Here is a 72089-nt window from a genome sequence, read left to right as displayed (position 1 = left end):
TTCCCAGAAGACATTCTGATGAGGAACAGTGAGTGGGACGGCACTGTTCAGGTGTCTAAGCAGGGAGAGAGGAGGAGCCAAAGGCCCTATAGAACACCCAATTCAGAGCGCGTTTACTGGATTTCCAGCTTAGGAGCCCACCCTGAGGGGCTCTGTTTGCAGTAAGACTGTGACTTCGGGTTTCTCCGTGGTGGCTCAGCCTGTCTTTCCTGGACATTCAGTTATTTGTCTGTCCCATGGAAACAAGCATAGTAATTCCCTAGCTGACAACATGTTTGAGAAATCTCAGTGAAGTCTAAGAAGTCAGATATGTCTAAATCCTAGGTTAAATTCAGCTATGAAGTCTTTAGCTCTCCACTACCCTTGACGGAGCCTAGCATCTCCTCAGTCAGCTGGATATAATGCAGAGCAATTGATTGTTAGAATATTTATTCAGTGGTTGAGATGATGCAATAGTGAAAATCACATTATTATACAAACTTTAGCTATGCTTTAGCTACATAAACACAAGACTTAAAAATGGAACTTTGGGGTGGTCACCTCCATTCAGGTTTTGTAGACTTTGTTTCTGAAGGTCCCACCAAATTGTCGGAAAGTCACGCATTTGGGGCGACAATCTCTGAGTGATTTGACTCTGAATCTTTGCGGTTGACTTTTGTTGCTGAAACACAAAAGCTGTCTGCTCTGGGCTTCACTCCGCGGAAGAGCAGGTTCTTTCAGGACCTGGGTGACAGGGTGTTCGATTGAAGCTACCTTGGGTAACAAATACATTGTTAGATGACTTTGATCTCAAAGCCTAAGGCACAAATGTTTTTTAGTTCTCCTCTTCCTTGGTGAGCTGTCCTTCTGAGGCAGGCTGCCCCTTCCTCAGTCAAAGGTTAGGACAGTCTTTAAGATGATTCTTTATCTTAGAATCTCAATCCTGGCATTTTTGAAGAATATCAATCTCAAAAATCTCCTTTGTCATTCCTTTCCAGAGGCAAAAGGGTCATCATTTCCATAAGAATCTGCGTCCCAGCCTATTGGCTCGGAGTTTTTGATAGGACTTCCCCAGATTAAGGTTTTACCATTGCAGTGGGTTCCCTTCAAATGAACTAATAAAAGCGTCCTTGACGGACAGTTGCTGACCATAACTACGCACTAGCTAGCCAGTCAGGTGGTCATCAACTTCTTACCCACGGACTTCACAAGCAAGCAGACCAGGACCCTGCCGCTCACTAAGGATGATGTTCGGTGAGTACCTAACCTCTCTAAGTCTGAATTTTCTCACCTGTACAATAAGGCTCCTGAGAGCTAGCTGGGTTGAAGGAGACAGGTCACGGAGATTCTGTGTGGCGTATTGTAAGTTTCTTACTCTGAGGATACAAGCGCTCTAAGAGCAGGGAGTTTTTGTCTGTTTTGTTCACTGCTTCCTTCAAAGAGCTTGTAATATAGATTGGTACATTGTAGTCACCTATTATTTGTGGAATGAATGAAAAGATGTGTCTTCTCTATTTCCTTGTAATTCTCACAGTTCGGTACATGTAAATGCAGACTAAATCATTTAATGCTGGAGTCGGAGAGATGATTCCATGGTTTTTGACGTAGTATGAAATATTTTTTGGTCGGATCGCTTGGGTAACTCCGACCGCAGCATTAAAATTTCTATGTGTGCGGTGTATGAACATGTTTGTGAGGGTGTCAGAGTGCATGTGCAGTGGCCAGAGGACAGTGCCTGGGTTTTCTAGTATCACTTTCCATGTTATTCCTTTGTAGGATCTTACTGAGTCTGGAGCTAGGCTGGCAGTCCGCAAGCCCTAGTAAACCCTCTTGTTTTCAACTACCTCAGTCCTGGGGACCCCATCCAGGTTTTATGTGGGAGCTAGGATCCAAACTCCAGTCCTTAATTCTGGGTTTAAACTCCCAGATGCCAAAATCGAACTACATGGACTGTTTTTTTCTTTAAGAATTTTAAATTCTTATCAAATTAATTAATTAGCATGCAGAGTGGAGTGTCCCTGCCACGGTACCTGTGTGGAGGTCAGAAAACAACAACCTGCCGAACTTGTTTCTCTGCTTCCGCCATGTGGGTCTTGGGGACAGAGCTCAAATCATGAGGCTTGTCAGCAAGCGTCTTCACCCAGTGAGCCATCTTCTCTGGCCCATCGCTTCATTTTCTAACTTCCCAGTTATTAGCTGTGTGATTATTTGTGCAAGTTGCTTCAGTTCTCTGTATTTCAATTTCTTTACATGGAAAGAGTATAATAATAGTTGCTTTGACCCATAAAATATTTATGAGCAATAGAGAAATTAATATACTTATCTGCATATAAATAAAGATGCACCAAATATCTTTCTCTGTTTCTTACAGAGTTAGACATCTTCGTCCCTTCAGTCTAATGTGTTAGTTTGCTGGGATAATTGGTTAGGTGAGTTAGGAGTTTTTCAGCTGAAATGAATGACAGCCTTCCAGTTTTCTAGAAAACACATAATTGCTTCCGTGAAAGACAGCAGATTAATCTGTCTCAGATAGCCGTGCTTGGTGGCTTTTCACAGTAACACTCAGATTTGAAGTTTGTCATTGTTTGCTCTGTCCTATGAATTTGTCCTTTCTCCTGTTGCTGAGCGTGTGTTCCAGACAAACACTATTCTGGACTTCTGTGATCTTATAATTTCCCAACCTCCGACACTTATTAGCTCAGTCCAGTATCAGCCCCTTGTCGGATGAGTGTTGTTTATACCTCTTTCCGAGGTAGCAGCAGTCAGCAAGTTGGTTCTTTGCTGTAAAGAGGCCAGTAAATATTTCAGATACGTGGGTGATATGTTCTCTGTTACAGCTACTTGGCTGTGCTCTGAAAGCAGTCACAGACAACACAAAAACGGACGTGTGTCTGTCTGTCTTTCCTTAAAACTTTACTTCCAGTGGCAAGTGGTTGCCATGGTTTTCTAATTGCTAGATTCCTGAATGATAAGAGATGAAACTGATAAAAAGCAGCACACTTAATTTGGGTCCTGGACTCAAATGTATTGTTTTTACTTTCCATTTAAAATGATCAGATGCTTAAGCTGTAGGCAAATTCATCTGGATTATGTGCTTTTCTATGCAGCGTTGTCTAGATTGGCTTCACCTACAGTTGGATATGAATTGAGACAGAAATCAAAATAAAATCAGTAAATTAATGAACCAAACAAATTGGTGTGAAGGTCATGGATGTGATGGCTCAGGTGCAGGACCAATGTCCTCTTTGGGGTTCTTTCTAAAACACTTATAAACAATATCCAGTATGTGCACATGTGGGGGTCAGAGGACAGCGCGTGGATGACAGAGAGCAGAGTCCGCTCTCTCCTTATACCGCATGGCTTCCAGGGATCAAACTCAAGTTATCAGGCTTGGCTGCAAGCGCCTGATCTACTGAGCCGTCTCTCAGGTCCCCCTTTGGGCTTTTTACACCTGACTCTTTTCATCTGTCCGGAGCCGTGGACCACATGACTCAAAGGGGACTTCGTAGACACTATGAAGCACTACGAGTCTTCCTGCCATTTCTACCCTGGAAGCTATGAAACCAAGTCACAAAAAAGTCCTGCTTTAAAAAAAAAGACATTTAAAAGAGATTTTTAAAATTTAATTTAGTTGTTTTTCTAGCTTTGGAGAATTTCATGCACGTGCTCTCTGCTTACATCTTCAGTCCTCCCACAGCCCCCTCTTCTGTAGACTGTTGTGATCCACATATGCGGACATGGAGGACGAGAAGGGGCCCGAGAGAGAGAGGGGGATAGCAGAGACTGGGAAAAAAAAAACAGAAAGAGGAAGAAGCAAGGTGGGGGACTATAGCTGAGGAGGGGGAGGGCAATATAACCACTCCTGCTTTTAAGTCTGTGACAGAAAACAGCGGTGGGGGGCACTTATTCATTAACTCATTCACCAACTGACTGAGCACTTTTTCTGTACCAATATTTGTGGAAGCACAGAGAAGAAAGGTTAAAGGCTAAAAGCCACAGCACCGTCCAACCTACATTTTTAGCGCCCACAAACTGATAAGGAAGGCAGCATGGCACACAGGCAACAATACCGTATGGTTCTGGGAAGCATTGTCCAGGCCTCCATTTAAATGATAGAGGCTTCCCCTGTACGTGAGATCAGACCTGATGTTTAGTGCAAGTAAAATTAGTTACTGCTGCAAGTGTTTATTGAATGTACATATGTACGCACTTTAATTTTCATCCTTAGAAAGAATATACTCTGAGAAGAAAGGACTTTTAAATGTTGATTAGCTTATAGAGAAGCCATTGGTGATTCAGATTTCCTTTAGTATTTTTGGAGAAAGAGATGAAAAATCTGCAGAGACCTTTTTCCTCTCGTGAGCAATCCTAGGCTGTACAGAAGAGGGTCCAGAGGAAGAAACTATCCCTCACTATAAATATGCATAGTGACTAACCTCTAGCTGAGGCACTTGGCATAGGAGAATAATTAGAAATTTGAATTATAGTCCTATTTACGCTTCTATTGCCAAAAATAATGACTCCACAGAAGTGAGAATTTTTGCCTATGTTCATTAACATCATTGCTTGTTACTAAATTAAAATGGGTTTGCATTTCTACAAATATCGGTTTTCATGTCGAAGTCCTAGACTCAATCAGATTTTATTCATGAAAAGTTTTAACCAGTCACTTACAGTCTCACCTGAATTAAAAAGTTCTTATGTTTTAGATTCGCCGACTACTGAAAGCATACAAGAAAGGTATAACAAACGCATACTGGATGATAATATGACAAAGTCTGTATTTACCAGTAAAACACAAGAAATAACTACATTTTAAAAAGTGGGTTAATTTTTTAGTTTTTCTGGTCTTAACAACTAATATTTATTTATTTTTATTTTTAAGATTAAAATTTAATTACAGAATTTCTCTCTTCCCTTTATTCCCTCCAAACCATCATCACACGACACAAATCAAAAATGCCTAAAAGGATAAACACAGACATTTTAGCCTTTCCTTCTGTTTCAAGAATGTAAATCACTTCCTTGTTACAATGCAAAATAACACAGTATTGGTATTGGATTTAACAGACCTCTATTGATTTATATTTCATTTTTTTCTAATATTTTACTGGCACAAAAAAATGCTACAATGGCCAGGCAGTGGTGGCACACACCTTTAATTCCAGCACTCGGGAGACAGAGGCAGGTAGATCTCTGTGAGTTCAAGGCCAGCCTGGTCTACAAGAGCTAGTTCCAGAACAGGCTCCAAAGTAACACAAAGAAACCTGTCTCGGGGGTGGGGGAAGGAATGCTACAATGAATCTAGGTTTGGAGGAGAATAAAAGAGGGCAATGGAAGATAAATATTAGCCAAATATCTTATACAGTGGTATAAAAATGCCATGATGAAAGCTTATTATTTTTGTACAATTAATAAATAGTAAAAAAAGTTTAAGTGCCTCCATGATCATTTTACATGTGAACATGGACCTCTGCAAAATGCATTTCTAGTAGTGTTAGATCAAAAGACAGGTGCGTTTTTAGGCACACAGAGAAAATTATAGTGCTCCTACCAGCAACGTGTGAGAGTGTTTGCTGCCTCAGACTTATGCCACAAAGCGTGCCATTCAACCTTGTCACCATCAGAGGTTACTGCGCTAGTTTTACATTTGCATTACTTATTATTACTGAAGCTGAGCCCCTCTTTAACATTTCAGCAGCCATTTGTATTTGTTCTTCTGTTAGCTGCCTGTTCATCTCCATGTGTTTTTTCCTCTGATGTGTTGGTCTTGTTCTTACTGATTTATAAACACAATTCATTTGGGGCAGTTCATTCTTTACGTGATATTAATCCTCTCTTGAACTCCCCCACCCATACAATCAGCTGTCGCTCTCTTTGTTTGGGAGTTCCTTGTTATGCAGAGATCCTTTATTATTACCTAGTCAAATTTATCGGCTTTTTCTTTTATGGTCTGTGGGTTTTGTGATTTCGTTTTGAAACATCTTTATTCCAAGAGTAAAAACAACAGACGCCTAAACAGAAATGTGATTTGTGGATCTATCTGCTCTTGAGTTTAAAGATCATTTTTACCTGTGGCATCTTCACATTTAACCCTCAGCCCTGAACAGAATGGACTGGATATAAAGAAAAGATTCTTCACAGTGAACCTTCAATCCCGAAGCACAGTTGCTATGGAAATTTGATGTATCTCTGTTGTTTTAAAAACACTCATTATTCGTCTATTTACTCTATTATGAGTAAACTCCTGTGTTAGGCACCCTGTGGGATAAAAATATGAAATAAAAATTAGACCTTGTTCTCCTTGCTGTGCACTGGGGGAGATCAATGTGATTTCAAAACCTAGAGAAAGCCAAGAGGAATGTGGGCTGAGTGGGGTGGATGGTTAGTAGCTAACTATAGGTTGAGTGCAGACCTGCCTGTTACTGATTACTGATGTTTTTATTGTGTGAAGCCGGGCTTGTCAAGTTTTATCTGTACATGGCCAAATAGCTAACATTTTAACCTCTGCCACCACTTGGTTCTTCACGAACAAGGACAGTAGCTGTGTTCCAATGAAAAGCTTGGCTGCTGAACACTGAAATCTGAATTTAATGTAATGTTTACCTGTCATGATTTTCTTAAGGAAAATTTTTTTTTGCAAGCATCAAAAATGTAAAAATCAACACAGCATATGGGCAATAGAGAACCAGATGGGCCCCAGGTCAAAGCTTGCCGATCCTGCTGTGGTAAAACAACTGGGAACAATTTATCTCTGGAGACAGAATGATTTCAGAAAGATCTATCAGTTATTGATAAGCCCAGAAGACTAACCCAGAATGCATGGCTTCATTAAAGTTTTGCAAAAGAGATTGGGAAGCCGTGGCCGTTAATGGGGCCATGGTAAGATTGTGACCTGCTGCCGTCTACTCAGCTAAACACTGATTTGAAGTGGAGAGGATGGAGTCCTGTGAATCAAATTCACGGATTCCTTCTGTTAAACTGCCTTTCACCTAATATTTCTGTCAGAGAAGCTAGAAACTATGGTGATTGATGCCATAGAAACACACAGCGAGCGAGCTGGGTGATGAGCTTGTGGATCGTGGCATGGCTGAGAGGCAAAAAGCTTTTTAGCTGCCAATCCAGAGGCAAAGGAATGGAATAAACTGCATGGTGGCTACCATGCAGGGAGCTGCCTGTTTACAGAGACCTTTGCACATACATCATCACCCTTAATTTTAGCCTACCTCCACAGTGACTCTTGGAGGTAGGAGCTTTAGAATTGGATAGATAAGGGTCTGAGACACTGTCATAAATTTAGAGACCAGATGTCTTTCAATGCTAAACCCAAGCCCACAGCTAACAAATCACCATCAAAAAGATGATACTACTAAAAGCATGCTATTTGTTGCATGCTGACTGTGTTCCAAGCACAGCTCTGCAACTGACATGCGATGCATTAGTTGGCCTTATAGCTACCCAGCTATGGGTCTCTGATGGGCTTTGGCATAGGGTCTCAAATTTTGCAGTCAGATGAACACCAAGATTCAAGGCTCTGGTCTGCCGCTTACAGCTTTTTAATTTAAGACAAGCTATCCAATGTCTATGCATTTCAAATTTCTGATCTGAAAATAGGAATGCCACAATGCTATCTACTTATGAATACAAGGCAATCATTGTAAAATGTTTATCCCAGTGGCCCAGTAACTCTTCATTATTACTTAATAAGGTTAATAATACCTCTGTCAACCCTGCTGAAGATGATGAAAATATGGCATTCGCACCTTTCACTTTTTAAATAACTTTTAAATTACAAGTAATTATACCAACAGTTGCAAAATGTAGAAAACGTCCTGTGGGCCCTCCTTTCCCCAATGACATATTTGTATACAGCTGTTGTACAATATCAAAACCCAGAACATTTGCATTAATATAATACTGCTGATAAAGACCTTAGTCAGTGTCTGTCACTTTACATATGTTTATATATGTAGGAATAGTTTTGTGCAATTTTACTTCATGTGTAGATTTGCGCAACCACCCCCACAACCAAAATGCACAGCAGCTGTGTTCACTATCACAAAACAACTCCTCCGTGTGAACTCTTTGGATTTATACTTGACCTTCCTCCTTGTTCCATTGACAACCCCAATTTGGTGGCTTTATCATTATTTAAAAAGTTCTGTATGTAGAATCATAGTATACTTCGTACTGAGATATCTTTTTCTGAAGTGCAGTGCCACTGAGCTAGCCAGTGAGATTTTTCAGGCCGTTGCATGTTGTCGGGAGCTCATTCTTTTCTGTTGCTGAGTCACTGTCTATTATGTGGCTATAATGGAGATTACATAACCGGTACCCATTGAAGGAGATTTAGACCATTTCCAGTATTTTGTATTATAAGTAAATCTGATATGAGTAACAGTGACCAGTTCGGATGTGAATATATGTTCCCATTTCTGTCTGTCAGTTGCTGGGTGGTTATGGTAAATGCGTGTTTGAATTTAGGAACCTGAGGCACTGTTTCCAGAGCCCGCACTATTCTAAAGTCCCCAGCACTTCAACCATGCTTGAGTGATTCAATTTTCCCACATACTTGTTAGTATGTGTGTTATTATACTTTTATTTAATCTGTTTTAATAGGTATGATGTGCTATCTCATTGTGGTTTGAATTTGTATTTCCCAACTAGCTGTTGTCTTCAAACATTTATTTTTTGTGCTTATTTGATATCCATATCTCCTTTTTGGTGAAGTATCTGTTGATATCATTTGCCTATTTTATAACCATTTTTTACTGTTGAGTTTTGATTATACTTTATATATCATTAGTATAAGGTTTTTGTTGAGAATATAGTTTATGTTATTACCATAATTTTTTATCCTCAAAGGAATCAAATCTCTGACATTTATTTAGAAATATAGTCTTTGGAGATATATTCAAAATAAACTAGGATCATAGGGTATTACAGTGGATTCTGATTCAAGACCTGGTACCCTTAGAAGGGGAGATTAGGGTATGTTTACACAAGGAGAACACTAAAGCTGGCAGTTTGCACTATTACAAATGCATCGCCATTTTGCCAGTAAACAGCAGAAGTCAGAAATGAGGAAGACCCCTCCATACTTTCTCAGGAGAATTCGGACCTGCTGGCAGCTTCATGACGGTCACCGAGTTTCCAGGACTCTCAGAGAACACACTTCTGATTTAGTCAATGAATATTTTCTTCCAATCTCTTTCTGGTATTTTCATTCTCTTAAAACATTTGCAGAAAAAAAAATTAATTCTAATGAAGTTGAGTTTTTTTCTTATGGGTTATACATTTACTAAGAACTCCTTTGTCTAGCCCTCGACCACAAGTTGCCCTTCCTGTATCTCTGTGCTGTTACATTTTGTCATCAGTCAGTTGAACATATTTATTCAGAGTCTTTCATTCTATTCTATTGATTTGTGTGTCTTCTTGTCAGCCAATACCACATCACCTTGGCTACTGCAGCTAAGTAGCAAGTCTTAAAATTAAGTAGAGAAATTTTCTATTTTATTCTTTCTTCAGAACTGTTTTAAGCTATCCTAGCTTTTGATTTTTCAAACATATTTTTGAATAATCCCTTTTCTGTCAATAAAACACCTTCCTAGAATTTCCTTTTTTTTAGATGTAATGATATTTTCTTTTCTTTTTTTTTGAAAGTAATTTTATTAAATTATAAAAGTTTCCATTTCCGCCCCTCTTCCCAACACCCTCCCACTCCCCCCACTCCCTCTCCTCCTCCCTCTTCGTCCCTAAGGGCAGTCAGGGTTTCCTGCAGTTCAAGTTCGTCCCCCCTCCCTCTAGGTCCAGGAAGGTGAGTATCCAAACAGACTGGATCCCCAAAATCCAGTATATGCAGAGGAAACTAGTCCCAGTGTCATTGTCAATGGCTTTTCAGAAAGACTCCGGGCCAGCCACAGTCAGAGAATCCGGCCACATTCAGAGAGTCTGGTTGGATCACTTTCAGTTGGTTCAGTCGCAGTCCAACTGGCCTTGGTAAACTCTCATTAGATCCGTCCCCTTGTATCAGTGGGTGATCGCATCCCTCGCAGTCCTTATTTTCTTTTTCATTTTCTTCGTCCTTCTGCTCCTCATTTGGACCTTGGGGGGCTCAGTCCGGTGCTCCAATGTGGGTCTCCGTCTGTATCGCCGTCCTTCGCCAGATGAAGGATCTATGGTGATAAGCAAAATATTCATCAGTATGGTTATGGGCCAAGGCCGGTTCAGGCACCCTCTCCTCTGTCCAGAGAACAATCTGGGGATCTCTCCTTGGACTTGGGATCCCATATATAATCAAGTCTCCTGTAAACCCTAAAATGACTCCCTTAGTTGAAACATATTCTTCCCTGATCCCATATTCATCCTTCCTCCATCCCCCCCATCCAGGTCAACCGAGCTTTCTCCATTCCTCCCCTACTCCCTTCTCTCTAACCCTCTCCCCTTCCAACAACCCTCCCACCCCCCCATGCACCCGAGGTTACCTGGGACTCTTGACTATTTCCTGCCTCCTGGCGGATAGCTAAATAATCTTCATCAGGTTCCTCTTCTTATTTAGCTTCTCTAGGATCACGAATACCTTCCTAGAATTTCAACAGAAATTTCATTACATCTGAGAGGCTTGTATGATGGGAGACGTTGCATCTTTATAGCATTTCCCAATCCATAGACAAGATATGTGATGTCTTCAAGTTCTATATTTTTTGTATCAGTATTCTATAATTTTCAATAGATAAATTCTTCATACATGTTAGATTTGTTTTGAGAATTGTATTTTCTTTAATGTAACTGAAAGTAATTTTGTGTCGTTAGCTTCCATTTCCACATATTTGATTTTAATGTGTAGGGACATAAAAGAATCTGTCATGCTATAATGAAGTCTGTTACTATGTATGTTAATTTTACTTTTTAAGATTCAAAAGCAAATAAAATGTAAGCAATGCATTACTATTTTCAAACTTTCAGTAAACAGATAAATCAGAAACTATGTTATTTAATAACTCCTTGCCCTTTACGTTAGGCCTTTCATTATTACCAGTTCAACCCCATTTTATAGTCTATTTGTGTGCTGTACCTGCATAGTTACAAACACATTTCTATATCATGTCTGTTATATAAATGTTATATATTTTACAGTCTATAAATGTTTAAAATGTAGCAACATATGTTAAGACTATTGCTGAAGACACCACATATTTTGGTTGTGGGATACAGAGAATCCAATCTCGAACTTACCAGAAAACTCTCTCCCTGACGACTAGTGCTAGAAGGTGCTACAGGCTGGGGGGGGGGGCGAGAAAACACACCAGTGGTCTTATTCAGGGCTGGACCTTGCATGCTACAATACTGACAAGCCAGGCAAGATGTGCCTTCTCGTTCAATACTGGCAAGAGAGTTTGTGGGAGTAGCCAATTTTTCTCTTGATTGGATTTGAGGTTTCCTCCAAAGAAGGCATTTCTTGGCTGGTATTATAAAACAGGTCAAAAGTCCATGCCTCAAGAAGTCACAGACCCTAGAGGAGGACCTATTCATGCTGCCAAGCTTCCTTTCAAATATTTATGTTTATATCCAAAGAGTCATGTTGCTCCCAACTTCAGTTACAGAAGTTTCTTATTACAGTAGATAGGAGTTTATAAATAAACTCTCTTCAGTGTTTCGAGAATTAGTGACTGCAAGTGTTCAGTAGAGGTGGCTCATCTGTATCAATCTCTTACTCCTAAAGCTCAGGAAATATTACAGAACGTGAAGCAGAAAGACCTGAGGATGAGAGAACGGGGGTGAGTACGGTGAAATGCTGTCCTCTGGACATGGCTTTACTGTTGCACATATGAATTCTCAACAGCTGTGTTACCTACACAAGAACACGCTAGCAAAATTACAGCATGTGTCTCGCCTCTAGCGGAGGAGCTATTGGCAGCTCGTAGCTTCCGAGGGAGAGTCCCTTGTCTTCAAGGATATGGCAACTGGTTGGTTGCTCATGCCCCAGTGGATGATGCTATACCCATGGGCATATGGGCAGCACAAACTGGAGTCAGTGAGTTAAAAGAATAAACAGACAAAAATAAATCAATAAAGAAGGAGAATATCAAGTTGGGTGGGAGTTGTGACAGTGTAGTCCAGTGGGGAAATGGAGAGAAGGCAGGGTAGACATGATCAAGAGACAGTCTATATGCACATGAAGATTTCAAAGAATAAATGTGCTATTTAATGAATAAATAAAAATGAAAAATAGCCAAAAATAATCAGAATGATGGCACACAAATAATCAGAGATAATCATCTATCATGAAACAATTTAGTGTGCTAGCCTTACATTATAAAGTTTTGTAAGCTCATTCATTGCTTCACAGACTTCAAAATACAATCATCTATTCTTTCATCCGTCCCGATTTTCTATCTTTTCCCCTTGATTTATTGAAGTGGTTAGAATTCCAGGACCGTGAGGAATAAGAGTGTTAAGAGTAATTCTTAATGCCTTATTGCTGACCTTTTAGGAGAAAGATTCAGTCTCTCAGTATTATGCAGGATGATGGGTTTTTGTAGATGGTCTGTACAAAGTTTAGAGAGGCACGCCTCTCCCTTAATTAAAAAAAAATGAGAATTCTTTCTTTTGAACCATGAATGCATGTTGTAGTATATCAAATGCATTTGTACATCAATTGAGAAAACCTTGTGGGCTTTCTTCTTCAGCCCATTAATATGGTGGAGCACATTGAGTAATTTTCATGAATTAGACTAGTCTTGTGCTCCAGAAATAATCTCCATTTGGCTTCTTTGTGCAGCATTGCCGAATTCTATTTGTTAGTATTTTACTGAACAGTTGTATACCAAAGACCACAAACCGTATCAACCTTATAGTTCGCTACTTAAAACACAACAGATTCAATTTTTAATTGAGAGAAGGTCTCACTACATAGCCTAATCTGGCCTGGAACTCACTGTACAGTCTAGGCTGGCCTTGAATAAATAACCCTACTGCCTCATCAGTCAAAATACTGGGATTGTAGACATGTGGCATCAAACCTGGTTCAAAACTATTTTCAAATGATACATAAAATTGTGTGACTTAAGGGTTAACATGTGATGCTTTGATACATATATATTATACATTATTTAAAGGTCTTCACAAACAATCATTCGAAGTATTTCTTTCTAGATACTAAGGATACATAGTATATTATTTTTATCTGTATCCAGCCTACTTTGCTATTGCAGAGCGGAACACCTTACTTAGTCTAAACGTATCTTAATCCAGGTTAGCCAACAACTCCCTCCTTTACCTCTTTCACTAAGCTCCCTCCTCTCACTCTGATAGCTGCTGTTATTTCCTCAACTTGCATGAGATCACCTTTTAGCAGTGTTAAGCTTAATATTGTCTATTGGGCAAGACCCCAAATCACCTAGGAGACAGATTTCCCCAACATCTGTGAAAAATTATTAATATTAGGTGAACTGAGGTGGGAAAACCTACCCTAAACGTGGGCAACACCATTCTCTGGGATTAGACTACATAGAGGGGAGGTAGCCAGATGAGCAAAAACATTCATGTCTCTGTTTCTTGACAGTAGATTCCACATGTGGATGACATCGCGTGGTACTTGTCCTTTTGCTCCTGGTTAAGTTTGTTAAACATAATTGTATCTATTTTATTTATGCTGTCACAAATCAAAGAGCTTTGCCCTTTTATGACAGAATAGCATTCCATTGTGTATATGCACTTCATTTTCTTTGCCCATTAATCAATGGCTTTATTTTAATCAAATCTGCCACCTCTGGGTTCAGTGAGAGACCCTGTCTCAAAAAATAATATTGACCACAGATAAGCACTGCTGAGCTCCGAAGAGTCTTGTGGAAGAAAGGGAGGAGGGACTGTATGAGCCCGTGGAGTCATGCTGGGGTACTCACAGAGACAAAGAACCTGAGCTCACGAGAGCTCATGGACTCTGGACCAACAGTTATGGAGCCTGCATGGGACCGTCCTAGGCCCTCTGCATGTGTGTGACAGTTGTGTAGCTTGATCTCCTATTAAGACTTCTAACAGTGAGAGCAGGACCTCTCCATGGTGTTTAGCTGACTTTTGATAACCTATTCCCCATGATGGGATCACCTGTCCCCTGCTTCGACATAAGAGGAGGAACTTGGTCCTGCCTCAACTTGATGTGCCATGCGTTGCGCAAGTCATGGGAGGCCTGCCCCTTTCTGAAAGGAGATGGAGGGGGAGCAGACGGGGAGAGGGTAGGTGGGAAAGGGGAGGGGATGGGAGAAGAGGAGGGAGGGGAAACTGGTTGGTATATAAAATAAATTTAAAAAGTTATTTAAATAAAAAATTCAAACTTAGATTGAGAATGATTGAAAAAGACAGATCATTGTAGACCTCTGGCCTCCGTATACGTGCGTCTGTGAGCAAGATTCCCTCCCATGAAGTCAGGAAAACAATCCCTATTATAATAGCTATGAAAAATATCTACTAATAATTTTTCCATAGAGGTAAACTAAATCTATAATGAAAATTATAAAACATTAACAAAAGTAATTTAAGAGAACTCAAAATGTAGAATGATATCTTATGGTCATGGGTTGTAAGAATTAAGATTGTTAAATTGCCTATACTACCCAATGGATCTACTCAGTGCAATCCCTGTCAAAATACCAGGAAAAAACCTTAAGATTTGTATGGAAGCACACACACACACACACACACACACACACACACACACACAAATAAACATCAAATAGCCAAAACAATCTCAAACAAAGATAACAAAGCAGAAAACATAGTGACTACTTGTCTTTGAATTTAAAATATTGTACAAAACCATAGCAATCAAATCAGCGTGAGATTTGAATAAAATTGACACCTGGGTGTATGGAAAAGAATATAAGCCACAGAAGTAAACACATGCATTCACAGACAAATGGGTTTTGACAACGGTGTTAAGAACAAACAATGGAGACAAAATTATCTTTTCAATAAGTTATGTTGGGAAACTAGGGCATCCACATGCAGAAGAATGACTCTAATCAGCAGGTGCAGAAGTCAACTCAATAGACTTAAATATAATTTCTTCTCTTCTTCCTTACTTCAATTTTTTTTCATAGTCTTCATGTTAGGACTTCTTCTTTTTTTTTTAGGACTCCTTATACTAAGTTGGGAACTGTTGCCTCTTGCTCTACTTTCTGGAAGAGATTGTATAGCATTTGTCTCACCTATTCAAATATTTGCTCGAATTTGATAATGTAATTATATAGGCATGAAGATTTCTTTATTGTACTTCAAATATATGAATTCAATTTTGGTTAATATTAATAGGGTGATTGAGATCATCTTTCTCATGTTGAGTGAGTTTTGATAATTTGTGCTTTTCATGGCATTGATCGATGTAATCTTACTGGCTACATCTATGTATGCGAACTTGTTTGTAACAATCCCTCATTAACCTCGTAATGACTAGAAGATCTACAGTAATATCCTAGCTGGTGATTGATCACCCCTTTTCCTTTATCAGTCTTATTAGAGGCTGACTAATCTTGGCATCATTGTAATAAATCATGTTCCCCAGAAACACTTTCTAACTTTCATGGTTTCAAATGATAGATACACTATAATTTGAATTGTTGTTTCTCTATACATAATATCTCATTTTCTCTATGTGCTTTTAATATTTTTTCTCTTGTCTTTAGTTTTCAGGACTTTCATTTTGATGTGTTTTGTCACATATTTCTTTAGGACTATACTATTTGGGGTTTGATTCACTTCTTGAATGTGTAAGACCACATCTTTCTGTAAATTTGCCATATTTTAGACATGACTTCTTCACATAGTTTTGAGACACAGTCTTGTCATGTAGCTCAGGCTGGTCTAGAACTCATACTACCCCTGCCTCTAGCTCCGAAGTGCTAGTAATTAGAGACATGTGCCATTGCACTCAGCTTCAAACAGTTTTAAAAATCTTACACTCTTCCTCTTCTTTATCTGGAAATACAATAATCCAAAATTTAGAGCTTTTATTGGCGTCTTATAATCCTTTTGGTCTTCATTTTCCCTGCTTCTTTCTGTGGTTCAGATTGGGTGATTTCTATAGATCTGAATTTGATCTCATTAATTCATTCCTCCAACTTAGGTTTGAGCTGTCTGGAGAGAATTTTTAATGTTTTAATTTGATTTTGGTTCTACAATTTCCAGTTTGTTCCTTTTTGAGAGGTTTTATTCCCTTAGTGAAACTTTCTCTTTGTTTCAGAATAATTCATAATTGCTGGTTGAAGTACTTTTTATGGTTTCTGTTGTGAAACAATTTAGATAACCCCAGTGTCAAAGTCATCTCCATGTTGGCATCTGTGTGTTATCTGTCCCCATTCAACGGCCCTGGTTCTTGGTATGATGAGTGGCTCTCTATTGTATCACGAACATTTAGGGTAATTTTTTTTATTCTTTACAGAAAACAAGATCAAATTTATGTATTCTTGAGATACAGAAAGACATCTTAAGTAATCCATAGAAAGATTCCCCCCCCAAAAAATAGTATACATAAATTGGGACACAGTATTAAATGTTTCTTCTGATTTTTAAAAGACACAGTTAAGAAAATGAAAAGGCAAATCGTCCTCTGGGGGAACAGATGCATGATTGAGTTGTTTTCATAATATATAAAAAGCATTTACAAATCAACAAGAAGGAAAACAATCCCATAACAATTTCCTGTTACTGACTGTAGTGGTTTGAATGAGAATGGCCCTCCTAGGCTCATTTATTTGAATGTTCAGAATTTAGTAAACTGCTCAGGAAGGATTATGAGGCATGGCCTTGTTGAAGGAGGTGTGTCACTAGGTGTGAGCTTTGCAATTTCAAAAGTCCAGTCTCATTCTATTTATGCCTCCAATTTTTGGATCAGATGTAAGGTCTCAGCTACTGCTCCAATGTCATGCCTACCATGATGATTATGGATTCACCCTCTCAAACTGTAAGCAAGCCCCCAAATAAGTGCTCTCTTTTTTAAGTTGTATTGGTCAACAGAACAGTGCCTAAGACACCAACAGTTCCAGTCTTCTCCAGAGTTCTCTGCTGCGTTTGCTTATAGAGGGATTGGGTATCAGTTTTCTCAAGTATGCTAAGTTACATTAGGCTTCTATTCTCTTTTTAATTTATTTTTTATTAGTTCTTCTCCCATCTTTTTTTGCTCTTATGATTTCAGGCATTCTTTTTTCCTTTTAAGAGAGTAGAAATAAATGCACACATGTTTAACTGACTTGTGAGTGTCTTCATTTCACTACCTGTCTGTCCAGATATGAGCTCCTCATGATTGGTAAAGTTATTTTATTATCCTCTTTCCCCTGCTCTACACACACTGGCAATGCAATGCTTGTTTGTTAACTGAAGGAATAAATGTCCATTTGAGGCATGTGTGTATAATGTCCTTACCACACCACAAGTTTGGCAAGAGCCAGCAACTTGTAGGCATTGCTTACCAAAGCATCCTTGTTCTTTTTTGGGAGGAGGAACCTTAGTGATAGAGATTTACCTTGCATATGCAAAATCCCATCTTCAGTGGCAGTACCACAAACTAAATAGATAATAAACAAAGCACCAGGAACATTTGGCTAAAATCAGGTATAGTTGTCTTATTATTTAGAATAACACCTATTTATAGTAGGTGTAAAAACCTGCATAAGGATATTGTTTTACGAGAGTCTGGATCTTATTTCACACTCGTTGTTAGAAGGCAGTCATCCTGTTCAGGTATGGTGTGTAAGTTCTTGTGACAGTAGATGTTTAGCAAATATCCAGGGGGCCCAGCAAATGCGAGGAACAATTCTCACTGTCTCACTGTTGATGAGTGGGCTGAAAGTTCAGTTCCCCGCATGATTCCATGGTAAAAGTGAATCACTGTGCCATGCTTTATCATTTCACTTTGTTGATACTAAATGGAGGTGAGAATTGATCTCTGCCATTAGGTCCCACTGATTTCTCAGTAGAAAGCTAATCAGAATGCACACTAGGTTAACAGCACCTCCCTTCTGGACTCTTCAGTGGGGGAAATCTAAAGGACTTACCACCATGAGATTTTCCAGTGCTGATCTCACAAGACAGTTGGTCTTCCATTACCCTGTTCAGAATCTCCCCATCCTTATTTGTTGTGCCATGTCCAATAATTTTTAAGAGTTTGTTTTTATTTTATCTGTATGAGTGGTTTGCCTGCATGTATGTAAGTGCACTGTGTGCATGCTTGGGACCTGCAGAGGCCAGAAGAGGATGCTGGATACCCTGGGACTGGAGTTACGGATGGTTATGAGCTGACATGAGGGTGTTGGGAGTGGAACTCCGGTCTTCTGCAGGAGCAGCAAGAGCTCTGAACTTCTGAGCCATCTCTCCAGCCTCTAGTAATTTCTTAAACTGTGAGAAAGAAGGTTTGGAAGAAATATGCTCTTCCACCTTGGTCAGAATCAGAAGTCAAGTCTTGCAGTCTTCCTAAATTTGCAAGATAACACTGTAACTGGGCAGAATGAGTGATGACTTTGTCCATAGCTCAGCTGCATTTCTTTTTAATGTGGCAGTATGGCTACACTGGAGCTTATGATAATGGCAGAAACAAACTAACAGTTATCTAATGCTTTCCAAGTGCCAGATACTATTCTAAGCATTTTCCATTAGAAAATGCCTATTAAAAAGGCCCACAATCTCATATCCACAAGTCCACATATTCAAAAAGATCTGCAAATTTTAAGATTTAAAAACTCATTTGGCGACAAAAATCTGTCCTGAAATGACATTTTGCTATTTATGGTTTTTTATCTATCATGTTTAATGTGACTATACACCCATCCCACAGCAGAAATATTAATGCATTTTTTCTATGGGGTATTGCCCCAGAACCCATTAGAGATGAGAAGAGATATAGAGCAGATGCACCATCTTATCTTTCTAAAATCTAAAATTTCTGAATTCTGAAATGCAGCTGGCCCCCAAGGGTTTTGGATAAGGGGCTGTAGATTGGTTCCAGCTTATGTGCCTGCCTCTAAGATTCCATTAAGGGAACATTTCCACTGATGCTTTAAAGCTCTTTCCAAATTATAACTAGACTGACATAAGTGAGCACAAAAGGAAGAAAGAGTTGGCTAAACCCAAGCAAAGAGGCTAGGCAAATGCATGTTCTATCAGCAACTCCACCTCCTTTCATGTCCTAGTACAAAGGCCTGTCCCACTGTATTTTCCTTTATAATTGTTAATAATCAAGCTGAAAACTTCCAGAGGTCTAATGATTCATATTCAAGTACGAATATCATACTGTCGATGGATGAGTACAGACTTCCAATTCTACCTCTTCCCTCACTCTAGTCTTCTGAGGGTTCTTAGTCACAACAATATATTTTAATTACCATCAAGGCATTAAAATATAGACAGGAAGCTTGCCTTCCTTACACACACCCCTAAACTACAATAGGTCCTAGACTCTAAGGTCACTTCCATCGATTTGTGTGGGGAACCATGTTCATTTCATTTCATTTATTCAATGAATAATTACTAAGAACTTAGTCTTCAGGAAACATTGGAATAGATTAGGTGTGCCCAGAAATAAACAAGATAGAAAAATTCTCATGTCTACTTGCCAGCGAACATATTGAGTTCAACATAGACATAAAGAAGGATATTTGTATTACCTCTAATTTCTTGAATATTGAATAATTCATTCCATTAACCAGTGAGTTCCCAAAGTGGATGACAATATTCCGTTTCTACTGGGAAAAACACAAAAAAGAACACTATGGTTAGACTTAGTGCTGTAATGCTGTATCCGCACTGCACAGGGAAAAGAGAAAGAAAACAACAGACACATGCGTATCATCCCTGAATCCTCCTTTGACAGCCTTAGCTGTCTGCAATCCTGCCTTCTTACCAGGCAGTGTTAATTCAAACCTTATGTTCCAGAGTTAGGCCTTTCTGAAGCCCTCAACTAACACTGGTTTTCAGTCTTTGCTGTACATTAAGAATCACTTTGAGAGATTAAAATATCAAAATGGAAGACCCAGACCAGAACAATTGATCCAGAAGCCTTGAAGCTAGGTACCTCCATAGACAGAGGCACCTCTTAAAAGACTCCAGGTGATTCTGAGATTGTGAGGACTAAAAGCCACTACAAATATCGACTAACCCAATAAACTGCAAAAGTCCAGATATGTTGACCAATGGTATGCCTGGATTTTAATGAGGTTCAATCTACTTTGTGCCAGGCACTGATAGTATAAGAAATTTATGAACATTGTTCTTGTTTTATTCTCTGTGAGTGGTTCGATCACGGGACAGCTTAAGGGATGAGAAGGTTTCCCTACCTCTCCATTTCCATAACATCCTTGAAAGCAATTCCGAATAAATAGATACACAATGGAAACTCAATGCTTGCTGGAATCTTAGGGAGTCGCACCACTGGCTGCTTCTTCCAACTAACTGCATTAATTTCTATGTGGCGATCCTAGGACAACTTGTGCCTCAAAATGATTCTGGGATGTAAGTATTATAATCCCTATTTTAGAGATGACAAAGAACAAGCCAAATAGTTATTGAATGACTTCCTCAAGGCCACACAGCCAGTAGTAGAGCTTCATGAATGCTGGAGAAAGGAACTAGATATGCTCCTCCAAAGCTCCTAGGTTTGAAACTATAACCCACAATGTTACTCCATTTGGAGAACGGGTTAGAAGGAAGCAATTAATAAATAAGTCCTAAAGGTGAGCCTTCCATTTGATCAGACTAATGTCCTTATACACAGAGACAGTAGAAATCAGTCAACCCCTGCCCTCGTGTGTTTCTTTCTCTCTCAAAACATCACCTATCTGCAGATCCCTTTGCCAGAGTTACACCATAGAGCCCACTGGTAAGAGTGAGATATAGGCAGGACTTTTGACTCATTGACTAATTCCAGAGGTGACCAAATTCAGGCTATTATCCCCTGCAGATGACTGCAGATTGAAAGACACACAGCAAGTTGCCTCTTCTAGGCAAAGCAAGTATAGCTGGGGCCTCTGATGGTTTCTGAGCCAGCAGATGTAAATGGTTTCATCAAATGTTTTCCTGGAAGCAACTTCAGGCAATCACTTCTGTTTTATCCACAAGTCAACTCTGACATTTGCTTCATTGTACCAAGACCCTGCTAAGGATGTTTGGATGTAGGTGGTACTGCTTCACTACCCCCAACTCAATATGAAAATTCATCTGCTGGCAGAAGGTACTCTGGAACAAGATGCATCACCAATTATCCCTAACTGCAGCAGACACAAAGTAGAAGAGGTTCCTGGGAGTTCAGGACAACTCACATAAGCATTTGAGTTTGATGGTTTGATGCTACATCTGAGAACTATTTATTTGGTCAGTGCTCAAATGTTCTATAGTTTGAGGACAATTTTTCTATAGATATAGTCATCTAAGGAAGCTTAAATTTTCAGTTTCTACAATAAGAAGTAATGCTGAGGATCTGGGCTTGATGATTTTGATCTCAGGTATCCTGATAGCATTTCTTTTTCTTTTTAATTGGCTTGCTATATGCTAGAATTTGGTAGACTGGTATTGAGATAACCTCATTGCTTCTCAGTAACTCTAATTCCTCCAAAGTCTCTTTATAGGGATTATTTGTCTAATTACGGAGGAACAGAGAAGCCTTGCAATTTGTAGAAATGGACATTCCTAATAAATAGGTGTCAGTCATCCGCATCTAGGTAGGTCTCTGGGGATGCTGAGAGGGGCACTTCTGTATGCTATCAAACCGGTAGACCTATTAGACCGCCCTAGTCCCCCTCAGCAGTGGTCTTGCTTCTCTTGAAGTGGTTTGGTGACTGAAATTACTGGCCCTGGGTACCGCTCTGGTGGAAGTGGACTATCTGTTGGGTCGCAAAATCCCAATGCTGGAAATAGACGACCTTTTCAAGGAATGTATGGTGAACAGATCCTTTTAAGGGTGTCAATAGGAGTGAGGTGTGGTGGTGCATTCCTTTAATCCCAGCACTGGGGAGACAGAGGCAGATGGATCTCCGCTGAGTTCAAGACCAGCCTGGCTTTAAAAAAAGAGGGCAATAGAGACTTTAATCAGAAACTAGTTATTATGTGAGATACTTACTACCTGGTGGCTCTTGAAAAGAAACAATTGTAGCTCAGATCTATTAATGGGGGCTGGAGGGACTTAGTGGTTAAGAGTGTACTGCTCTTTCAGAAGATCAGTTCAGTTCCCCATAGCCATATTTCATGGCTCACAGCTGCCTATAACGCCAATCCCACGGGAATTGGACACCTCTGGCATCTGTGGGCACCAGCACTCATGGGCATATACCCACACACAGTCACACACATATACCCAGAGTTTAAAATGGAAGTTAAAAGCTGGAATAGATAATCTTTAATTGCATGTAATTTCTGTGTATGAAAACTTGCTTGTAAACTAATCAAATTGAAATTTGCTTTGCCAACATGATAAAAATCTTTGACTTCATGCTGTACTTTTGCTTCTCAGCCTCAAATCGCCATTTTTGGCTTATTATTCCTCTTCCTTTTTTTCAAGACAGGGTTTCTCTGAGTAACAGTTCTGACTGTCCTAGAACTAGCTCTTATAGACCTGGCTGGTCTTGAACTCACAGAGATCCGCCTGCCTCTGCCTCCCGAGTGCTGGGATTAAAGGTGTGTGCCACCATTACCTGGCTATTCTGTAACATGAAGGGGCAGGCTTGTTGGGGTTGGGCGCCATATGTAACATGAGGGGGCTGGCTTGTTGGGGTTTCTGTCCTGCCCAGTACCCCAACAGCCGGCAAATCCCAAAGAGAAATTACACATAGGACTCCATAAGGTTATAAACTGATTGGTCCATTAGGTCAGGCTTCTTGTTAACTCTTATAACATATATTACCCCATTATCCTTATCTATGTTAGCCACATGGGCTCGGTACCTTTCTCGGTGTGACAGCTTACATGTTGCCTCTTCGGTGGTCTGTACAGGAATGGCTGAGAGAGTTTCTACTTCCAGAATACTCCCAGTCTCTTTGCTCCACCCCTACTTCCTGTCTGGCTTTCCCGCCTATACTGCCTGCCTGGCCAATCAGCATTTTATTAAAATATGATTGACAGAATACAGACAATTCTCCCACACCACTATTCCTCTTGTTTGTAGTGTCAGGCTTCTTCTTCTTCCATGGAATGCAAGTTCACACATCTCCCAATACATCACCACCATCCTTAGCGCTTTATTTTGCTGTGGAAGCTGAGGAGTTTGGTCTCAAGTTCATCCACGGTCTCAGAGTGATGAGTTTCTGGAGCCAAAATAACATATGACTCTTTGAAAGTTAGTTTCGTATTGAACACTAACTGATGTACACTTGTGTCCTGTGGCTTCCATAAGGGTGAGGACTTTATGCAGTCAACAGGATTATATCAAGGCGTCTGCTATAGGGCATCAAAGATGGGTCTCACTATACACAGGAGGATTTGAATTTTTATGAAAGGGGTAGGAACAGCATCTTAAGTAACTCATTTGACAAACTCCAATCTCTAAAACTATTTATATTATGTTTCATAATAGTAGCAAAATTACAGTTATGAAGTACCATTGAAAATAATTTTTTTGGTTGAGGGTCACCACAACATGAGGAGCTGTATTAAAGGGTCGCAGCATTAGGGAGGTTGAGAACCACTGCCTTAAGGCATTGTATCATCTTTTGTAGTGACTTTTATAATTAGATATGAATATACTATAAGCATACCTTAGGATAGTTTTGTCATAATACTCCCCTCCATGGGCCCTAACAGACATAGCAAATTGTAAGAGAGACAGCTCTGACATGGAACATTCTATTCCTTTACTGTTAGCAGTTCATCTGCCAGAGGAACCAAGCTTTCACATTCTAGGGTCCCACCCAGGTAAGATAAAACCCAAGGTGAGTAGCAGACTGAAATGCAAGAAAGGGTAAGTGTTCATCAGCGGCCAGGAGAGTTGTTCCAAACCTTTTAGGTCACTGCACTTAGCCAGCTGAGAAGTCAAGAGCAAGAACTGTATTATAGCCGACCTATTCCTTTTATTTTGTTATTTACTTTTTTGAAGCTCAAGGACAATTTTTATTGGAGTTTAAAAGAAAAGATGCAAGGGAAGCAAGCCAAAAATTTCAGCAGCTGCCTGGTGTAGGAAGATGGAGAAGAAAAAGAAAGCACGCCATTTGTAAGCAGCCACGTGGAGGAAGGGGTAGGGGAAATGAGGGCACAAGCTCAGAGTGTTAAGGAAAGTGTGCCCAGGCTCCTGTCTACAGGTTTTGTTGTTTTGTGTGACATTATACCAGCCTTGTACTAGTCGAATTCTGTTAGGGACCAAAATCTGCTTTGTAGATGGTGATGCCCGTCCTAAGGTTCAAACTAGGCATGGTGACTCACACCTATAATCCAAACACTCAGAAGCCAGAGGAAGAAAGTCAGCTTTACCTAGCAGTTTCCAGGCTAGCCAAGGCTAGCCTAGCCTGTCTTCACATAAACAAATTGTTGTAATTTTTAAAATAGTGGCACGTGAAAGAAAGATGTCCTGCAATCGAGTTCATGTAGTGGGTTTTTTATTAGGGGAAAATGGAACGTAAAAAGAGGAAAGGGGAGGGAGGAAACCAACCTCTGGGGACAGGAACAGTAGAAGAGGAGAGAGAGGTGGGGAGACAGAGAAGCAGAAAAGCAGAGAGAGCGGAACAGACAGTAAGCAAGAGAGGGAAATGGGAGGTAGGCAGGGCTCTTTGAAAAGGGAACGTAGTGAATGTGAACAGGAAGTGCTTTTAGTGGCTGCAGCTGAGGACATGTCCTGTCAGGACCCCAAGGGCAGGCCAGTACAGATGCCTGACTACTAATACAAGCAAGCAAGCAAGCAAGCAAAGGAATAAATAAATGAAACCTTCCCCCAACACCAACCAGCCAACCCCAAACCATTTCACAACCACTGCTCTGGATTTTCCTTGTATTTCGCTAGTGAATTCCTGGCCCCAGTGTGCCTCCTCCCTCCCTCAGAGCCTCCCCACGCCTTTCAGTATAGGTGTGTATTCCACTGCCCACATGCTAATTGCCTGGTATGGACACACTGTGCCTTTTCATGTGACCTTGAGGCAAGTTTGAAATAAAGGAAAGCAGAGGTATTTGTATTAAAAGCTTTCAAGTGTTGCCAGCTCCCACTTATGCTTGGTGCCACCTGCTCCCACTGTCTTTCTGAGTTACTTCAGACCACCTAAATCCGGGCCAAGACGTCAGTCTCCCAAAATGTCCTCTTCTTTTAGCACTAAGATGGGGTATGGAGAATGTCCTTGGAGAAATAATACAGAGAATGTCTCTTTAAAAGAAAAACAGAGGTCCCACCACCCTAGAGAATTTGGGGCTCTGGGTGGCGGCATCACAACATCAAACACAGCCAATATGAGCTAAAGTAGCCCACACAGGCCACCTGACCGGGCAAAGTCCTGGAGGCATTCCACTGGTCCTCTTGTAGGTAGGTAGTACCCTGACCTACAAGCCGGTACTCTAGAAGTCAAGTCAGCTTCACAGACTTATCGATAATAAGACAAAAGCAACGAGGAAATGATAGTAGCAAGAAGGGAAGAGGACAGAAGGAGAAAAAAGGAGGAGCAGAGAGGACAGACAAGAAAGGAAGGGAGGGAGGAAGGCAGGCAGGAAAATAGAGAAGGCTGCAGATCGACACCTCAGTCTTCCTAATAACTTCAGTGCTGAGAAGTGTCCTGCCTCTGAGTCTTCCTTCCGGGGTCAGGAGAATTTCAGGGAAGGGCAGGTTCCCATCAGCCTTTGCGGCACTGAAGCCTGGCTGGGACACACTACAATGCCAAGCCCGCAAACTCTATAGAATCTAATTCCATTTCCATCACAAATCCTCTTGCTGAGAGTTCTTCCCCAATGCCTGCTGGCCTCCTGAGGAGGAGAGCCTTTCAAAGGAGATCACAGGACTCTGCTTATAGAATTGGCACATTCATCTTGGTGACAGAAAAGTCGCCAACTGACCTGAAGGTGTTCACAGAAAACTGTAAAGAGGTGGAGCCAAGGCTTAAGCTGAGATCTCCCCAGAAAGTGACGTTTAGGTAGGATGCTTGGTGTGTGGTGAAGGCAGAAAGGGTGATGGAGAAGGGATCATGGCTGATCGTAGGTAGGCAAGGCCCATGGAGCTGCTAACTCAAAGTCCTACAAAGTGAATGGCAAACCCAAAGTGTGGACTAGTTTGGCTGGGGATGTGGTGGGCACAGTTTCCCACTTGACTTCACGCCCCAGCTACAGCATAGCCCTAGCTCCAGAATTTGAGGGGTCAGGAGAAATGAAAATATGAGACCTAGTGCTCACGAATGTCTAAGAAATTTAGAGGATGAAAGCAGGTACAGGGGTCTTCTAAGCACTCGGTTCTATGTGAACATACAGGTCACATGCCCATAAAGCTGTTTCTATAGTTAGGATAGTAGTTAGGATAGTCTGTTAACTCCCAGGAGCTACTGGTAAAGGGAGGGACAAAAGGGGGAGGCCTGAGAAGCAGAGAGACTGGAGGTGTGGAACCAATGTGAACTCTTCCATTCAGGACAGGCCACAGTGGGCGAGGGACCACACCATGAGAAAAGATGATCGATTTTAGTCATCAATAGCATTGTTTCCAAACATTAGAACTATGACACCAACCTGGGCTGAGAGGACCCCAAAAGTCCAGTCTTCAAAGTCGGCTTCCGTGGAATTTTGCTCCCTGATATCTTAATGTGGAAGGAAGTTAGGAGAGTGACGTTAGGAATGGAGGCCTTGACTGCAGGCTGCTCTCCCATTAGAGCAGAAGTAGCGAATAGTGGTGAGTACAAGAAAGAAAGGTGCAGGGATATTTAGGCCCCAAGAGCGGAGATGTTCTTTCTGAGCACTGGCTTCTTCAATTTGGAGTGGTTTTTGCTGTTGTCACTTTTTTTTTTTTATAAGATAGGACAGAGGTGATGCTGAAAGCAAAAGGAGAGGTGAACCTGCTCTTCACTGTGGCTCGCATCAGGGGTAGTCATAGTGCATGTTGTCTGATTTAAAGTACCCGTGAAAGAATTGTATGCCCTGCAAACCATCGAGTGTTTCCTTTACATGTCTATACTTCAGCCCCATGCCAGGCGGCTGTTCCGGTGCAATGCTTAGTTTTCTCTGGCTGCCTCCCTCTTGGAACCTGCTTGAGAGCCCTAGAAGCCATGTCCGAACAAACCCATTTCCCGTCTTAAGCAGCACACTTTCTCTACTAGACAAAGATAAATCAGAGAAAGAGAAAGGGCTTTGAGGCTCCTGCTTTTGCAAGCAAAAGTGGAGAAATGACAGTAAACGGTGGATCTATGGGCACAGTGTAAAAGGCCTGAGAAGGAGGTGCTTCTCAGCAGCAACTTTTCCATTACTGTTCTTATCAGTCCCCAGAATACTTAAAGAAGGCCCTAACAGGGCCAGCCTTTTTGGCAAATCAGCCTGTGAGTGGTCTTTCAGCCCATCACACAAGGCAAAAATCACTATTGATGCAGATTTCCTACCACAAATTACCACCCACACTCATCCCTTCTCCATAGATAGAGTTCAAGGATGTCCGAAAAGCTGGGAGTAATTCCAGACGCCTGCTGCTCTAGTCCAGAGAACGGATCTCCGGCACCTTATGTTCAGGGTCAGAATACATTCTCTGTTATTTGTGCCGTGAGTTGTTGGAGGGCGAATAAAGGAGCTTCCTGTCTGCTTCGTGAACTTAGAAGTCTCCAATTGGGTGAAGAGAAGGAGAGGAAGTTAAGTAGGGACAGGACAGGCATCATATCTTTGTTGTTACCACTGTTTCCTTGACAATGCCAAAAACCCTGCCTGGGTAATTCTACCTGTTCCCTCTCTGTGCTTTCTCCAAACCAGCCATCAAGGCTGGGAGGTCGCGATCTAAGCTCCTTTTGGTCGGCACACAGTTGCTTCTATGGGAAATAGGAAAGGCTCCAAAATTTGAGACTATAACAGCATTTCTGCTCTCTGGCATTTGTCACAAGGTCTGGGGCATCTACTCAATCCTAGCCCCTTAAAAAGAGAAAAGAGCATCCAGGTGCATAGGCACAAAGCAGTGGAGGCCTCTGGACCACGCTCGAGACCTCCCAGAGCACACTCCTCCTTCCATTCCCTGCTATCTCCGAATCCCGACTCCCAGTAAGTCTCCCTGTGGGTGTCCCTCCTCGTAATCATCAAGGAGGATGATTTTGGATCCATGCCCCTGGTAATTAGCATGCCCCTGCTTCCACGGGAGATAGAAGAGCGTCTGGGAACACTGCAAGGCAGCGTTTCCAGTTCTGAGCTCTACAGAGTTACAAATGCAGCTGCCCTTCCTCAGTTTACCTAAGGGAGAGGACAGTCTGGTAGTTAGAATGTCTAGGCTTGGAGCTGAAAGAAGAAATCAAAATAAAGGATTTGTGTGTGGGGGGAGCGCACTGATCCTTGTGTAAAGAGGAAGATGGCTTTGGGGAGAGCTGGAACCCTTGTTCTCCGTGTTCGGATTTCATACGTCCCCAAGTCAGGATCATATATCCTCAAGTCTTCATCACTGAGCGCCATTTAGTCACTGCCAAAGGTTCAAGTGTCTGTCCCAGATTCATTATCTTGAAACCCAGAGAAATAGTAAAGAATAACAATCACCTAAATCCAATACCCTACTTTCATAAAAGCCAAATATAACTACTTCCACATAAAAAGGAAGCTAAAGAACAGAGCTAACCAGACAGGGTCTGGAACAAAGAAGTGGAAATTTGATTCTAGAAGCTTCTAGAGTAGTAACATTGGAAAACTGATTTTCTGGATTTACCAACTTACCCACTTTGGTTGGTACTCATGGTTCTCTCTCTCTCTCTCTCTCTCTCTCTCTCTGTGTGTGTGTGTGTGTGTGTGTGTGTGATGGTATAACTTTTTCAAGCTCTTCCAGGGGGTCATAATGTAGCCTACTGATGAGTACTCAAACATGTGTTGTGTTCGATAGATCTTGAAAACAGTTTGTTTCATTGTCCTTTTATAAACAGTGTCATATACTCTAAGAGACAAAGAAAAGTAGACTGCGGTTGGAAGAATCTTGGCAGCTTTTTTTTTCTCTTCCCTCCTGTTAAGCAACCTCAAGTTACTGTGCAGATATCCATTTCACAACCTTCTGCCCATATGGGCCCCTACCTGACCCAAAGATGCCCGAACAGCCTCCACCCCATTCAGAAGGCTCTGAAACTGAGTACAGTACATTCTCCCCAGTCTTGTACCATTGCTCGTATCATAGCATAACTGTCCAGTTTCTAGGATCTCATAGGAGTGAGAGCAGGCATCTTAGAGTCTGGGTGGGATGGAGGATGGACCTTAGTGTTTCTGGCAGTGCTGCTTCGGGAAGTCACTCCCACATGAGGATGGCTCTGCCTAAGAAGGGCAGGTTGTGCAGCAAACACCCAATTTAGTCTTCACTCCTAACTGGTGCCAAGGCAACGTGCTACCTGCTGAGGACAGACAGGGACTGTCCCTTTTGCTTTCATATGAGCTAGGTGGCACACAGAGCTATTTACTCTGCTGGAAGGAAAATGAATTATGTGAAACCAAGGCATCTCAGAAGTAACAAAAGAAAGAAACCTGAATGGAAGAATAATTACAGATGCAGAGTGCCATGGTCATTTCTTGTGCTTGTTGGGAGTTCACAGCCCTCTTCCTGCTAGGACTTCTCTGCATCTTCAGACCCTTAGCTGTCCTTATTAGTCACAGCTCATATTTGTTTTCCTACAAGTGATATTTAGTTTGTATGTCATTGTGTTTATCATCTTATTTTTTACATCCTCTGAGTTTCTACCACGGATTTGGCTTGACACTAAAGTAACATGCAATAATAAAGATACACAGACACAGTCCCACTGTCTGGAAGCCTATCCTCTAAGAGAGAGAGGTTCTGAGTGTGAGTGTGGTCTGAGGAAGCAATTCTCACTGCCAAGGGTTTGCACAGCCTGGGAAAGTCCCAGTGCAGATCTTTCTATTCAGTCCCCCCCCCCCTTAGTCCACATGGTTTTTGTTTTTTGTTTTTTGTTTTTGTTTTGTTTTTTGATACAAGGTTTCTCTGTAGTTTTGGAACCTGTCCTGGAACTAGCTCTTGTAGACCAGGCTGGCCACGAACTCATAGAGATCCGCCTGCCTCTGCCTCCGAGTGCTGGGATTAAACGCAGGCACCATCACAGCCCCTGACCTCAGTCATGGTTTTAAGGAAAAAGAGTGCTGAAGGAGTTCAAGTCACTCTCTGTTTTTTTTTTCTCAAGCTGTTTGTCTTACTTTTGTGGTTCTTCTCAGCACTGGGTTTAACATTCCACCCTTGCCTTTTTCCTATCATTTTCTAAACATGGAACAAAGTCCGTCTCTTGGCAACTTGCAAAATTGGTTTCATCTCTATCTCTAGCTACATTGACCTAAGGTTTCTTTCCATGCAGGAAGAGTTAGAGTTGAGGGAGTTCAGGAAGGTTCTAGTTGAGAATACACCGTCATCCTAAACACCTAGTAGAGGTTCCTCAAAGGCATAAGCTTCAACTAAGCCACTAAAGAGACAGAATTCTTGAGGACCTGGCGAACTTTTGTTTAAAACATCCTCGACCAAGGCCGACAAAAATGCTGATGACATCTTGAGAAATCATCTTGTTGGGAGTGGATCAAGGCAAGTATGCTTTGCCAGAACTAGGCAAAGCTTGTGGTTTGGTTGAAGCTACCTCTCTGTGATAGGCGAGTGGTTAGGAACATAGAGTCGGAAACCTCCAACCATGGTTCAGGTTGGTGCCTTGATTTCCCCAGCCCGTCAGCTTTCCCAAATACACACGGAAATAGCAAAATCAATCTGGTGAAAGCAGTAGTGCGATCCCCCTGGTTCTGGCAGTTGTGAAGTCCATCTCAAGAGATGAAACTATGCTACCTGTCATCCAGTGGACGGCAGCCAACAAAGGCGGCTAATGGGTGGGGAGGTGAAAACACGAAAGGAACCCTACAGAGTCTTGACTCTGTTTAAATAAGGGCATCTTTAGCATGCTTCTTCTGGGGAAAAATGGGTAAGAGGGGTTTCCATGCCTTCACAGGCTGAATGGAAAAGACCACGATCTAGCATACCAGTGATGACCACTGGAGACGACTGCACTGCTTGGGGAAATGGTGAGAAAGACAATAGGCTTGGAGGCCTGACATGGAGAGTATATGACTTGGGGGGCCTCCAAGCAGCAACAATACCAGGTTGAATATCCATTTATGAGCACAGTAAAAACCATTTGAAAGACCCAGAAGGATTACAAAGTTGCCCGTAACTCTAGCTGGGAACTGTTTACTATCTTTATAGGTATTCAAAAGTGCTTGAGGTAGAAGACTTGATGAGACACTAAATATCCCATGCGAGCAAGCATGTGTTACTAAGAAATTCAGATTGCATGATGGCTGGTGTGTTTCCTTAACTTTTGCATTAAGTTCTCAGGTTAGGTTCTAAGTCTTTCTTACCCCTGTGTCTCATATAAGCACAAGCTCTAGTCCTGGTGGAATGCTGTGGAGACTGCTAAAAATGCCTTCCTCATCCATATCTTCTTGGGGTATCTAGCCCCAGTTTTACTTTTCTGCCACATTTTCAAATGTCATTGAAATATACTCTTTGTATCATGAACTCAGCCAGTCGAGAGTATCCAATATGCATTTTAATTAATTTCTACAAACCAGCAACTATTATTATACCACATCACATAGATTTAGAACACCCCAGCACGCCCAATTGCTTCCTGTGCTCCTCAATACTCACCCCCATTCCTTTCTTCAGACCCAGGCAACTGCTGATGTCCTATACATGTCATTTCCAGTCTTCAACTTTTCCAGAATTTTATATTAAGGAATCATATTCATATATCTGATGTATTTCATTGCACGCATGTTTAACATTCCTCCATTTTGTAACAGGTAGCGAATGTTTGTTGTTTTCATTGCTGTGTAGTATTCCACTATTAAATAATTATTTCTGTTTTGTTGTTTTATCGCTGAAGAGCCCATCGCTGAAGGGTTATTTATAATTCATTTTTATGAAAAATTCTTCCACAACCATTTGCATGTTGGTCTCCGTGTGGACATATGTTTTTCATTTATTTTGGGTAGATACCTAAGACTAGAATTGTGGGGCCATCTGGTAAGCGGCTGGTCTTCCTTAATTAAAGGACCTTAAATGGGGATTAATAAGTAAAAGACTGAAAGTAAGTTGTGTGGAGCTGGGACATGTGACTGGGGCTATGGGAGAAAATTCCTGATAAAGAAAGATTACTGCGAAGAGAGATAAAACCACATAGAGATAAATTCACCTGCCTCATAATTTGGACCTCATTGTTCAGAAAGCCTAAACGTTTTAGCCAGCGCAGGTTTTTCTCAATTGTAATTGTTGTTCACACCGAACACAGCATATGAGGTTGGCATGTGTGAGTGGGGTCCAGGGGGCTCCATCTGGGAATAGTCTCCAGAAATGCCCACTTTTAGGGAGGCATTAGATTTAGTCAGGATGAGAATTTGCCTTTAACAAAACACTCCACTTAGAAAGTTCAATCGAAGAATTTAACTCTTAGAATCTACACTACAATTTGTATTTTTTTCACTTGGTCTCTGCAAAGACCATTCTGAGTATCTGTGTCTTCTTGAAGTAGGAAATTGTGCGGATAAAATTTAGGAGCATGCGATTATGAATAAGACAGTGAGGCTGGTAATCATGGGAATTACTATTGCAGAATACATTCACAAGCCAAGTTGCATCCTCTTGATCAAATCCCATTAAGCAATAGTAAAGAAACTTACACTTTTTCTTTGCGCAGAGGTATAAAAGTCAGCACTCCTCTCCCCAACCCTGTCCCACCCTGGACCCTTTCAGTACTTTGTGCTATAGCCCTAGCAGCCTCTTTCCACTTTCCTGTAACATGTATTCTAATTTCTACTTCCCCTTACACCCCCACCCCCACCCATACACATGCACACACATACACACATATGCAGTACACACACCATACACACATATGCAATACACACACCATACACACATATGCAATACACATACCACATGCACAACACTCATACACATAAACATATACACATGCACACACATACACACATATGCAGTACACACACCATACACACATATGCAATACACACACCATACACACATATGCAATACACATACCACATGCACAACACTCATACACATAAACATATACACATGCACACACATACACACATATGTAGTACACACACCATACACACATATGCAATACACACACCATACACACATATGCAATACACATACCACATGCACAACACTCATACACATAAACATATACACATGCACACACATACACACATATGCAGTACACACACCATACACACATATGCAATACACACACCATACACACATATGCAATACACATACCACATGCACAACACTCATACACATAAACATATACACATGCACACACATACACACATATGCAATACACACACCACACACATACACATAAACATATACACATGCACAGACATACACACACCACACATACATGCACACACATATACACACATGCACATACATGCACAGGCACATACACACAGATATACAATACACACACAAACACACCCACATTGTTCTAGCACAACTCCAATGCTGTCACTCTTTCCTGCCTTCTCTGGATCAGAAAGAAGAGAGAGGGAGAAAGGGGAAGGAGAGGATGCTGATGGCCGCAGGCTGCTGAAAGCATGAGTGGGACCGTAGGAATTTAGGTAGTTTTGGAAATTACATGCCTACATTTTATTCTGACAAAGTGGTGATGTGGAGAAGGTAGTTGGGGTGTGAGTTGGGAGGTCCCATTCACTCACTGCTAAAAGATAAGCAGGAATCTCAGAGATATTTTTTCATTGAAATGTGAACTGTGGAAAGATACTTTGACTTTCCATTGGAATTATTTTAAAGCCCCAGTCCAGAGGACAGAATCCTTCCCCCTGCATATATACACACAAAAGTTTAGGGACTCAAGTGTTTATGAACACTCTCCCTTATGATTTCTACCAAAAGCATATATTTAGCTCAGTAACTCAAACTGTGCCGATGATTTCATAAAGGACAGAGGTGAGGATGGTATAGAGGGTTCAAATTAACCAGGTTATTGATGTAACTTATTCACTGGACTTTCTCATAGAATTTCTAGCACCTGTTCTGTCATGATTAATAGTAACCATTGTTTACTATTTGGTTCATCAGTTTGCTGAGTGCTTGGTTGTTTCAGTTCCCAGGTCGATTTCTAACACGGCTATATTTCTTTTTTTTTAATTGCTTTGTAAATAATACCATTCAAAATTTCCACCTCCACCCCCCTCTTCTCATTTCCCTCCCACTCCCCCACATACCCTCCCACTCCTCCACTTCCCCTTCCCCCTCCCCCTCCAGTCCTAAGAGAGAACAGGGTACCCTGCCCTGTGGGAAGTCTAAGGCCCTCTCCCCTCCATCCAGGCCTAGGAAGGTGTGCATCCACATAGACTAGGATCCCAAAAAGTCAGTGCATGCAGTAGAGACAAATTCCAGTACCTTTATCAGTGGCTTCTCAGTCGGCTCCAATTGTCAGCCACATTCAGAGGGTCCAGTTTGATCACGTGCTCGTTTAGTCCCAGTCCTGCTGGCTTTGGTGAGCTCCCATTAGATCAGCCCCACCATCTCACTGGGTGGACCAACCCCTTGTGGTAACCCCTCACGGTCCTGACTTCCTTGCTCACATTCTCTCTCCTTCTGCTCCTCATTTGGACCTTGGGAGATCAGTCCAGTGCTCCAATGTGGGTCTCTGTCTCTATCTCCATCTGTCCCCGGAGGAAGGTTCTATGGTGATATTTGAGATAGTCATCAGTGTGATTACAGGACAAGGCCAGTTCAGGCACCCCCTCCTCCACTGCCCAGGGTCCTAGCTGGGGACAACCCCGTGGACACCTGGGAACCCCTCTAGAGTCAAGCCTCTTGCCAATCCTAAAATGGCTCCCTTAATTAAGATATCTTCTTCTCTGCTCCCATATCTGACCTTCCTCCATCTCAACAATCCCACTCTCCCAAGCTCTCCCAACCCTCCCCTTCTCCCTTCTCTCTCTCCCCTCTCCCCTTCATTAGAATCCTACTCAGTGGTAAAAAAACAATGACATCTTGAATTTTGCATGCAAATGGATGGAAATAGAAAACACTATTCTGAGTGAGATAACACAGACCCAAAAACATGAATGTGGTATGTACTCACTCATTAGTGGATTCTGGCCATAAACAAAGGACATTGAGCCTATAGTTTGTGATCCTAGAAAAGCTAAGTAATAAGGTGAACCCAAAGGAAAACATATATAGATCCTCCTGGAAATTGGAAGCAGACAAGATCTCCAGGCAAAAGTTGGGAGCATGGGGGTGGGGGCACGGCTATATTTCCAAACACCTTGCTAAGTTCCTCCTAGCTGAGCACGGCCGTTGAATTAGATAATTTTAGAAAATGTTTCTTAGCTGCCTTCAAACTACTTCCATGCCCAAACACCACCTCAGTCACCACATCACCACACACACACACACACACACACACACACACACACACACACACACACACCTATATACATTTCCTGTAAAATCTGGCCTTTCTTTTTGGTGCCATAGTGGTTGTCTTAATTTTTTTTAAACTTTTTTAGTTGATGCTAACTTCTCTACATGCTCCTTATCTCTGGAATAATCTGCAGGGGTTTTTTTCCACTGGAAAAAAAAAGAATAATTTTCATTCTTCCAACACTATTTGGGTCAAGATCTTGAGAGGCATTATTCTGGGTTATTTGGTTAGAAGGCAGGTTCATTTGAGTAATTTTTTAGAGAGACAACTCCTTTAAATGCTCTTTTTGGAAAAGATTTCTATTTAGACAGACAGTCAAATGGAAACGCTGCTTTTATTGAGACACTAAGGAACAGAGTGACCGGTGGTCTACTGGGGGTTTCATCACTTACAAGTTGCTTTGATATGATATAGCATAGCCCCAGGGATATGACGGCTGGGAATTATCATGTGTCAGAGTGAGATGCTAAGCCCAGGTCACTGGATTATTGCTTTGGAGAGGTGACATGAGCTCTGTCAAGGTGTGAGTGATTTGTTGCTTCATCGTCTCTCTGATATTAAATTTTGAGGATTGGGTTCAAGTTTGTACTTTGGGGGGCATCTATCCTTATTTGTCATATGAAAGGGAGTACATTAGACCACCATGCAATGGGAGATGCTAAGGTGCTTTGTTTGTTTGTTTTGTCTTTTTTCTTAAAAAAAAATCACCAAGATATATCTAAACCAGGCTGGGTAAAAATGAAGACACAGGTGATTCTAATAAACAATCAGATGGTTTAAAAAGCCTTAATAATATTATTCAAGGGACTACACACCCCCAAATGGCAAAGCATGGGCAGGGCATTTCTTTATCACCCTTCCTCATCTTATGTCATAGGAATGCCAATGAGACTCCTCCATCCTCCACCTCCCCTCTCCTAGTGCCAGATCTGTAAGCGCTTAGCCAACCATGCTGGGAGGTGCAGAAGAACTGAAGGGAAGGAGTAGCCGGATGTCTTGGGCTTTCTTTCCACTCCGTTCTCTTCTCTTCTCCTGACACCACCTCATTACTAGACGTAGGCACTAGACGTGACAGTCAACTACATCTGAACTGAGCAGAGCAGAGGTAGTGAAGGCAGAGAGTGCAGGAGACATGTCTCAAAGGCAGCCTCAGTCATCTAATCAGACTTTAATTTCCATCACAAATGACACAGAAACATCCATCTCTGTCGTCTCCAACGATACCACACATAAAGGATGGACCGGGGACAACTCTCCAGGAATAGAAGCACTGTGTGCCATCTATATCACCTATGCTGTGATCATTTCAGTGGGCATCCTCGGAAATGCCATCCTCATCAAAGTCTTTTTCAAGACTAAATCCATGCAAACAGTTCCAAATATTTTCATCACCAGTCTGGCGTTTGGAGATATATTACTTCTGCTGACTTGTGTGCCCGTGGATGCAACTCACTACCTGGCAGAAGGATGGCTGTTTGGCAAGCTCGGTTGTAAAGTGCTCTCCTTCATCCGGCTCACTTCGGTCGGTGTGTCAGTGTTCACGCTAACAATTCTCAGCGCTGACAGGTGAGTTGCTTTTCTCTGTTCTATTGCTGGGATGGGAAATTAGGCAAAAAGAAAAGAGAAAAGCTTGTGCTGAGCGTTTGCTGGCTACCGGTAAGCTTCTCTTCCACGGTGGAGTCTAAATGTAAGGCTGGAAAATCCAATAGCGTTTTAAAATAAAAGTTAGAGTAAAAATGTCAAAATGTCTTTGTTAGCATCTGAAGAGTGCTTGAAAATATATGCTCTGGGCAGGGGGTTTTTCTTTTCTTTGAAATGTAATTGTTTGCTTGAAAGAATAGCAAACGGTGTTTTTATTTTCCTCCGGCTTATTAAGTCAGGCAAATTGTTGCAGGTGCAAAGAAAAATACTCATGCTTTATACATTAGTGCAGCCTAGTGGTGTAACAGAGTCAACATGAAAACACGGGCATAGGTGTGAAATGGACTGTGTATGCATTAACATGTACCAGAAGGATGGAAAAGAGAGAAAATGCATCAAATTTATTTAAAAGTACCCAGATTAGCTAATAGAGGGAAAACAGTGAGGTTTTCCGTGCCCTGGTAATTCGGTGTCGTGGCATTACTTAGTTCTACTTGTTTTCTCTATAAGCATGGGGTGGCATTTTTATTCTCAGAGAAATAAATTAATTCTGATGGACTTTTAGAGTCCTGTGGCCAGAGCATGCAAAACAGTCTCACTGTCGTGGAGTTAGGGCTCCATGTTAGGGTGTTTTCAATTTGAATATTGTGTGTTTAATAAACTATTGCAGAATAAGCATGAAAAGGTGAAAAATGCGGCTCTAAATATCAAAAGCAATACTTTAAAATTTTTGCAAGACTCCTGTAGGTCATCAGTGCCCAGCAGCTCTGAAAGGAAGGCTCTGGATTCTGGAATCTGACAGGAGCAAAAGCTCGATGTGTCATTGTTGTTATTATTATTATTATTATTACAATCATCATGATGAGGTTGTTGCTTTACTGGTCTATATTCTTGAGGGCAAACTCCTGTAAAGGCTACAGGTTTTAAGGTGTTTTTGTCTGAATGAGGAGGCAACATTGTATGGACTCTAGCTTCTGATTTTACCCTAATCTCCCCCATTGATCCATTAGCTTAGGGAAGGAAGTAGCCCTTATCAATGGGGAAAACATGAGCTCTCTGCTTCTTACTGGTGGAAATTTTATCAAGACTGCTTACTCATTCAGGCAAGTTAATTCGATTAACATGAGTCACTTACATATACAGAACTTCTTTAGGATACTTACGGAATCATATAGGTGATGAATTATTCTTAAGTCATGCAGAGAAACCTGCTGAAAACATTTGTTCTAAATAGAGGGTCTGTCACAAAATTACAAAGTCACAGATCTAGAGTGTCTAATAGGAGTGAATAAAGGACAAGCTGATCAGAATAAATACATCACTGGCTATCTCCTGTGTCTTTAAAAATACAGCCAGTTCTAGTTGGTTCTATATGACTGGAAAAGAGGAAGAACTGCATGATTGCTAAAGTCACACGTGTTGCTGATTCCAACTCTGCTTGTGATTATGTCTTTCTAGATACAAAGCTGTCGTGAGGCCTCTAGAGAGGCAGCCCTCCAATGCTGTTCTGAAGACCTATGCGAAAGCTGGTGGCATCTGGATCATGTCTATGATATTTGCTCTGCCAGAGGCGATATTCTCAAATGTATACCCTTTCCGTGATCCTAACAGAAATGTGACCTTTGAATCGTGTAACTCCTACCCTGCGTCAGAGAGGCTCTTGCAAGAAATACATTCTCTGTTGTGTTTCTTAGTGTTCTATATCATCCCGCTCTCAATTATCTCTGTCTATTACTCTCTGATTGCCAAGACCCTTTACAAAAGCACCTTGAATATCCCAACTGAGGAACAAAGACATGCCCGAAAGCAGGTACGTTATGAATTGTTACTCCTGCAAATACAGCCTGAATTTAGAAGTTAGCCCCCCTCACCACCTTTCAGTGAGCTACATTGCATTTATCTGGGTAGAGATCCAGTCCCAGAAGTATCTATCACACACTGAGAAATGCTGAGCAAGTTATTTGACCTCTCCGAGCCCCAGTTTATTTATCTGTAAAATGAAGAAGACTGATTGACACCAAGAGCTAAAACTCCTAGCATAGTTCCTGATGGTGCTCATGGTGAGGCGATTGGTATGATAGACAGGGGAGTGGAAGTGTGGGAGCAGTAAAAAGCTTCTTATCCTATAGGACAGTAGGGGACTCTACATACTGTGAGGTTATAAAGCCAAGCATCATTTGCTTTAGCAAGTATCACAGAGTAGTAGAAATGCACAGGATGCTGAAACTGGCAAGACTCATCTGACATCACTGGCTGAAAACGACTTCTATACAGATGAGCAACCTGAGGTCTGGAGTGGGTGAAATGAAGTGCCCATGGCAAGAGAACAGTGACTCACACACACTAGATTACAGCCATTGAAGGACTGAGGTGTGCTCTCCTTTCATAAATCTGTACAGAATGAAAGGATGGTACCAAATACTGTCCTGTTAGATTGGTGGACAGGGAGGCTTCTAGCCTGGAGAAGAGGGAAATAGTGCCATTTACAGAGAGAGGAGAGGGAGAGAGGGAGGAGGGAGAGCAAGAACTATGCCTTTTGTGTAATCTATCACTTAGTTGAATAGCTGTGCTCATAAGGCTGAAGATATATAAGCGTTGTGCTTGGTGTCCATGTGATCCAGTTATCTTTGCTCTGTCTAAGCCTTTATTTTCTGGGGGTGCGTCCTGTATATTAACAGATGTGAATAGGAGTATTCTCATATATGATGGATGCCCCATTTTGTTTTTATTCCTAACTACATGATTTAAATCCCTATAGATTAAAAGCAACTTTAGTACCAACCTGACAACTTTCCTAAGCTGCAGAAGACTGCTCTCGCCTGTCTGTCAGCCTCTGCGGAAGCGGTGAAAGCTGCTCTGAATAGTATCACTCTCTCCTTTTAGTGAAATTAAATCACTGGGGATTCCACAGCACTGCTTGAGTTAACTAGAGTATCTCAACATCTGAGGATGGTAGGAGGCCTCAGAATGAGAGTTAATGAGACCAAGATCACAGGTTACCATGCCAATTAACTTGTCATATTCTATCTCCACAGGCAGACTTCCCATGTATCCCAGCCAGTTAGCTCATAAGCATGTGTTCGAAGGGAGGCCGGCTTGTTAACTGTAAATTCCTATGTCAATCTAGAGGCTGTTTTTTTTTTTTTTATCTCTGCCAGCTAAATGGATATTTTTGTGTGTGTGCAATTTTCTCCTCATATAGATTGAATCCCGGAAGAGAATTGCCAAAACGGTTTTGGTGCTGGTTGCTCTGTTCGCTCTCTGCTGGCTGCCGAATCACCTCCTGTATCTCTACCACTCGTTCACTTACAAAAGCTATGAAGAGCCCTCGAACATCCCTTTCATCGTCACCATTTTCTCTCGGGTGCTGGCTTTCAGTAATTCCTGTGTGAACCCCTTCGCTCTCTACTGGCTCAGCAAGACCTTCCAGAAGCACTTTAAAGATCAGCTCTGCTGCTTCAAGGCAGAGCAGCCTGAGCCTTCTCTTGGTGACACCCCTCTTAATGATCTCACTGTGATGGGGCCGGTCCCGGGGACTGGGAGCACTCATGTGTCTGACATTAGTGTGACCCTGGTCAGTGGCTGTAGCGTGAAGAAGGCAGAGGACAAGGTCTAGCTTTTCCACTAAGGAAAGAAAAGGTGATTGTTTAGTCTCATAGCGTGTATCCAGCTTTACGCTGTGCATAGTATGGTGCCTGGGTTTTTGTTGTTCAGGAGTTGAAGTTTTCAGAATGAATTGTCCCTGAGAGTAAACGACAAACCATCATTTTCTTCAAGGTGCAGACAGTAATGCCATTTGGGGCTTTCTAAACACAGTGAAGCCCACCAAGTAGAGAAAAGCAGGTTTAGAAATGGCAGCCAACGGTGAAGAACGCTGTATATAGGAGGGACGGTAAATGAACAAGATAAATGTTTAAAAATCTAATTGGATCCCTCCTCTCTGATCTTCCTCACTCTCATGTACTCCTGTGGTTGTCATAAAATAGTGGTTGTGCTTACTGTGTGCTGTAAATCTAGAGATTCTACTCTGTAAATGAGGAGATCAAAAGAGAGATAAAGCATCTCTCGTGGTGTTTTGTGAAACACACATAAATGTATATATTACAGAGTTCCCGCTCTCTTCCTCCAGTCACCATTCCAGCATAAGAAATCTTGCAATTGAAATGAAAATGTCTGAGAGTCGAGGGTGTTAAGCACTGAGTCTGGGGCAGGGTGCTTCCCTTACTGGGTAAACACTTCCTGGCTTTGTGTATTGTACTGCCATTGCTTAATAACCAGGCAGGGCCATTTCTCACAAACATTGTGAAGAATTTGTCTTATTAATAGGCAGAACAGGGGCCACCATGTCAGTGTGGTGTGACCATGGGTCCAAGAGGAAGATTCCTGTTCAGGTTTCTAAGCTGTCATTGACTGAAATTCTTTCCTCAAAGGAAACTCATTTCATCTGGGTGAGCAGCGCCCTCTTTCTACAAATGTGCAGAACTGCCACTCTGGGTCTCCATCACCTGGCTGAGCATCATCACATCATCTATTTGCTTGATATTACTCAACTTGATGGGTGCCGATGTCCTAGAGCTCAGCTCTGCTTTCGGAAGTCAGAGAAAAAGATCTGACTTTCTAGCCTCTGCTCTAACTTGCTAGCACAAATAAGCTTGTCACTCACTGTAATTGGGAAAAAAAACCTTGTAGTCAGTAGATTTGTCAGATTTAAATTTGTGCTTTCAGAAAATGTATTCTTGACGTAAACAAAAGTTTATCTTTGGCACTATATTGACACTATAGTTACATTGTATTTTTAAAAACTTGATTTTTTTTTAGAGTGCTTTTGGTATTTTTGAGCTTTAAATGGCTTGTGCCGTGGTGAACTTCTGCTAATTATGTGGCTCAAAAGGGGGTGGGTGGGGGCATATAGTAACAGTGGGCTTTAAATGTCCTTAAAATTGGCTTACTTACATTGGGGGTGCTAATATAGTATTAACATCGCTTTAAAGTGAACAAAATTGTTGTAAAAACATCTGAGGTGAGCAAATAAATACGAAATAAAGTTTGAATGGTTTTGTGTAACTTTATATTTTAAAAATAATGACAGAATATAAGCGCACATTTCAATGCCAGGACTTACTATTTTTAAATCATAGAAGTATACAATATTGCCTTACTTTCCTTAATTATAAAAGCATTATATATTTACTCTCTTGAGCCTAACACTTGAGAAATTGTAAATGTAATGTACCAGACTGGAGAGAGAGAGAGAGAGAGAGAGAGAGAGAGAGCAGCACTGAAAGGTGTTTCCTGCACAAGCATGGGGACCAGATTTTGGATTTCAGTATGCACAGGACCAGATGTGGTCCTCTGCATACATGTGCAATTACAACACCAGAACAGATCGGGGCTGATACAACGGGATCCCTGGTGCTTGCTGGCTGCCTGCCTAGCTGAAAACAAACAATAAACAAAACAGAACCCCACATGAACCATAAGATCTGGGTTCAGCAAGAGACCTTCCCTCTAGTGGAATAAGGCAGAAAGTGATAAAGGAAAATACACGACACCCTCCTTGAGAGTCCATGCATGTGCACCTGCACACATACTTCACATAATGTACACTCATACACAAACTCAATAAATAATCAGTACCCTAATTTTAAAAAGTACCAGGCTACTCAAGCCAAGAGAGTGTTCTCATGTTTCATAAAACCACAGCTCTGCATGAGTTAGTGATGAAGTATGGATAAAACAGCTTCTTAGCTTCTTTGCCATTTCCTTTCCCTTTCATAGCTAGAAAATTAGGGTTAAAATGCCCAGTCTGTCTTGGGGAGAATAACTGATTTTACCTCTTGCGGCTAACCTTACAAGTGACCACAATATCCACAATTACATTCATATTGCTTATTGTTGTGCAAGCAATTTAACTTCTTTAGTGATGGTTCTAGATTGGGGCAGATATGGACACATGCAAAACAAATTATGACTAAGTCCTAAATTGTTCAGTCTTCCCTTGCTTAAGATTGAGGATACAGTACTCTGTGAAGTATGGAAATAGTCACAAAGGTATGTACAACCAAAACACATCCTGAGGGTACATCTTATTCAGTGAAATGATGTGTCCCAATCTAACAATGTACACCTCCTGGAAGTAGCAAATTTAGTTTTATAGAATTTCTGCAGTTCATATTATCTTATGTTGAAGATCCATCAACCCTTTTGTCAGAAGGACACACACACACACACACAAAACTAAGTTTAGAGATTCCAAGATGTGGGGACAAGAACACTCTCAAACAAGAGGCCATTCATATACATATATATGAATATGCCTGGACATATTATATATGTATGTATGTGTTCACAATTAATAAAGACATAGAGACAGATACTGTGTTTAACTTGAAGATCAAGCAAAACAGCCAAGCCACTAGAGAGCTCTTACCTTTTGAAATCTTCAGACTGAGTGAGAGCGAGTTCCTGTCTCATCTCGCTTTATATTCCTCTCTAGTGCTGGGATTAAAGGTGTGCACCACCACCCGACCTCTATGGCTAACTAGTGTGGCTGCTGGAATTAAAGGTGTGTGCCATCACTGCCTGGCCTGTATGGTTGACTAGTGTGGCTGCTTCGCCCTGACCTTCAGGCAAGCTTTATTTATTAAAGTACAAAAGAAATATCACTAAAGTATATCTATATACATATACACATACATACACACATACAACACATATCTTAGTATAGTTCTTTAGTTTTTTCAGAAAGTTTGTAAGCAAGGTAGGGGAGCTTGTGCCCAGAAGGCCATTGCCATGCCTTTTACCTTGTATAGGTGTCTGTTTTCATTCTACTGGGATGCTGCGTCTGTTTGTACTCAAACTTTATGGAATAAGCTTATAGTGGCTCAGGCAAATCTAGTACAAAATGCAATGCTTCCTTGGGCTAGGTCGTCCACAGGCTTTCAGGAAGCTTTTGGGCAAAGGTGACCTGGAACCTAGACATAAGGATTTTTTCCCCCAATTTCCTGTATGGGAGTGTGTGGCATGTGCCACACCTTCAGGCATTAGGAGTGTGTGGCATGTGCAGTAATGATCTCTCCTGTGTTGTGAACATACTCCAGAATGAAATGGAAGCCCAATAGCACATTAGTGAAAAGAGCTGTTTTACAATTCCCAGATCGAAACAAGAACTTAATAATGTTTACATGAACATAGCAAAATACATACCATGCACATGAATTCAGTTCTCCAACAGCTCTATAAAAACAAGAACCTCACAAAAATAAATATATTTGGAAACAAAAAAGTACTGTTTGAAAACCACCATTAAGGCTGAAATCAGATTCACAGAGGTCTGTAAGGAGCTAGGGTGTTCAAGAACCCACCTCATCCAGTGTATTTACAAACAAAGGTGATTGGAATCGAAGTAACTTCTGGAAAGCATTTTCCTACTGTCAAGTCTGGGTTATAATACAGATGTTGCCGGGTGGTAGTGGCGGCGGCGCATGCCTTTAATCCCAGCACTGAGAGGCAGAGTCAGGTGTATCTCTGTGAGTTCGAGGCCAGCCTGGTCTACATAGACCTTGTTCCAGGACAGGTTCCAAAGCTACAGAGAAAATCCTGTCTCAAAAAATAAAATAAAAATAATAAAAATAATATAGATGTTTACAAATATATGTTATGCCCAAATCTGTAGGGTCCCCACAAAGGCCAATAATAATATGGACCGGGTACCATATGTAAAAACAAAGAGCCTTTATTTTAACCAAGTTTGCAAACTCAGTCTCTCTGCATGCCCAACATATTGGAATATCCAGAGAGCCCCGAGCTCAATTAGAATAGGGTTTTTGTAGTAGTAGAGGTGGGGGTGAGGGACTCTGAGGTTTAGGGCCCCTGATTGGCTGACATTTGTCTAGGGGTTTCCTGTTGAGGTGCTCTGGCAGGTGTATCTATCGGAATGCCAGGCATTTCCTTTGAATAGTCTGCTTTTGGGTGGGGGGTCGGGCAATCTTCGGCCTGGTCTGTGGTTCCTCCTGTAGATAGGTGTTGTCTCTGGATAAACTATTGAGACTCCAGACTCAGACTCCAGACTCCATTTCAATTCATTGGTGGCCAGAGTCCCAGGTGGTAATGGTTGGAAGTAAAGAACTTCCTTTGGGTGACCTGACCAGACTTAGCTTATCATGGCTGACCCCCACAATATTGAGTTCATTGCTACCTCTAATGAATTAAAATTGTACACGCATAGTTAACAGCAACAAGTGTTGTTGATATAAGCAATGCACATACAAAAAAGAGTTCTTTAGGGTTTTCTAGTTTTTGAGTATAACAGGATACTTTAAAACAAAATAATCGCTGCTCAGTATCTGGTACTTCTATTATTGTTCACCAAACCATACTTGAGTCTCTCCCTTGATCTGCGCCTGTCTTCTCGACTGCCTGTCCCAGAACCTCCCTCAGTACCTGGCAATTAATAGTTCAGTAAATACCTGCCTTTTTTTAAAAAAAATTGAGGAACCCCTCACTTTTGAAGATGCATGAAATGTTTGGAGGAAAAGTTCTGCTTAGAGCAGTTAGTGGGCAGTCTTTCTAACAGACGAAGAAACGGAGCCACATGGTCCAGGTGGTATTTATCTGTACACGGGGATGTTAACAGTCAAGTTTCAAGTGCCAGGCGTGAGCACTTCTGATTCCTTGCAGTATGTTGTAGGCAAATGCTACCCTCACCAACTGCAGCCTGAAGGTGGTACCAGATGCATAAAAAGGGGGTGAGATTAGGAAGTGCTGGAACCTTCTGCCCCTCGTTCGTTCACTCATTCTTCACCATACCCCCAAAAAGCAAGTTACGTGGTTGGGTTACTATGATAAAGCAAAAGCCGTGTGGACCCTAGGACAAGAATTTAAAAATAAATACTTGGTTCATTCGTAGGGGCGGGGATTTGCGGGAGCAAGGCGCATGGCTTTCGCGAAGCGGGAGAAAACTGTCCCACGGTCCCACCCACCTCCCCAAGATGGCGGCTGCCGCAAAGCCCAATCAGCGCCAGCTCTGCTGGAAGAGTCCCGCGTCTCTTTTCAGGCTATCGCGTCGTCCGAACAGCAGAGGACCCCACCGAGTCCAGGGTTCCTAAGATGTCACGGATTTCTGAGGGATGCGTCGTCGCCGCTCCCTGCGGCGTTCCGGAAGGACAAGGGGCGATCGCGCACTTTCGGAGCCCCGCCCCTGGCCCTCGCAGGCGTCGCGGTCGTTTGACGCCAGAGGGGGGGGGCGTGCCGGCGCGACCCGCTACGTCGCCACGCGCGGCTAATGGCGACTGCCTCAGCCTGAGCGGGGGGACTTCGTGCTCCAATAATTTCCTGTTGTGGCGGGAGGAAGCTGGGTTGCCTCCGGAGCCGGCGGCTCCGTGACGGCGCGCCTGCGCGCTTCCGCCTCACCCTGGCCCGAGCGCTGGCGTCAAGGCCCCGCCAAGCCCGCCAGGTGGGTGGCCGCGCCTGCGTTCGCAGCCTCAGGGCGCATGCGCGCGCGTGTGGGGCGGGCAGGAGGGCGGAGCCTGGGCGGTGCGACTCTGGCTTCCCGGGGATTGCTGGGGCGCTGAGGGGAGGCGGGCCAGGGGGCTGCACCGCACGTTCCGAGCACTGCCGACCTCCCATTCTCTGCTCCTCTCCAGAGTCGTCTTGGCCTCTTCACTTCTCTGAGCAGTGTCCCTGGGACCAGGTCAGAAACATGAGTGGCAACAACTTAAGCGGGAACGACGAGTTTGATGAGCAGTTGAGACTGCAAGAATTGTACGGAGACCCCAAGGACGGTGACACCCAGAATGACCCCTCTGGAGAAACTGATTCTTTGGGACAGCCGCCCGATGACACTCCCTACGAGTGGGACCTTGATAAGAAGGCTTGGTTTCCTAAGGTACGAAAGAGTGGCTTAAGTCCCACTCTGGAGCGGGGCTGTGGGGTTCCCTGGACACGCTTGCGGGACACCCCTCTTAGTTTGCGCTGCTGAACTACTAGGTCCTCGAACCGGTCGTTGATGGCTCTTCTATTTGTCCAGTCTATTGCAGTACCGAAGTATAAAGGAAAGTAAATCTTAGGGTGGTGCCTTAAATAGTTTTTTTTATGCCTTATTAATTTTTTTGTGAAGGTCACAGTTGGTTGTTCTATTGATGACTGCTTTTTATTGCAAAGAGGAAAAACACCAAGGAAAACACCTTAATAACAGTTTTTTCCTGTATCGCCAAACTTCTGTGAGGTGTTTAGTGAACGCTCTGTGGACAGAATGGAGCTTGTTGATGGGGTGGGGGGGGGAGAGCAGCCTTTTACCTCATTCCATTGAATAAACTTTTCTTGCATCTTGCTTTATTTTTCTACGGAATTTTGTTCCAGCGCATCTAGTAACCACAGGAATATAACCAGGAAAGCACGGAAAATGGTTGGAAGAGGTCTCTACGTTTCTTTTGAGTTCTTGGGAATTGCTGATGAAAGAACTGGTGCTACGCCTGGTGTGGAAATTGTGTGCTGAAAGTTCCCTGCTAGTCTTAGCCCATCAGTATTAAAGTGACATGACAGCCAATTACACAGAACTTGTCTCCATTGCGTAGACAGATTGTTAGTTTAAAAGTTATTTCCGCTCTTCGTTCTGATTTTCTCCGTGTGCATTATCTCAAGCTCCCCAAACTGTTCAAATTTACTATCCCGCTTCTGAACTCACAGTGCCAACTTGAATGTAGATGTGGTTTCTTCTACTTTCTGAGTGCTTTTAGTAGTCCAACAAGCAATTACTTGGTAACTCTCTTTTGTAGTTGAAAACCATAGTTCTTCAAACTTTGGGTTTGAAATTTTCACTTTTCTGTGTGTCGAAAAGTGATAGACATAACTCATAATTCATTCAGTCTTTCTGCAATAGTGCTTTCCCCAGCAAAGCCAGGACGATGGGTGTGTATTGGGCTGGCTTTCATTTTGTTCCACCACTAAACACTAATATGAATTAGTGCTCGAACTAAAATGGGCATTTTGTCTTGTAGTACAGTTGCCAGCTTCATTCATAAACTTAAAATCTTAATGTTCGTATGTATTTTTGTGCATCTGTGCACCCAAAAGTGGATTCTACGATTAGATTTCTAGTTGACTTTTGGTTTTCCTCTGTCTCACTATTTGATACTTTTGTTTAATGTATTGGCCACTTCAGTCAACTATACTGTAGAGAAGTAGTAATTTATAAAACAAGTAGAAAAGGTACTGGCGTCACTTAAAATTCTCTATCATACTTTTTGTGTTGGCAATCTGAGTACTTTTGTCTGTCTTTTATCATATTTCACAGTTTGGATATAAGGGACTTCTCACATTATATTTTATTACAGCTACCCTGGCATAAACAGTTGTTTAAGTTTTAGATTATATTCTTGGATGTACAGCCATATAACACAAGTGAAGTAACCATGTTTTCATGTGTGCCGACTTAACCCATTTAGATCACCGAAGATTTCATTGCTACGTATCAGGCTAATTACGGCTTTTCTAGTGATGGTGCATCTAGTTCTACTGCAAATGTCCAGGACACCAACATGAAGACTGTAGAAGAACCTCAACAAAGAGAAATCCCGGAAGCTACTGACTCCAAAAAGAAGGGAGAAAAGAGAAAGGCCGATTCAGGCAAGTGGTTCGGTTTTACAAAACCCGCGTTGGAAAATGTGTGAATACATTTTACATTTTGGAGAATTACATTAGCATTGAAGGAATGGTAATGGGAGTTTTTACTTTAAAATAGGCTTAAAGTCATTAAGATTTGAGATAGGCTTTTTTTCAGAGAGCCTAAGAACTAATTCTCAGTCAAAAATTTATATATTTTGAAAGTTGGGAAGTGATTTGAATTAATTAATCTTAGTCTTCTTAAATATAAGAGACCCTTCTAAAAGTTTTAAGAAACTGCCAAGATTTCATGATGTGATTCTTGTTATTTCTTACAAATATTTTATTTATTTCATTTTGATTTTTAGGATGGTTCCATGTCGAAGAAGACAGAAATACAAATGTATATGTGTCAGGTATTTATTCCTTTTTAATGCAGCTTTAAGGCTGGAAACACTTAGTGTTAAGACTTTGCTAAGTGATTTCTAATTTTTAGAGTGTTTTGTTCAGCTGTTCATGCTAACTAGGAATTTACTTAGTACAGAAGAGAAATTATGTAATTTTCCATGCTCTTTATATGCCTGCCTTAGATGATTTACATCAATTTATCTGTTCAGACTTAGTGAAGCATAGCATAACATAACTGTGATGTATTTTTAATATATAAAATATGAATGATATTCAGATTTATAGATAGGAACTTTCTGTATTCATTTACTCAAATCAGCTTTACTCTTACCTACGTTGTAGGTTTCTTGTTGGTAAAATGCTAAATAACTTTTATCTTCATTACATGCTTGAAAATTGTTCTCTGAAATTACAGGTCTGCCTCCAGACATCACAGTGGATGAATTCATACAGCTTATGTCCAAATTTGGCATTATTATGAGAGATCCTCAGACAGAAGAATTTAAGGTCAAGCTTTACAAAGATAATCAAGGAAATCTTAAAGGAGATGGGCTTTGCTGCTATCTAAAGGTTGGTATGTGGTCAAATACATCTCTTGTCTCCCCAGTTTTAACTCAGGACTCAGGGCTGGAATCTTTTATAGATGCTAACCTAAACCAAGAACCATCTAAAACAGAATAGAAAGAAAACTGAAATTTCACATTGTGACTGTATATAGGTGATGCTCGTACTGTATCAAATTTTTAATATATATATATATAAATTACTGCTTCTATATAGTATATTTGACTAAGGATGCAAATACATAACACAAAGAAGTATTAAGTAAGACAGAGTAAAATCCAAAAGTCAGTAACACTAGAGTTATTTGCTTGTTTTAAGAAACTATTTGCTGCAGGGTCAAAATGTTATGTCAATATGCGATCAAGGAACTTTTCTTAACTCCAAAAAAAATTCACTGTAAAGATCTCATTATCGATGTATGTAATCAGCTGTTTAAAAATCTGAGAAGAAGAAATGCCAGGGACATTATTTGCACATTAGAATGAATTGGAATGGGGGTTAGCAAAGTCTAGCCTGCCACCTATTTTTGCAAATAAAATTTTGTCGGAACACAAGCAGGCTTACCAACGCCTTTATGTGTGACTGCTTTTGTGTTTCTCAGTAGCATTAAGTAGTTGCATCATCAACCTCTGACCCTCCAAACCTAAACTATTTACTTACCGGCTCTTTACAGAGAGAATTTCCTAACTTCAAGTTAGACTGGAAAGAAGATAGTGCATTTTACTTACTGATTTCCACACCACAGAAGAGAACTCAAATGGACATTTTCAGAATTTCTGTGCTCTTGTTACTGTAGATTGTACAGGGGTTGCTTATTGTGAAAGAAAATTATCATTACTGGAATACTGGTCACCTTGGGAGCATGTATTGTTCATTGTTGCTTGGCATAAAACAAATGGCCCCAGTTATGACATAGGAATTTTTCATAGAACCTGAAAATAACTACAAATTAAAGTAAAAAAGATAATGTAATAATACAAATATCCTGGGTGTGTAGTTAGTGGACAGTATACAAAGGGTCAGAAGACAGTAGACTTGAGCTGGGAAGGTTTGGGGTTATCAGTTTTTAATCTGTTTTTTTAAGCAAGATGGGTTAGTGGACACTAACACAACCATGACAGTTTTGTGTGTTTATATGTAATATTTGAGAATTTGACCATCTCAAAGATGACTTAAAATCCGTGAAGTAAAGTTTTCAAAGAGGCGGGTGTTGATCGAATGTTTTATAAAAAGAAAATTATTTTCTTTCACTTAAGTGTGCGTGTGTGTGTGCGTGTGTTCATGAATTTATCTACCCATGAGTGCTGTTGCCTGCAGAGGCCAGAAGAAGATGTTGTATCCCATGGAACTGAAATTATAGATCGTTGTGAGCTCTTGGAAACTGAACTTGACTTCTCTGCAAAAAAGCAGCAAGGGCTCTTAACTGTTGAGTCATCTCTTCAGCTCCATGATAGGATTTTTAAAGATATATATTGCTTAGTGAAACACTTTTATATAAAACTTATGGCTAACAAAAGTAACATATTGTTAAGCCAGTAAATTGCACTTTAGAAAATAAAGTCAATTACTCCAGAATCCATATTTGATTTGAGCAGCTGAGGTCAGTGGTCCTTTTGTGCTTCCCTCGTACCTTTAAATCTTTGACTCTGTTTGAGTAGGATCTAGAATCCATAAATGCATTTAATATATTAGCCATTAAATAATTGTCTTCTACTCAGTATGTTATTACAGACCTACATTTTAGTTTGATGAAACTGAACATTAAGGTTTGGCTGTATTATTTCCAGTTCCTTGAATCATCTACTGTTAAGTAAATGTTGCAGAGTTTCAAAACTGGAATATTTCGCAGAAATTATTCAGCTTCTTCCATTCTGCAGATGGGAAATTTGGTCTCCTGGAGACAAAAATTATCCAATAATATAACTTACTGAACATCTACTGTATGCCGTACCCTAATATACTCTTTTATCTAATTTTGTCGAAAACTCTGTGATGAAGGTATTATTTTAGCTTTTTACAGATGGAGAAGTTGGTGTTCAGAGAACTAGTCACATGCCTAAGTTAACACAGGTGTTTGAAGTATAGCTGTGTTTTGAACACAACTTTCCTGATTTATAGGTTGGGATTCTTTATCCCACAACAAATAGCGGCATTGTTTATCTCAAGATCTCAAGTTTTGTTTTAGTGCTCAACTTTACTGACTATTTTATTTGCCATTATAAAGAAAGAATCTGTGGAACTTGCATTAAAACTTTTGGATGAAGATGAAATTAGAGGCTACAAATTGCATGTCGAGGTGGCAAAGTTCCAGCTGAAGGGCGAGTATGATGCCTCAAAAAAGAAGAAGAAATGTAAAGATTATAAGAAGAAACTGTCTCTGCAACAGAAGTTTGTATTATTTTCTTCTTTTTTGAAAAGTTTCATATACATATTTTAAAGCATATTTTTGGTAATAGCTACTTAGTTTTGTTACATCAAGCATATCTACAGATTATTTTAAAAGAATTTCATTAGCTAATCAGGGATCGCCAGGCATCTCTCCCATGGACTGATTTGACAGTGGTGAGGAGGGTTTACTTTTTCTAGGATGATTTCTTTTAACTGGGTTCTAGGCTTCTTTATTTAAAAACAAAGTGATGAGTGATGGACTCATGATCAATGTCATCATTGAACTTCATCTTCCCTCCATCACCTCTTTCCACACTTCCTGTCCCTCATCCTTTCAGCTCCCAGTCCTTCCTCAGTAAATGAAGAGCTTAATTTTGGAGATGATAATTTATGATGTAAAAGGGAACTTAATTGAGCTTAGTATTGAACATGGAATGAAGAGTTGAAGCTTATATTTCAGAACCATGACTTTTCTTTCAGAGTGAATTGAAATCAATTGCCAGGAGCTCTATTTGTTTATACAAATTTGTTAGTAAAGGTTAGGAGTGATAAAGGTCTTTATCACTGCGTTTACTGTATAGTTGTGTGTACATTCCATTCCTAGTAATTTGATTTTAAGCATATTTTGACATATGCTAGTTTTAGGAAATTAGTCAAAATTATAAATTCTTTCACCAGTGGATTATACTGAAATTCTAGCATTATGCTTAAACTCATGATAAAATGATCATCAAATTTTCTATGTGTGGTTCCATGTGTTTTACAGGTTTAGTTAAAATAAACACATCAGACTTTATAAACAGTATCAGGAAAATATAAGATTATAGCAAAGAGCCAGTAGTAGTATACTATCAGTGCAATATATAGTATACTATATACAGTAGTCTTTTCAGTGTGTTCTTCGCTCTTATAAATTACATACAAAGTTAAAATGGTTTTTGGTTTCAAAGTACAATCAGCCATTCATATACATGGTTCTTTATCTGTGAACTCATTGTATCAAATGCATACCAATTTTTCTTCTCAACAGTGTCTATACAGTACAGCATGACAGCTTCTTACATAGCATTTACATTGTGAAAGGTATTAAATATAGTACTTGAGAGATCATTTAAAGTAAATGGGAAAGCCAGGTGTAGGATGTAAGTCTGTACAGTGGTATCCTGTACTAGTGTTCTGTGTGGCCAAGGATTTGGTGTCCAGCTGATGACTTCAGAAAATTTTGTGGAACTATGTTGGAATCAGAAAATGACTATCATTAAACTTGCACTAAAGGATTATATTCATCTTTTTTTTCCTCCTACAAATCTGAACCCAGATCTTAGTTTACTCTTACTTTTTTGTTACATTAGGCAGTTGGATTGGAGACCTGAAAGGAGAGCTGGACCATCCCGGATGAGACATGAGCGAGTTGTCATCATCAAAAATATGTTTCACCCCACAGATTTTGAGGTAGGAAATGATTTTTTAACATCTAAAAATTCTGGTATGTTTTCTTACAAGAGGGTCCAAAGCCTACCATGCTCCATGTTTGTCAAGGCATATTCCTGTAGTCATGGATAGGATAGGAAAATAAAACAAAGAACCTGGATTTGGAACTCCCTGTGTTTTTCCCAGTGTTCTTTTGATTATATCCTCGATAAGACAGTTAATATTCATACTGTGGCCAAAATCACAGCTGCTTGCTATCTGAACTCAAAGATTGATGGGAACAGCTTGGATTTGTAGTACAGTTCAGTAAGCACCAGCTGATTTTGATGGAGAATACCAGTTGTATCTGAAAACTTGGTGCTAATAATAGAAATTTGATCCTTAAAGAAATCTGATATTTATAGTGGAGGTTGTTTTTTAGGACCACATTTTCACCAAGTTCTTTAGTAAATATTAATATCCATGTAAAATCCCCAAACCAGCAAATAAAATAGCTTACACTGCCTTGTGCCTCTGATATCGTCTGCTAGTGTGGATGGATACTACAACTTTTGTTTTCTCTGACTGGTTCTAGAATTAATGATAACATTTTGGACACAAAGGAAGAAAACGTTCTTAATGTAAAAATTCCGATTTGGAAACATTCTAGTTGCAGTCTGTGTTTAATCTTGTTCTTTTTGTTCACATTGTCAACAGTGTCAAAATGGTAGTTTTAGTTAACCCCTTAGCAAGGGCCTTAAAATGGACAGTTGAACCTTATCTCCATACCTCATGATGAGAGCCTGTTGACAAGAATGATGACAGTTGTCTTACTGTTTTGTTCAGGGTTCTGAACCTAGACCTCAAATCACATCAATCTAGATCTGCACAATCTAAATAAAGCCACCACAAATTATTATTAAAACTAATTAAGATTCATCCTTTTAGTTTTGCTGGACATATGTAATAACTACTGTGCTGAGCAATACAAATACATGAAACAATTCTATAACCGCTGAAAGTGCTGGATGATACTGGAATAGATGTTCTATAATTCCCTTAGTTTTTGCTTTGTAGACAGGGATTTACTAGGTCAGGTTGGTTTCAAACTTAAATTATTCTGCCATTTCCCATGAGCTGGGATTCCAGGCATAGCCTGCTGTATTATATAACTCCTGATAGTAGGGTAGTAGGGTTAAAGAGGAATTGTAAGGACTACTTAGTTTGACTGAAGACTGGTTATAAACCTAAAGGACACCAACATTAAGCTCTTTAGAAGGAAAAAAAAACAACATTGTTGGATTACCCCAAGGTATCAGAAAAAACTTATATTTGGAAGGATGGCGTATATTCTTATTCCAAATACTTGAGTAATGTTAGAAGTTACATACCTAAAAATACTCTCTGATATTAGGGTAAATAATGAAGGATAATTTTGTAATGTAACTTCAGATGGGTTCAGTGTTGAGTATGAAGCCTTAACTAAAAATACTCTGCCAGGAAAGGTTGAATATCAAGAAATGAAGAATCACAACTCCAACATGAAAGGAAATTTCTTTTTGTGCACATAAGTCCAATAGGAGTGTGCAATGTGAGAAGCTACATGTAAGCTTATTATTTCAATAGCTTTGGTAAAACAAGATGTAGCTAGGGAAATTAATTGTAATAAGGACTTGTCCAGGAACCATACATGGTCATTGTTCACCATCTTAGTGTAAAGTTTAGATCAGAAAGTTCCATGTATAGCTTACTAGGTTAAAAAGTCTTGGAGAAGGGGAGAATTAGGCTACTATAGAGCAGAGGTGAGGTGTTCTTTTCTGCCCCTTTTCATGCCCTAAAGGCTAGAGTTCTGTTCATCTTTACTGGGAGTCTTGAATCCTTCCAGAGTTCTGGGAGGAGAATCCTGAACTAGAGAGCACTGGTACCAGCAGTACTTCGGTGTCTGCTTGTTTTTTTTTTTTTTTTAGCACATTCATGTGGAAAAGCAACAAGAATATTTTACTGTGTGCTTTAAGAAATACACATATGTATAAGTCTCTAGTTTTCTTTTGCTACTGTCCTCTTCTCTGCCACGCTTGTCCATTTCCTCTCTCACACTCTGAGCAGACTAAACTCTCATAAGAAGTGAAGTCACCTAACTTAATTTTGTTTTGAGTTTCTTCATTTATTACTGTGGTTTGAAGATAAATGTACCTAACATTAAGCAGAGCACTGTTTTGCATATGTTAACTTGTCATAGTAATAAATTTGGTTCTTGAATTATAAAGAAGGAGGAAACTCCATTTTAATCCTCTTTGTTTTTGCAGGATGATCCATTGGTGCTGAATGAGATCAGAGAAGACCTTCGAGTAGAATGTTCCAAGTTTGGACAAATTAGGAAGCTCCTTCTGTTTGATGTAAGTTCATGGCTTTTATCAGTCAGTCCTGACATCTTCCAAGCTGAGGAAGTGACTTGGATTGCCCTAGAGTTTAGATAAGTGTTTTTGTATCGCAGGCCTGCTGTCTGTAGTTCAGTGAACATGATTTACAAAGCAAGTCTTGGATTGTTTTGATTTGCTGAACTTATTTCCCTTCCTTCTGACTCTTAAAGAGTAACTAGAAGGAAATATATGGAACATCAGTTTCCTCAAAGTTCTCACCCGATCATAGTCAAGGAGAAAACCTCATGTTTAGTTTTCTCTGTACTACAGAAACTGATAGAAAGTACTTATGTGAAGAAAAGTACCATTTCTTACAGTATATTGCTGTTGTGCTATAAGAGACTTTACAGTTCATGTTTTTTAATCCTCAGAATCCCTTTGAAGTAGGTAGCTACTAGCTGTACAGATGAGGAGGCCACATCTTTTCATGCGGCAGCCCTTGCTCAGTGCTGTTCAGCTCCCGACAGGCAGGATTTAATCCCAGGGCACATCTGACCTTCGAGTAGTCGACACTTGACAATCTCAGGGTCTTATCTCTTAGGTAGTATTGTTAACAAACATTTGCAGACACTGCTGGTTCTTGCTAGACAAGATGAAGCTAAAGAAGCAGCTGACCACTGGGTGGAATAAAAGGGAAGAAAGATTTCAGAAGTTTTAATCTTGTTATTCAGTTCTTCTTCTTGTCTTTTTAGAGGCACCCAGATGGTGTGGCCTCTGTGTCCTTCAGGGAACCAGAGGAGGCTGATTATTGTATTCAGACTCTTGATGGAAGGTGGTTTGGTGGCCGTCAAATCACTGCTCAAGCCTGGGATGGGACTACAGATTACCAGGTAAATCCTGTGGCTGTCAAGGGTGTGGGAACTGCTGCATTGTCAGCTGCAGATCTACTTTGGGGTTTGCTTAATCTGTTTTGTATAATATGTCTTGTAAATAATGTTTTACATTGGAGGATAGAGAAAAACTTATCACTTCTCAGTTTGTCAGTCTGAAATTTTGAGGTTTACTCAGAATGGTAAGAAAAGAGCAGAATAAACTAAAGTATTCCTTATCTCCTTATTACAGAGAGTGCCCAGAGCTCCAATAGTAATGCTTTAGGAAATGAACCATTTCAGCAGTCCTGGGGTGTTTGCATATATTTATATGACGTTTCTAAGGTTACCTGGATATAAGGTCATGTAATCAAGGTGTATTGTTTTGGAGACCAGAGTAAGGAAGTGTTTAGATTGCTTTAGAAGAGCTGCTTTACAGAACCACAGTACTTGTGTCAGTAGTAGAAATGCCCAGGGAAGCTGTTGCTTCTTTTTGCTTAACACTCATCTTAACCTTAGTTCCTGTTTCTGTACAGGTAGAGGAGACGTCAAGAGAAAGAGAGGAAAGGTTGAGAGGCTGGGAAGCATTCCTCAATGCCCCTGAGGCCAACAGAGGCCTCCAGCGCATGGATTCCATCTGTGCTTCAGAAAAGGCAGGGCCTTCCAGAGGAAGGCATTTTTCAGAGCACCTGAGCTTGTCTAACATGGGTGCTCAGGAAGCTATACCTGGAATGGCATTTGGAGAAACTATCGATGAAAATAAGTTTGAAAAGGCAGAAGATGGAGGAGAATTTGAAGGAAATGCTTCTGAAAAAGATGCTAAAGAAAGTGGGTCTGATGAAGATGACCCTGAGAGAGAGAGTGAAGAGGGCTGCGCCCAGAGAGAGAGTGAAGAAGGCTTCCCTGAGAGCGAGCTGGAAGAGGGTAATCCTAAAAAGGAGTCTCAAGGGTGTGGTCCTGAAAGAGAATCTAAGCAGAAAGGCAAAGATAGTTATGAAAAGAATGGCCTTGCCAAAGGGTCTGAAGACAGTGACGGCAGCAGAGAGTCTGAAGGGGCAGACAGCCTCCAGAAAGAGTCAGAAGATGACGGCTCAGCATCTGAGGAAGACCGCTTAGAGAAGCAGTCTCAAGATGGCTCTGACAAAGACTTAGAAGAAAATGGTGTTAAAAAAGCTTTCGACCAGGGTGCCTCCGACAAGGAGTCCCCTGAAAATGTTGAGAAAGAATCAGAAGAAAATGATAGTGACAAATCAGAATTTGAAGAAGGCTTTGAGAGAGTGTTAGATGAGGAGGGCTCTGAGAGAGAGTTTGATGAAGACTTAGATGAAAAAGAGGAGGAAGACGAAGAAGCAGTCGTATATGAAAGGGTTTTTGAGGATGAGTCCGACGAGAATTATGACGACATAGAAGCAGATGAGGAGTGTGGGGATGCTGATGACAAAGAGGAAGAAGATGACGCAGATGAGAAGCTCTTCGATGACTTCGATGAAAAGGAAGAGGAAGAAGATACAGATGTAAAGAAAGATGAAGATACCAATGACAAGCTATTTGAAGATACTTCCAATGAGAAGTTTTTTGATGAGGAAGAAGGTCTTAATGAGAAGTTGTTTGATGATTCGGATGAGAGAGGGACTGTGGGGAATGTGAAGGAAGACGGGTCTCAGTCCACAGACAGCAGCTTTGCCCTCAGTAGTGATGATGATGATGAAATCTAATCCTTTCCACTTGCTTTTTAGGGAGAGCCCTGTGTCTCTATTTGCCTGTGCTTCAGGGTCAGTAATAGTGTTACATCAACATGTGCATAGGGGTAGGATGCCATCAGACTAACATCTGGAAGGTTTCTGTTCTCACCTGTACCATTGCATTTAAATATGTTTATTGGCTCTTCAGGTAAAACTTCATAGTTCAATGCAGGTAAACTGGATACCTGTTTTCTGCTGGATTTGTTAAATGCATGCAAAAGAATATTTTTAAAATATCCTAATTGGAGTTTGTGATATTCAGAAATAAAGATGAATTGATAATATGCAGAAACTGAAATGTGGACTTGAGTTGATTTGTGTTTGGAATCAAATATTGCTTGATTCCTCCCATACCTCTTGTTTCCAGCTGTGTTACCACTTGGGTTAACCTTCCCCCTTTTGCACCACAACTTGGTCCTAAAGACCAAAGAAATGACATTTTAGGCCCCTTCACCAATCCTTGGAAGTTACCTGCTTTCTTTTTTACCCCCTTTCTATTAAAAACAAGGTGTGTGTGGTCCTTAACTTCAGTGATTGAAAGCAGAGAGAAGGTGATCAGAGTTGAACTGTGCCAGTTTAGAAGATGACTGAAGTTATGAGATCTCTCTCCAGAAAGATGGACACACAAGCATTACACAGCTTCTTAAATAGTTTTGAGAGGTTCATGGATTCCACTGGAGATTAAGAACTTTTTTTCCCTAGGAATATAATTTGTGTTTTGTTTTAGAATCATGGTTCTTAGCATTGTGCCACATCAGGTTGCTCTAATACAATTATGAATCATCCTTGATCGAGCTTTCCCAATTCAGTATTGGTGAACTTGCTAATAATGTAGTGTTGAAAAGTTCTGTTGGGAGCATTGAACTGCATCAGTGCTCAAACGTCCACCTATTAGGGACTATCTCTAAAGGAAAACAATGCTTTGCCTTCAATACACATTGGTTGGAATGTGCAGTTCTACAGCATAAATTAGGTCTACAACTATGACAGGAGGGGTCTTGGTGGGAGGTGTGAGATTTTGACTATAGTGGCAGCTCACACCTGTAATCACAACACTTGGCAGGCAGAGGCTGTGCTGTGCTCACGTTCAGGCCAGCCTCAGCCTCATAGTGAAACCCTGTCTCAGAAAGAAAAGCATAATTTGAAAATCCAGACTCTGCCATTAAACAGTGCATCTGATCAGTTGTTTGGGGAATTAAGAAGGATTAACACTGCTTGGCAAAGACTCCTTAACCATTTGCAGTTGAGAAATACGACAGTAATACTATGTTTTGGACTTAATTGTCAAAGCAGTGCCAAACACAGCAGCTTACTGTGTGTGTGTTTCAATTAGGGTATGCTATCCCTATAACCTGATCAAATTTTTCAAGTTCTTATAGTTGGTTAAAAAAAAGTATTAATATTCTTTTCATGTGAACACTAGAAGTCACAAACAGCTATGAAATGGTTAATAATTTGTGCAGTGGCATAAATGAATTAGCAAAGTCTAATGGGTAAAAATAATGAAAGTAAATTATATATATATTACATATGTGTGTGTGTGTGTATGAAATTGTCAAATAATGGGACTAAATATTTAAAACCACACAGTACTTGCTCAATAATTCTGTTTCTGCCTTTAATGTTCCTTAAAGGCTGGAGGATTGGCTCAGAAGTTAAGAGTACTTGTTGCTTTTGCAGTAGACCTGGCTTCAATTCCTGACAGCCACGTGGGGACTCACAAGCACCTGTAACTCTAGTCCCGGGGATCCAAAGCCCTCTTCTGACCTTCACAGACATCAGACATGCACATAGTGCATGTACATGCATGCAGGCAAAACACTCAACAAGGAAATTTTAAACAGTTTTTTTAGGACTACTCACAAGTTTTTCAAATATATCACATGGATTTCAACCCATAGTTTATGAACAAAAGTGTCTGTAGGCATACCTTTGAATGGCTTGAACACCCTGTTTTCTAGTTCATGTGTACTCTGGAGTAAGAAATATCAGACAGATGAAAAGAGCTACAGCCAAACATTAGGCTAAACTCAGGGAATCCTGTTGAAGAGGGTAAGAAGGATTGGAGGAGCCAGAGGGGTCAAGAACACCACAAGAAAACCCAGAGTCAACTAACCTGGGGTCATAGGGGGCACACAGAGACTGAACCAACAACCACAGAGCCTGCAAGGGGCTCACATAGGACTTCTACATGGTTGTGTAGCTTGGTCTTCATGCGGGACTCATAAGAGTGAGATCAGGGACTGCCTCTGAGTCTTGCCTCCTTTTTGGTTGACTTGTCCAGCATTAATATGAGAAGAGGTGCCTAGTCTTGTTGCAACTTGATATGCCATGTTTGGTTGATAATCTATGGGAGACTTGCCCTGTTCAGAATAGGAATGGAGGAGGGGTAGGGAACAGAGGGGAGGTGGAGGGGTTAGGAAGAGAGGAGGAAGGGGAAATTTTGGTAGGGATGTAAAGAAAGAATAAACCATTAAAAAAATTCAGTTGGTGCAGAGATGGCTCAGTAAGTAAAATACTTGCCTTGCAAACATAAGAGTTTGAGTTCAGATACCCAGTACCCATGTAAAAAGTGAGCTAGAGCAGTGCTCGCCTATGATTCTCTCTCTGGAGAGGCGGAAACAGCAGGACCCCTGAAACTCACTGGCCAGTTCGACTTGCCAAATAGGTGAGTTCCAGGTTCAGTGAGAGACCTTGTCTCAGAAATTAATGTGGAGAGCAATAGAGGAAGACCCCAACATAGACCTTTGGCACATATGTGTATCCACATATACATCGATGTAACACCCACCACCCTCACACATAGAAGAACAAACCTCAAACTATTTTAGAAGATGATACTATCTTCTTTGGCACTATTTCAGGAATGTCTTCCCTGGAGAGATGAAAACAACATCTATCTCCTTTTAAGGTCTTTACAACCAAGTAGAAGCCCATCAAAGTTAGCGAACCTGGAGAAGTGATAAGTTCGTTGGGTGTGCTTACATGGCACGGGTGAAGACTTGCTTATATGCATGAGTGACCTCCCAATGCTGCTGCCTGGATAGTCTTCCCGCGACATGGATGGCTTCTCCATAGTCGTGTATATGGAATCCCTCCCCCCCAGTTAACCATCCCCTTAACACCCCCAGAACCCCTCACCTCCCAAATCACATGCAGCTAGAGCGTTAGGGCAGAGGCGAATACAAAAGTCTGGGCTGAGTGGCTGGCATCAGCGCTGAGGGTCTAGTGAGCAGCTGCATTGCCTTCATTGAGGACTCAGCATGGTCAACGGGCCTGCTAGTGATAATCTCTGGCAAGAAAGTATAGTGGCGCTGCTGAAGATGGCAGCTGTTGTATTCAGAGGACTGAGTTCTACAACAGGCCATTTGAATGAAATACTGAAATCATGGCTGTCTACAAGAGAAGTCCGATAATGGGAAATTTGAGTAATTTGTTCTGAGTACTCTTTTTCTTTACTTCTTTGTCAAGAAGTAGTTAATAATCGGTCATTCTGGAGTCCCGAGGAGCCAAATCCAGTGTATTGGAAGCTGTTGCCTTTTCCATTCCTTAATGCAGTCTATTTTCCTGCCAACTCCCAAAGATTGGAGAGAAAGTCAGAATTAGCTCTCAGTCTTATTCTGCCTTTCTTAAATAATGAACATCTTGCCTTCTAAAAGGAAGCAAGTTTGGTGAGGTATCTCAGTGAGAAAAGGTGCTCGCTGCCAAGCCTGGTGACCCAAGTTCAATCCTCAGTTCCCACATGGTGGAAAGAGAGAACCAATTCTTCCCAGGTGTCCTCTGGTCTACACACACACACACACACACACACACACACACACACACGCAAATAGGTGTTTAAAAGCAAACCAACGTTTCCATGTAATACAGAATACTGTTAGTTTGAACAGTAGCAAGGTCTGGGGAGCTGTTCTAGTCTCTCTGAGAGCAGTACTCCATACGCTTGGCCTTTGGATTAGATTCATTGTTCGCGTATGTAGCTTTGACCTCTAACTCGCTGCGTAAGTTATGACTCCTGAGTCTCCTGCCTCTACCTCCAAAGTGCTGGGTTGTGTGAATCACCACACCTATCTGATCCCTTTGCCCTTTGTGAACATTTCTCTGTGTTCTTTTGGGTTGTTCTTTTCCCCCTACTGATTCTCTCTCTTTCAGATACTACGTCCTAAGGAAATGAAAGAACGCCATGGAATATGTGTATGTGTGAATGTATAAATGCTTAAGTATAGCCTTGCACAGTCTGTGTAATGATACTTGTATGCTTAGTTTCAGGTTGACCAGAGGAGTGCTGAATTTGAAAAAGAGCAAGGAGGGGTGCATGGGAGAGCTTAGAGGGAGGAAAAAGAAGGGAGAAATCATGGAATTATAATCGCTAAAAGAAGACATAATTTTAAAGAGGAAAAAATACTTTTTTATTTTATTTTTTTAAAGAAAACTTTTTTTTTCATTTTACACTCCAAACTCAGTTTCCACTCCCTCTCCTCCTCCCATTCCTTCTACCTCACCCACCCATCAAATGATTTTCCTCACTTACCACACCTCAATTACATGACTTGGCTTAGTTTATATATTAAAGTTTCCCTGATACAAACACACATGCACACACAAAAAAACAAAAAAACATTAACACAATTTCTTCCTTTAAAAAACAAACATTGGACTTTAGCCATAAACCAAGGTCATTAAGCCTATAGTTCACAAGCCCAGAGAAGCCAAATAACAAGGTGAACCCAAAGAAAAACATATATAGATCCTCCTGGAAATTGGAAGCAAACAAGATTGCAGGGCAAAAGTTATGAGTGTGGGGGGGCAGGAGTTGGGGTGAGGTTGGGGGAAAGGGGAGAGGGGGAGAGGGAAGGGAGAAGGAAGGACTGACAACAGCTTGGGGGAGTGGGAGGGTGGAGATGGAGGAAGGGCGGATATAGGAGCAGGGAAGAAGATACCTACATTAAGGGAGCCATTTTAGGGTTGGCAAGAGACTTGACTCTAGAGGGGATCCCAGGTGTCCACGGGGATGTCCCCAGCTAGGTCCTTGACAGCAGAAGAGAGGGTGCCTGAACTGTCCTTGCCCCACTATCACACTGATGAATATCTCGAATATTACCATAGAATCTTCGTCCAGCGACAGATGGAGATAGAGACAGAGACAAAGACTCTCATCAGAGTAACGGACTGGGCTCCCAAGGTCCAGTTGAAAGGCAGAAGGAGGGAGAAAATGAGCAAGGAAGTCAGGACCCCGAGGGGTTGGCCCACCCACTGAGACAGTGTGCCTGTTCTAATGGGAGCTCATCAAATCCAGCTGGACTGGGTCTGAATGAGCATGGGATCAAACTGGACTCTCTGATTGTGGCTGACAAATGGGGCTGACTGAGAGGCCATTGATAAAGGCACTGGGACTTGTTTTTACTCCTCTATGTTCTGGCTTTTTGGGACCCTAGTATGTATGGATGCACAGCTCCCTAGGCCTGGATGCAGGGGGAGGGCCTTGGACTTCTTACAGGGCAGGATTCCTGGCCCTCTCTCAAGCAGGGTAGGAGAGGGAGGAGTGGGTATGGGGGAGCGGGAGGGGATTGGGATGAGGGAAGGAAGTGTAAATAATTGAATGGAAAAATAAAATAAAATAAAAAAACCAAAAAACCCAAACATTTATTAATTTTACTTGTGTGTTTCACCTGCATATATGTCTGCCTTTTAACATATGCATGCATATTGCCCAAGGAGGCCAGAAGTGGATGTTGGATTCCCAGGGACCAGAGTTAAAGGCAGTTGTGAGCTCTTGGGTGGGTGCTGGCTGTTGAACCTGTGGCCTCTGGAAGAGCAGTAAGTGTTCTTTAACCTCTGAGTCATTTCTGTGTCCCAATCATTCCTTAAATGTCTAACCAAGCAGCCTATCCTGAATTCCGTCAGTCACAGAAATGGGTGCTTAAGGGCAAAGCAAAGCAGTTTACTGTGTGAAACGGCCTGAGTGCTAGGCGCTCTAAGTCAGTTCCGCTTTCCCTTTGAAAGCATGGGTGGGGGCGCCTTCTGCCTGACGCCTCAGCTGCCATTGGAAAGTATGAGCAAGTGGGCTTAGCTTCCCATCTTGGGCATGTGTAAAGCCCTTATTGCAATTGGGGTAAAAAAAATGCTATCTGCCCTCGTCTTACTGTTTGCATCACCTCCAAATAGTCAACCGACGTAACTAACGATTTCAGAAGAGTCGAATCTAAGAACAAGATGTCCATTGATTTACTCTTTCCAGTTTGACCATGATTATTAGATGTAAACAACGATAAAGCTGCAGCCCCTTAATGTGAAAATGTCTGAATTCAGCTGAATGTCTGACATTCAAGTTTGGATTTTTTTTCTTATTACCAAAGAGATTTATACTATTTTTAAGCTAACATAGTATTTGTGGGTTTTTTTTTTTGTGACTCTAAAGAAATTGCAGAATATGTCACCAGACTTTGCACTGCATTTTGGCTCTTTTGATACCATCTTATACTGGGGATATGTGATTTTTTTATGCTAAGACACTAATAATGACAAACTATTGGTTTAATATAGTCACACCTAATGTATGTTTTTTTCCCCTCCATGGTTACTGTAGGCTGATCCCACAACCTCAAACATGCTGGGCAAGTGTTCTACTATTGAGCTATATACTCAGCCTTACAGAATCTGAACTACAATTTGATTGAGTCAAATAGCAAGTATGTGTTGGACTGGAGTCTGCCCAATATGTTAGATGGGGTGGTGTGGGTGTTATGGTGGGTGTGGGTCTATATGGAGTACGGCTCTTCCCAGAGACTAGAACAGTGCCTGGCCCACAGTAAGGGTCCAGTAGGTAGGTGTTAAATGGATGATTCTGTTCATTGGACATGCATGCACACTCTCTAGTTCACTTTAAGAGGTGTGTTACTTCACAACTAACTCATCCTTGCCCTTGGTGAAGTCAACATCAAAGTGAATAATCTTGTTCTTCCTCAGCACTTCAACTGTTCGAGTTAAAAATCACGGCAGAGGGTAGAAGGGGAGAGGGGCGGAAGGGAGGGAAGCGGAGAAAAATGTAGAGCTCAATTAAAAACAATAAAAAAGTCCAAGGATTCTCTTTTATTTCTCCTTCATCTTGTACATCAAAGTATTGTTGGCTCTAACTCCAAATTGAATTGTACTAGGATTGAAATGTATGTACCTATCTCTCCTCTCACAAGCCTGGCACCACTATGTTGAGCTCCTTGCCTGTGTTCTTGTCCTTTTCCAAGGAATTTTTTTTTTGCACAACAGCTTTGATAATTTAAAATAAACAGCAAAAGCTTAGCTAGGTGAGATGACTCATTGGGTAAAGACACCTCTCACCAAGCCTGATAATCTGAGTTAGAACCCCTGAACACACATGGTACAAGGAGAGAATCGATTCCAACAAATTGTCTTCTGACCCCCATATACACTTTGTGGCATGCAAATGCTCACCCAATAAAGAAATTTAAACTACACCTTCTGAATCTCATGCTTGTCAATCCCCTGCCCCCTCGCATCACCCAAGCAGCATATACGCACTGTACCAACCACAGCTTTGTTCTGATCTCTGCTACGTTGCATGTCTCATGCCTGAAACACTTAAAACCACTTCCTCACGTGCCCTGAAGGCCTTTCATTTAAATGTTCCAGAATCCTCACATGCTTTCCCCCAGGAGGCCCTCATGGTCTTGTCCTTGACTCTTGCCCAGATTCGCCTCAGAATTTGCTATTAGCCACCATTGTCCAATCATACAGGCATCATTTGCATTTCTCTTGCCTGCCTCAGGACCCTTGTACATGCCTCTGCCTTCAGTCTCCTTAAACATTATCTGCTTACAGAGCCTGGCTACCGTTTCTATGGCAACCCATCTCTCTTCCCAACCCAAATGGCACGAATATGGAAGCTTCTTCAGAGAAGTCACACTTTCTGATTACCTTTGTCCTTTGTTCTTCCCTGTCCTTTGCCCTCCACCCTAGTCGCACCCATGCTCCCTACCAGCCACTGCTTTGTCTACGCCTCTGTCATAACATGTATCTCATGCCTAGATAACTTATACAGTCACTGATCCAAAAGGGACCAAAATGTTTGAGAACTGGGCTCAATGACCAGAAATGTGTTCCATTGTTAGGCACTTGGTGTTTTTAGAAGGCAAGGAAAAGAAAAACAAAACAAAACAAAAAACAACCTTGCACCAGGTCAAGGGAAGGAAAACAAGTTATTTGTAACAAAAACAGTGAGATAAAATTCAAAGACACAAAGCTCATGTAAAAATTATCATTGTTTGGGGACATTAACATTATATAATTATATTTTTTACTACATTCTTTCTCTTCATTTTCATGGGAATGGAATTTCAATTACAAAGAGGTCTTGGTTATATGTTAAGCTTTATGACAAACATCTCAAGGGCCTCTAGTGGGGACCTTTGAGAATCCTCATTTCTGGAAATCTTACTAGATACGAAACATCTTTCCCAAAGGAGCTTGCAAACTTTGCTGCAGAATAATACTTTGGTTGTACCTCTAAATGACTCCTCTCTGATTACCTGCATCACACTGTCAGGTTATTTTCCTCTCTCTACCTGCTCTGCAGACAAGAATTTGATGAAAATTCAAATAAAGAATGGATAAGGAAAATGTGGTACATTTATACAATGGAGTACTACACAACAGAAAAAAATAACAACATCTTGAATTTTCTAGGCAAATGGATGGAGCTAGAAAACATTATTTTGAGTGAGGTAACCCAGATACAGAAAGACAATTATCACATGTATTCACTCATAAGTGGCTTTTAAACATAAAGCAAAGAAAACCAGTCCACAAATCACAATCCCAGAGAACCTACACAACAATGAGGACCCTAAGAGAGACTTACATAGATTTAATCTACATGGGTAGTAGAAAAAAACAAGATCTCCTGAGTAAATAGGGAGCATGGGGACCTTGGGAGAAGGTTGAAGGGGAGGGGAGAGGTAAGGAAGGGAGCAGAGAAAAATGTAGAACTCAATAAAAATAATTTTTTAAAAAGAAAATTCTTATATATTTACAAATTTCTTTGGCTTTCTTAATTAACATAAAGTATTTGTAACTGTTAGAAACATTTCCATCTTTGATTAAAATGAAATGAGAATCCAGCTCAAGTGCAGATATTGGTATTGCTGGGACAGTGCATGGATCGGATCCAGCTGTCAATCCAACTATATTACATTTATATAGGTACCAATCTTCCTGTACCTAACCTGGTCTTCTCAAAACCATGACACTGAGCTTTGTTCCCAGCTCCTCTTTATGTTAAAATCACCAAAAATGATTGGAGATCATGGTGAAGCTTACAATGAATGAGCAGGAATGAAACCATGGACTGCGTTAGCAGATCTATACACAGGGTGTGGTGGCACACACTTCTAATCCCAGTTCTTGGCAATGGGAGGCAGGAGGAGTAAGCATTTAAATTCATCCTTGGATATATAGTACATTCAAGACACCCTGTCTCAAGAGAAGCAAAAATAAAATAGGGTGACAAACCTTAGACATTAGCCTTTTCTTATCCCCAAATCTCATGGTGTAGAAGTTTGCTTATTATACTTAGGGATGTTGTTCAGTGGTAAACAATTTGACCAGCACCCATGAGGTCTTAGTTTCAGGTTCAATCTCTGGTACTGGTAAAACCAAAACAACAATTTGACCAGCACCCATGAGGTCTTAGTTTCAGGTTCAATCTCTGGTACTGGTAAAACCAAAACAAAATTTAAAAAATCCATCCCTTCGAAATCAACCAACAAAACAACAACAAAATCCCTCCCACACCCAAAGTGATAACGCTAGCTAGACCAATTCATTCATTCAGTGAATATGTACTATGGACCAGACACTGTTATTGATCTGAGAATAAGAATGTTAATGGAGAAGAATTAAGGAAAGAAAAATTGTGTGTTTTAAAAGATATTAAGAAGACAAACTCTGCTGATAGTTACTGGGAACAAATGCAATCAATGAAATGCTAGACATGACTTGGTCAGACAAGGCAATGTTTTAACTGGGGTAATAAGGATTGAAAGATGCTGTAGAAGGCAATTTGAGGCACACCCACCCACATGATGAGAAAGCAACTCCCAGGTGAAGAGCTAGGAAAAGACTATTCCACCCAGAGAAGAAGGGAAAAAAGACAGGAACAATTTTTTTTTAAAGTCAGTGTTGTTGGAGTGCAGTGAGCAATGGATGAGTGTGAGAGAAGATGAGATCAGGAGGTGCTGTGGGATTCCCCTCTGTATGCTGTGAATACCATTGGTTAATAAAGAAACTGCCTTGACCTGTGATAGGGCAGAACTTAGGTAGGCGGGGAAAACTAAACTGAATACTGGGAGAAGGAAGGCAGAGTAGAGAGAAGCCATGGAGCTGCTGCTGGAGACAGACATGCTGAAACTTTGCTGGTAGGTCACGACCTCATGGTGATACACAGATTAATGGAGATGGGTTAAATTAAGATGTAAGAGTTAGCCAATAAGAAGCTAGAGCTAATGGGCCAAGCAGTGATTTAAATAATATAGTTTCTGTGTGGTTATTTTGGGTCTGAAATGCTGGGCAGTAGGGAAATGAACTAGCAGCCCCTTGCTACAGGGAGGTGCTGGGGGCCTGGCTGGGAGGAGCTTGTAGATTTCCAAGAATGGCTTATATTTAGGTTGTAGCAGAAAATCCCTAGAGAGTGAATATTTTTAAACAATTAGTGATGGTGAGGCTGGGGACATGACTCAGTAGTTAAGAGCACTGACTGCACATCCAGAGGACCTGGGGTTAATTCCCAGCAACCACATGGCATCTCACAACTGTCTGTAATTCCAGTTTCTGTGGACATGACACCCATGGCAAAACACCAATGCACATATAATACAACTAAGTAAATTTAAAGCAAGCAATTAGTAATGCTGTGTGATTTTTACTTAAAGAGAAAATTTTTAGTCTGTGTATTTAGATTTTTTTTCTTTTTTAAAAAAACCTGTTTTGAGGCCTGAAGAGATGGATCAGTGGTTAAGACCACTGGCTAATCTTCAGAGGTCCTGAGTTCAATTCCTAGCAACCACATGGTGGCTCACAATCATCTGTAATGAGATCTGGCGCCCTCTTCAGGTGTGCAGGCAGACATGCAGGCAGAACATTGTATACTAAATAAATAAATAAATCTTAAAAACCCCTATGTTTTAATTATAATATAAAGCAATGGGTTTTATTATAGGATTTTTACACATACTCATGATTGTACCTTATTCTAATGCTTCCCCCTCCCTTATGGACCTCTACCATCCCTTCTCCCACTGGCCTCTTCTCTACTCAAATGTTTCCCCTTCTGTTCCCCTGCCATTGTCCTCTCATTCCCCACCAAGAAGATTCAGGTTTTTTTTTTTAAAACCTTCAGTGTGAAAAAAGAACTAGAAGGTTAGAAAAGAAGTTGTCTCAGCAACCTAAGCAAGCAAAAGATGGGATTTGGGGTTAGAGTAGAAGTTACAGGTTGGGATTGGATTCAGGACATATTTTGGGAATGGCTAAAATGGGAGAGGGTATTAAGAAGTTTGGGTTTTAATGAATCTTCAGACAAACTTCATAGACCACTAAAAGTAAGAGAGCTAATGGGAAAGGCAGGGTCAGGGCAAACCAGTCAAAACTCATCAAACTTCATAATTAGAACATTCAGAAGAACAATACACAATTCTAAGGACAGACACAGTGGGTTTCCCCAAAACTCCAGTGGGCATTTGTGCCCTGTAACAGAGCCGGTTAAGCGTTTCCATCTGTTCTATGTTAAATGGTAACATTATTTAACGTTTACTCTTTGGTATCATTTTCACCTGTGCCCCAGCTTTGTCAGATGCCTTAACAAAGGGAAAAAAAAGCACATCACAGATCTTGAAACCACTCAACTGGCCAAAGGAAAGTCTATGCATATTTTTCTTGCTTTGGGGCTTAGGATCTTCATATATTAAAAAGGGCTTCTAGTGTGAAATTTGGTCAAAATGCTTGAAAATATTATCCTAAAATATTGCCATGAGAACCAGTACTTCCTTGTGATACCGACGCTAGTCTCCTATTGCGTGCGTAAGTAATAGCCAACAAACGTAAATTGCAGCAAACAAGCGACGTCAAAGGATGACTTGGGAGTTTTAAGTACAGGAGAGATGTGGTAAGATTTATGCTTCAGGGAGATGATTCTGACGACAGAGATGACAGACAACAGGAAAGGTTAGTGGAAACAATTGGTCATAAGGGATCATGGCAATAGTTCAACTGAGAGGTGATGGTGGGTCACACTGTACTTATATCAGAGATGTGATTGGATTCATTCTGGATGCATTTTTCTGGGTAGAGATAATAGTATTTCCTGAGGATTGGATGTGACCATTAAAGGAATGAGAAGAAGGCAAAGATTAAGAAAAGGTGATTTAAAATGACCCTCTAGGTTTTTGACCTGAGAACCAAATGAGTCACTGTCATTCACAGGGTAGGGAATGACTACCTCTTAGGGTCTTGAGCACTTGAAGGTGAGACAGAGGAGGAGGGTCAGAAAAGGTGAGTGAGAACCAATCAGCGGTATAGGAGGTAAAAGAGAAGAATGTGGAAACTAAAGGAGAAAATATTTCCTAAAGAAAGGAATGGCAAACTGTAGAAATCATTGACGGAAGACGAGATGAGGACAGAATGTTGGTCAACTTATCTATCAAGTAGGAAGTTGTTGGCGAGCTTTGTAAAGATCCATTTCAGTAGAGTGCTGGAGAAGAAATCCAAAAGAGAGGTTGAGAAGGAAATAGGAGACAAGAATATAGAGGAGCGAATTATAGGCAACTGTTTTGAGGAGGTTTTTGTTGTGCAGGAGAATACAGACTGGCGTCAATTCTAGAGGAGAATGAAAGAATTTATTAAACTATGATAATGGGTCCAGTAGATGGGAGAAACAGATGTATGCAAGAAGAGAGGACAATGGCCCTGTGAGGTGGTCCAGTTTGTAAAGTGCCTCGTGTGCAAACATGAATCTTTGAGTTTGGATCCCCAGAGCCGAAAAAAAAAGGGGGCTAAGTATGGGAACACACACTTGTAATCCCAGCACTCACTGGAGGATGGAGAGTGGCAAGTCTAGCCAATTGGAGGGCTCAAGGTTCAGGGAGACATGGTGTCACAGAAAGATAAGGTGGAGAGCAACTACAAAAGGCCTCTCTTTTTGAGGGGGGGGATGGAAGGGGAGAGAGAGGAGAAAAAAAAGAGGAGAGAGAGAGAGAGAGAGAGAGAGAGAGAGAGAGAGAGAGAGAGAACCAGGTGGTTCAAACCCTGAAGTTAGCTATTTCAATTGAGAGATGTAATCAAATAGCCTTTGGCTGAGCAATTACATTTATCAGGATGTCTTGCAGGACAGCTAACATCATCTAGCCTTGCACTGTGACCAGTGTTTTCAACATCTCTTCCATCTCTTGTTCTTTTGTTCAGTTGGAAGACTTATTTTTTAACTGTTCTCTCAAAGTCAAC

The 72089-nt window shown here is 41.0% G+C and overlaps 2 protein-coding genes across 3 annotated transcripts; both read left to right on the top strand.

The window, feature by feature from the left end:
- The first annotated feature begins 36703 nt into the window (after nt 1–36703).
- Nucleotides 36704–42117, top strand: Brs3 (bombesin receptor subtype 3). Its single transcript, XM_048457744.3, has 3 exons — nt 36704–37166; nt 38700–39051; nt 40444–42117. The coding sequence occupies exons 1-3, from the start codon at nt 36733–36735 to the stop codon at nt 40855–40857; spliced, it is 1200 nt and encodes a 399-aa protein (XP_048313701.2). The 5' UTR covers nt 36704–36732; the 3' UTR covers nt 40858–42117.
- Nucleotides 42118–46509: 4392 nt separating this feature from the next.
- On the top strand, nt 46510–58881 carry Htatsf1 (HIV-1 Tat specific factor 1). Of its 2 annotated transcripts, XM_085685003.2 has the most exons (10): nt 46510–46695; nt 46886–47127; nt 48686–48866; nt 49211–49258; nt 49666–49820; nt 52039–52202; nt 53555–53654; nt 55919–56008; nt 56725–56862; nt 57378–58881. In XM_085685003.2, exons 2-10 carry the CDS (start codon nt 46942–46944, stop codon nt 58554–58556), a joined length of 2241 nt encoding a protein of 746 aa, XP_085541129.1. In that variant the 5' UTR covers nt 46510–46695; nt 46886–46941; the 3' UTR covers nt 58557–58881. The 2 variants fall into 2 exon arrangements, with proteins under 2 accessions (XP_085541129.1, XP_048313550.1); XM_048457593.3 differs by lacking the exon at nt 46510–46695 and having other exon boundaries at nt 46798–47127.
- The last annotated feature ends 13208 nt before the right edge of the window (nt 58882–72089 follow it).

This window comes from Myodes glareolus, chromosome X, assembly GCF_982192425.1.
Source record: "Myodes glareolus chromosome X, mMyoGla1.1, whole genome shotgun sequence".
Classification (NCBI taxonomy): Eukaryota; Metazoa; Chordata; class Mammalia; order Rodentia; family Cricetidae; genus Myodes; species Myodes glareolus.
The sequence above is the reverse complement of the archived record's forward strand: the minus strand, read 5'-3'. Positions and strand labels throughout refer to the sequence as shown.

Bases quoted from the DNA above. Each gene is read 5' to 3' on its own strand.
- Brs3 (XM_048457744.3), top strand. From the start codon at position 36,733: ATGTCTCAAAGGCAGCCTCAGTCATCTAATCAGACTTTAATTTCCATC. The intron at 37,167-38,699 runs GTGAGTTGCTTT...ATGTCTTTCTAG, and splicing joins ACAATTCTCAGCGCTGACAG to ATACAAAGCTGTCGTGAGGC. The intron at 39,052-40,443 runs GTACGTTATGAA...CTCCTCATATAG, and splicing joins AAAGACATGCCCGAAAGCAG to ATTGAATCCCGGAAGAGAAT.
- Htatsf1 (XM_085685003.2), top strand. From the start codon at position 46,942: ATGAGTGGCAACAACTTAAGCGGGAACGACGAGTTTGATGAGCAGTTG. The intron at 47,128-48,685 runs GTACGAAAGAGT...TAACCCATTTAG, and splicing joins AGAAGGCTTGGTTTCCTAAG to ATCACCGAAGATTTCATTGC. The intron at 52,203-53,554 runs GTTTGTATTATT...TTGTTACATTAG, and splicing joins AAACTGTCTCTGCAACAGAA to GCAGTTGGATTGGAGACCTG.